Source organism: Prionailurus viverrinus, chromosome A1, assembly GCF_022837055.1.
Source record: "Prionailurus viverrinus isolate Anna chromosome A1, UM_Priviv_1.0, whole genome shotgun sequence".
NCBI lineage: Eukaryota > Metazoa > Chordata > Mammalia > Carnivora > Felidae > Prionailurus > Prionailurus viverrinus.
In genome coordinates this window covers 123,766,031-123,838,119 of record NC_062561.1, presented here as the reverse complement: position 1 = coordinate 123,838,119, position 72,089 = coordinate 123,766,031, and the positions used below count along the sequence as shown (strand labels likewise).

Here is a 72,089-nt window from a genome sequence, read left to right as displayed (position 1 = left end):
GAAACATCAATAATGCAGGGTAACATTAATTTCCTACACCTGAGCCTAAGGAACCAGAAGCACCGAGATCTTTTAGCGCCCTCTTGTGTCCATAATTAATTATCACAACAGCCAACCTCCACTAAGTATTAGGAACTTGTATTAAGGCCAAAGGCAGTGGAGTAAAATACCAGGAACAAAGAAGTTGAGGTGGTGATAAGAGTTTATCATTATTTATAGAGATCTGCTATAATTGCATGCACTTTCTACAAACAAGAATCCCCTGGAAAAAACAAACAAACAAAAAAACTACTTCCTTTCTCCTCTTTATCTAAATGGTACCCACTCTTTGAGAGAAACTTGATCACTTTCAAGTGTTTCTTCAGTTCACCATAATGATCCCTTCTCTGCATAATTAGAGCAGGTAAGATTACATGTTTTAACGTCAGGTGCCAGTTGGATTCTCAACTCTGCCCTTCATTATGGTAAATCAATTAACTTCTTCTAAGCACTTCTGCAACTAATTATCAATGAATGGGAATACACTTAAGCATAATTGCTTCATCTTTGATTGAACTAAGCAAACCCACTTCCCCTCAAAAGTTAAAACTGTGGCATAAGCCACAAAATAAAGAATAGACAATTTGGATTTCATCAAAATTAAAAATGTTTATATATCAAAGGACACTATCAAGTAAGTGACAAGACCTAACAAATGGGAGAAAATATTTGTACATCATGTAGTCTATTCTTGTTATCTGTGATATTTACATTCTAAAAATCACTGCAAACACTGAATTAGCAAAGACTAAAATACTGCTTCTAGGAGTGTATATAGACAAGGGACATATAGAGAGAAGGGACATAATCACACAGATTATCATCATAAATCCTAAAAATAAAAAAAATTCATTTTTTTCTTAATTTTACATGAGAGAAAACAAAGCTCAGAACAGTTAAGTGACTTACCTGAGACCACGCTACTATTGGATGCCAGCTTTGGGATTCAAACCCGTCCAACAGGCTTGTATTACACTGCACTGCCCTGACCATCTTCATCCTGTGCTCATCTCTGTGTAACAGCTGGACCAAGAAGGTAGAGTGACACCTTATTCTACCTCAGCTAGGAATGTGTGCCTCTGGCAACTAAAGTTTTCACTGTTCTACAAGTCTTCAGATGATGACAAAACCATATTGATTTTTGAGTTATAAATAAATTTTAGCAGGTAGGTAAATTCACAATATAGAATCTGTAAACAATGAGAATCAGCTGTATCTGATAAGGGACTACTATCTAGAATGTGTAAATAATTGTTACACTCAACAACAAAAAGATAAACAAGCACATTTTTTAAATGGGCAATGGATTTAAATAGACATTTCTCCAAAGAAGTACATTAATCAAGTACAAATGGGTGTCAAGTACATTAAAATGGTGCTGATTGTTGTTGGAATTGTAAACTGGTGCAGCCACTATGGAAAACAGTATGGAGGATCCTTAAAAAATTAAAAATAGAACTAGCATATGATCCAAAATGTCTACTTCTGCGACTATATCCAAAGGACACAAAAACACCAACTTGAAAGATACCTGCACTCCCATGTTCACAGCAGTATTATTTACAACAGTGAAGAGATGAAAACTAAGTGTTCACTGATAGATGAATTGGTAAAGAAATTGTGGTATATATAAATAATAGAAGATTATTCAGGCATAAAGTGAGGAAATCCTGCCATCTGCAACAACATAGATGGACCTTGAGGGAATTATGTTATGTGAAATGAGTCAGACAAGAAAAGATGAATACAACATGATCTTTCTTATATGTGAAATCTAAAAAAAGCCACCTGAAATTAAAAAAAACAACAATCAAACTCATAAAAAAAATGGGGGATCATATTTGTGTTTACAAAAGGTGAGACGGGGGTAGGGGAGAAAGAATTGAAAGAAGGTAGACAAAAGCTACAGATTTCTGGTTATGAGATAAGTACTAGGCATGTAATGTACAACATGATGACTGTAGCTAACGCTGCTGTATGACCCATAGAAAAGTTGTTAAGAAGGTATATCCTAAGAGTTCTCATCACAAAGAAAATTTTTTCTTTTCTTTCTCTTTCTTTCTTTCTTTCTTTCTTTATTTCTTTTTTGCTTTCTCTTTTTATTGTATCTATATGAGATGGTGGATGCTAATTAAAGTTATAGTGACAATCATTTCACTATATAAAAGTCAAACCATTATGTTGTGTGCCTTAAACTTATACAATGATGTATGTCCATTATATCTTCATAAAACTGGAGGGCAAATGACATTCAATATCATTAGTCATGAGGGAAATACAAATCACAACCACTGAGATACCATTTTTACTAGATATTGACTTACTAGAGTGGCTATAATTTTTTTAAAGAAAGAAAATAAGTGTTGGCAAAGATGTGGAGAAATTTGAGCCCTTGTATGTTGCTGGTGGGAGGGTAAAACGGTATAGCCACCATGGAAAACAGTATAAAGCGTTCTTCAAAAAATTAAAAATGCAACTACCCTATGATCCAGGAATTGCACTACTGGGTATTTACCCAAAGAATATAAAAACACTAACTCAAAAGAAAACATGCACCCTATGTTTATAGCATCATTATTTATAATAGCCAAACTACAAAAGCACCCAAGTGTCCATTGATAGATGAATGGATAAAGATGTGGTATACATGGAACATTATCCAGAACAGAACACATACTTGAGCACAAATCAGCCCTCAACAGGTACAAAAGATCGAGATCATATCATGCATATTTTCAGATTACAACACTATGAAAGTTGAAATCAACCACAAGAAAAAATTTGGAAAGCCCTCAAATACATGGAGGTTAGAGAACATCCTACTAAAGAATGAATGGGTTAACCAGGAAATCAAACAAGAAATTTAAAAAATACATGGAAGTAAATGAAAATGAAAACATGACAGACAAAACCCACTGGGATGCAGTGAAGGTGGTCCTGAGAGGAAAGTACACTGCAAGGCAGCCTGTCTCAAGAAGCAAGAAAGGTTGCAAATACACAATATAAACTTTCACCTAAAGGAGTTAGAAAAGAAGCAGCAAATAAATCCTAAAGGCAACAGAGGAAGATAAATAATAAAGATTAAAGCAGAAATAAATGATATGGAAACAAACAAAAAACTTAGAACAGATCAATGGACCTAAAAGCTGGTTCTTTGAAAGAATAAACAAAATTGATAAACTTATCAAAAAGAAAAGAGAAAGGACCCAAATAGATAAAGTCACAAAAGAAAGAGATCACAACCAGCATCACAGAAATACAAATGATTGTAAGAGAATACTATGAAAAATTATATGCCAACAACTGGACAATATGGAAGAAAGGGAAGAAAGAGACAAATTCCTAGAAACTCATGCACTACCCAAAACTGAAACAGGAAGAAATAGAAAATTTGAACAGACCCATCACCAGCAAAGAAATTGAATCAGTTATCAAAAAATCTTCCAACAAACAAGAGTCCTGAGCCAGATGGCTTCCCAGGGGAACTCTACCAGACATTTAAAGAAGAGTTAATACCTAGTCTTTTGAAGCTGTTCCAAAAAATAGAAATGGAAGGAAAGCTTCCAAACTCATTCTATGAAGACAGCATTACCTCGATTTAGTGGGGTCTTTGTCTGGAGACACTAAAAAGGACAATTACAGGCCAATATCCCTGATGAAACTGGATGCAAAAATTCTCGGTAAGATACTAGCCAATTGAATTCAACAACACATTAAAAGAATTTTTCACCACAATCAAGTGGGATTTATTCCTGGGCTGCAGGCCTGGTTTAATATTCACAAATCAATCAATGTGATATACACATTAATAAAAGAAAGGATAAGAACCATATAATCCTCTCAACAGATGAAGAAAAAGCTTTGACAAAATACAGTACCCTTTCTTGATAAAAACTGTCAGGAAAGTAGGGATAGAAAGAACATACCTCAACATCATAAAGGCCATATACAAAAGACCCACAGCTAATACCATCCTCAATGGGAAAAAACTGAGAGCCTTCCCCGTAAGGTCAGGAACATGACAAGGATGTCCACTCTCACCACTGTTGTTCAACATAGTGCTGCAAGTCCTAGGCTCAGCAATCAGACAGCAGAAAGGAATAAAAGGCATACAAATAGGCAAGGAAGAAGTCAAACTTGCACTCTTTGCAGATGACATGATATTCTATGTGGAAAACCTGAAAGATTCCACTAAAAAACTGCTAGAACTGATCCATGAATTCAGCAAAGTCATAGGATATAAAATCAATGCACAGAAATTGTTTGCATTTCTATACACCAATAATGAAGCAGCAAAAAGAGAAATCAAGGAATTGATCCCATTACAAATGCACCAAAACCCATAAGATACCTAGGAATAAACCTAACCAAAGAGGTAAAAGATCTGTGTGCTGAAAATTATAGAAAGCTTATTAAAGAAACTGAAGACACAAAGAAATGGAAAAACATTCCATGCTCATGGATTGGAAGAACAAATATTGTTAAAATGACAACACTACCCAAAGCAATCTACACACTCATTGCAATCACTATCAAAATAACACCAGCATTCTTCACAGAGTTGGAATAAACAGTCCTAAAATTTGTATGGAACCAGAAAAGATCCTGAATAGACAAAGTAATGTTGAAAAAGAAAACCAAAGCTGAAGGCATTATAATTCCAGACTTTAAGCTATATTACAAAGCTGTAATCATCAAGACAGTATGATAAGGGCACAAACACAGACACATAGATCCATGGAACAAAACAGAGAACCCAGAATTGGACCCACAAATTTATGGCCAAGTAATTTTTGACAAAGCAGAAAAGAGTATCCAATGGAAAAAAGACAGTGTCTTCAACAAGTGATGTTGGGAAAACTGGATAGTGACATGCAGAAGAATGAACCTTGACCACTTTCTTACACCATACACAAAAATAAACTCAAAATGGATGAAAGACCTAAACATGAGACAGGAAACCATCAAAATTGTACAGGAGAAAACAGGCAGCAACCTCTTTGACCTCGGCCACAGCAATTTCTTACTAGACATGTCTCTGGAGGCAGGGAAACAAAAGCAAAAATCAACCATTGTTACCTCATCAAGATAAAAACCTTCTGTGCAGTGAAGGAAATAATCAACAAAACTAAAAGGCAACTGACAGAATGGGTGAAGGTATTTGCAAATGACGTATCAGACAATGGGTTAGTATTCAACATCTATAAAGAACTTATCAAACTCAACACCCCCCAAAAACAAATAACCCAGTGAAAAAATGGGCAGAAGACACGCATAATCACTTTTCCAAAGACGACATCCAGATGTCTAACAGACACATGAAAAGTTGCTCAACATCACTCATCAGAGAAGTACAAATCAAAATCATGATGAGACACCACCTCACACCTGTCAGAATGGCTAAAATGAACAACTCAGGAAACAACAGATGTTGGCAAGGATGTGGAGAAAGGGGAACCCTTTTGCAATGTTGGTAGGAACGCAAACTGGTACAGCCACTCTGGAAAACAGTATGGAGGTTTTCTCAAAAAATGAAAAACAGAACTAACTTACAACCCAGCAATTATATTACTAGGTATTTAAAGGATACAGGAGTGCTGTTTTGAAGTGGCAAAAGCACCCCAATGTTTACAGCACTGCTATCGACAATAGCCAAAGTATGGAAAGAGCCCAAATGTCCATCGACTGACGAATGGATAAAGAAGATGTGGTGTAATTATACACACACACACACACACACACACACACACACACACATATATACGTATATATACATATATATATATATACGTACATGTATATAATATATATATATATAATGGAATATTGGCGATCAAAAAGAAAGAAATCTTGCCATTTGCAACAATGTGGATGGAACTAGAGTGCAATGTAAATAAGTCAGTCAGAGAAAGACAAATATCATATGACTTCACTCATATGAGGAATTTAAGATACAAAACAGATGAACATAAAGGAAGGGAAGCAAAAATAATATAAGAACAGGAAGGGTGATAAACCATAAGAGACTCTTAAATACAGAGAACAAACTGAGGGTTGCTGGAGGGGAGATGGGCGGGAGAATGGGCTAAATGGGTGATGGGCATTAAGGAGGACACTTGTTGGGATGAGCACTGGGTGTTATATGTAAGTGATGAAACACTAAATTCTATTCCTGAAATCATTATTATACTATATGTTAACTAACTTGGATGTAAATTTAAAAAAGAAGAAAGAAAGAAATTCTAATAATGGAGACTTTATTGTCTCCAAGGGCAGATAATTTCATGTTTAAAAAATTCTGGCTATTAGGAAATTACTCTGTATAAGTGGGCAGCAACATATTCACCCCAAATATTATAACACCTGGGATCATTTGGAAAAAACATGGTATCCCTTTCCCTAGGACAGCTATATAGCAGGTTGAAGGCAACCATACTTCCACTATTCTCCTTCCTCTTGCTCCCTTGTGTATAACGCATGCACGCATATGCATATGCACATACACACACACACACACACACACGCAGTGTCTCCTCCCTAAAAAATATAATCCCCTTGCTTAATCCTCTCACAAGCAGTTAGAACAGTTAAGATCACAGGTTTAATGCCAGACTTGGATCGGATTTCAACTCTGCCTTTGTTAGATGTGTTACTCTGGACAAAGCAGTTAACCCAGAGTCTCAGTTCCCTCACGTATGAACTGGGCATAATAAAAGTGTTCAACACAAAGGAGTATTGTGAGGACTGTAAAGAATGCAGCACATACACACACAAAGAACACAGGCCGGCATCTGCCACTGGTAGGTATTCAGTAAATACTAGCCATTATTATCTTATTAGTAATAGCATTGATATTGGTTATTACAATTGCCCTTATCTAGAAATCTGGCCTTATTTGACAATGCTTTCAAACTATTATATATAATGACATCAGATTAATAGCTCTGTGTGCTTACTACAATACCAGGCACCACAGAGTTGATAGATTATTTCTCTTTACAGAGGAAACTGGGACACGGGTTAAGCAGCTTGCACACAGTCACACGGCCAGTAGGTAGCAGAGCAAGAACGATAATCCAAGAATTCTGGCCCAGACACTGTTGCAACATGCCAGTGATGCCATCATAACTCATTATTTATCCACAAGGTGGTGCTCAGCAGTAGACAGTGACTTTTTCTGCTAAACCCTCTCAAGCAAAGAGATAAGCAACTCAAAATGAGGCCCCATGGGGGTGAGTCAGTATTTTTAATGTAGACATTTTCTTCCAAAAGCAGGACTTCAAGCCAGTATTTAAGGACAGCATGTAAGTCATGAGGGTATAACGTATGCATGACTATAGTTAATAATACTATACTGCATATTTGAAACTTGCTCAGAGAGTAGATCTCAAAAGTAAAGTAGTAATAATGAAAGCAGATAGGTGGTGTGGTCACTAGCACAAATGTAGCGCACAAGAGAGGCACTTAAATGCTTAAAATATATGAGGGAAAAACTTGCAAGAGTGTAACATAAGCAACTCCCTACAACTAACTTCCCTATACGTCTGGTCTATTGCACAAATTTCACATCCTCATATCCACATTGCTTTGGAGAGATGAAAACTATAGGAAATTTACACTGCATGTATATTAATTTGTAAGTGTTCGTTACCTTTTACCCTTCCCCAGTGTATTAAAGAGAATTCTGCTTCATTCTAGGCTTTTCACTAGACCTCAGTCCCTCCCCAACTTCAAAAAAAATAGATTCAAAGCACTCCAGTTCTGCTCCTGGCCCATTTTTGGTAGCAAATTGGCAAATGAGAAGAGAAATGCATGGAGAAGTGGAGAGAAATTTCATCAGAAAGGCAAATAGGTAGTCAACTGAGAGCATAAAATAGAGAGCTGAAGGATATGAAAGGAGAAGAAACATGGAGATCACTAAGGCTCAGTTTTGTTTTCTTTTGTGTTTTTACCAACACGAGTTTCATGGAAGATGAATAGTGAAGGTTTAAAATAAAGGCTTAGGGTGGCTCTAGAGCATGAGAGATGTGAACACAGGAGGCAGGGGAAAGGAGGATGTAGAAGAACCGAGTAGGAGATGCACCCCTGTTGATGTCTGCCAAGGGATTCAAGTAAAGAGCTGAATAACTTCTAATCACTTTTAGACATCAAACTTGGTTTCTTTGAAGATGAATTCCCAGAGAACACCAGTCAGCTGTAGTTTTCGGATTTATTCTGGTTATAGCAACACTCACCAAAGCAATAACACTCATCCACCTTGCTGGAATGAGCAATTCTTATCCTGTTTGTTTCCCCTTGCTCCCGAGCAGACCTGTCAAATAAATCATTTCTGTGATACTGAAAAACCAATATTAAGCAAATTATGTTCCCTTGCCCCTTTCAAGTGTGTAAAAGAAATACAAATGCCTTCCACACCTGCTGCTCCTTACAGTTTTAAACTTCAACTTGTTTGAAATTCACAACATTCCTGGAAAGCAAGCAAGGGTCATTATCACCATTTTACAAGATGAGGGAAAGGAGGTTCACAGGAGGTCACAAAGTCGGTATGTGGTGGAGCCAGATTTTAACTTCAATTTCCGACTGCAAGTCCCCTGGGCTCCGTGGGATTTGTCACCTCACCTCTCCCCCGTTCAGAAGACCTTCACATACCACTTCGTAGAGATTTAATGAATACATAGAGGCAAAAAGCATTTGGCTTCGAGCTTGAAGGACTTGGTTCTAGATCTACCTTTCTATAACTTTGGATAAGTTATTTTTCCACTCTGAAGTTTATCAACTTCATGTGTTTGCATTTATTTTTTTTCCTTTTTTTTTTAAATCTTTTTTTAAAGTTTATTTATTTTTGAGACAGAGAGAGACAGAGCATGAACGGGGGAGGGGCAGACAGAGACGGAGACACAGAATCCGAAGCAGGTTCCAGGCTCTGAGCCAGCAGCCCAGAGCCCAACGCGGGGCTCGAACTCATGGACCGCGAGATCGTGACCTGAGCTGAAGTCGGACGCTTAACCGACGGAGCCACCCAGGCGCCCCTGCATTTATTTTTTTCTTGAAGTATCGTTAACACACGATGTTACGTTAGTTTCAGGTAAACCTCAGAGTGATTCAACAAGTCTATACACTATGCTGCGCTCACCACAAATGTAACTACCAGTTGTCACCATAGGACACTATTACAGTACTATTGACTACATTCCCTATGCTGTACCTTTTATCCCTGTGACTTACTCATTCTGTAACTGGAAGCCTGTATCTCCCACTCCCCTTCACCTACTTTGCCCATCCCCCCACTATCCTCCTCTCTGGCAACCATCAATTCTCTGTATTTATAGGTCTGATACTGCTTTTTGTTTGTTCCTTTGTTTTGTTTTTTAGATCCCACGTATAAGTGAAATCATATGGTATGTATCTTTCCTTAAAAATCTGTCTGTATTCTGGAACACCAATATTCTATATTAATGGTGATAACAGTTATAATTACTGAAGTCTTATATAAGGCAGACATTAATAACAGGTACATAGACTTGTCATCCATTTAATCTTCATAACCTTGCAAGATTTCAGAGAGGTTAAAACAACTTTCCTAAGCAAGGCTTGTCTTGGGTGGCAGCAAGACAAACAGATCTCTACACACATCTGCCAGAATCATAAAAGTTTATACACAGGTTTTTAATGGGGCTCAGTCATGTGTCCAGTCCAGATGGTCTAAACAACACATTACTCTCTCAAGGCCATGTCCTTGAAAATGCCTCCTAGTGTGGACAACGGGAAGAACATATATTTCAAGGACACAGCTGAGTGGGTTGGGGGATGAGGAACCTCTAATTGCCTGGGTCCAGCTCTAAGGTTAGCCCGTGGTCACATCCTCTCAATGACCTCCTTCAACAGTTTTGGATCTGGGTTTGTCTTCCTCAGAGTCCAGGTTCTTAGAAACTGCTTTGTGCCTCACAGAAAGTGGGCCTTCTGTGTGGTCCCTATGCGTATTTCTGTCTTGAATCTAGGTGGTTAGAAGAACTTCTCCTTTGAATGTGCCATGAAGACTTTACTCCGTTACCTCAGTTCCCTTTTCCCCATGCCTCGTATCTGCTAAACCCTCTGTCTGAAATTGCTGGTACGTAACTATCTACCTTCTTTTCCCACTGCACTAAACCAGGATATACATGCCTCTACAGTTTCTACGTATCAGCACACAGGAAAGTAAACTTTAGAAACTAAAACATAATAAGAAATGCTTTCCTTCACATCAAAGGCTTGGGAACTTTATGAGGGAGGAGAGACAACCTCAAAACACATGTTGTGACAAGCTTTGGGCTTCATTCTGGATTGTGGCCATATTTCTGAAACCCATACTCTAAGCAAGTGGGGCAGGTTTGGGCACTTAATTAAGTCAGTAGGCCCTCTTCCAGCCAAATGCAGGACTCTCCAATCCTCACACTGGGGGAAGAAGCCCAGCTTTCACTGGGGAAAACACCATTTCCTAGTCAAACAAGAAAAACACTCTCTGAACTTCATGGGCGCCAACACACGTCCCTCTCCTCACTCACAAGTAGGCAATTCCTGTCTTAGGTTCCTACACAGCTCAGGCATTCCAGACCATGACAGAGTCACCAGGCTTATCCCACGCCCTCTCTTAGACACAGAAACTGAAGGCTAGAGACTTGCTCAATGTCAGAAGACTCCTAAAGCCTGCTCCTCATCCCCTGCCCTTTTATTAAAACTTAACGCTTCCTCTTGGGAAACCAAACAACCACGGGGAATCATCCTGATCAGCCACGGTAGAGGACTGCCCTTGGCAAAATCCTCCTTTCCTCCCAACTTTTTTTTTAACATAGATCCACCAACTATCATGTCCATAAATGGCCTTAGAGAGCCAGTCTGAGGTCTTCCCAAATTACTGTGACAGGAAGAAAGAAGGAAAGAAGGAAGGGAAGGGAGGAAGGCATAAAAGAAAGGAAGGAATCTTTGTCAATAAGCACCAGAAATGTGGGAGTATGCCAAATTAAATGGGTGTTTTACTTGGCACTTCTTTGAAGCCTTTAATATGGTAAAAGCGTATTGTGATCTCCTAATAGAGAAATAAGTTCCCCAAGTTATTTGGCCTCGTTTATAATTTTTTATCCCCTCCATAAAGTGCACACATTCAGTGTTCTATGAAGCATGCTTTGGGATCTGTTCATGTGGTCTGGTATTCTTAAGATCCCATTTGCAATGTTCAGAAAACAGAAATCACTTGTTGTTGGTTTGTTGTTATCATTTTAAGATTTTTTTTAAAGATTTTAAGAGACAGAGACAGAGACACAAGCCGGGGAGGGAAGAGTGAGGGGGACAGAGGATCTGAAGTGGGCTCTGCACTGACAGCACGGAGCCCAACGCAGGGCTCGAACTCACAAACTATGAGATCATAACTTGAGCCAAAGTCAGACACTTAACCAACTGAGCCACTTTGGCGCCCCAGAAATGACTAGTTTAAGGCCTTATAGAGTACATTCCAGAGAAGGAGGACTGATTTGCGACAACATGGATGAACCTGGAGGGTATTATGCTAAGTGAAATAAACCAGAAGAAGAGACACAAATACTGCATGGTATCATTTTTTATGTGGAATCTAAATATATGCATACATACCTGTCAATTTCATAAAAACAGAGATTACAGTGGTGGTCACTGGGGGCTAGGGGATGTCAAGATGAGAAGATGTAGGTCAAAGGGTACAAACTTTTGAATTATAAGTTCTGAGGATCCAGTGTGCAGTACGATGACTAGTGTTAATAATAAGGTATTGTGAGAGTATAATAATACATGATTTGCTGAGAGTAGATTTTAAGCATTCTCAACACACACACACACACACACACACACACACACACACACAAATAACTATGTGAGGTTTTAGAAATATTAATGAACTTGATTGTTGCAATCAAGGACTACAATCTATGTACGTATTCTCACCTTCGAGGTCAATTATCTATCTACAACACCATGCTGCTATAATCCAGAACAGGAATAAGTTTGGTCCATAAGATTCAAAAACAATGTAAGCTACCTGAGTCCAGGGACTGTTTTGTAACTACTGAGCATCTTGCACAGTGCTTGGCACATTGAAGATATCCATAAGTATTTGTTTAATGAAAAAATGTTAAACAGCAATCATTTTTGTCTTGTTGACTCTTTGCAACAATTCTGTAATTATCTTTAATTCAATTTTGGGGCACCTGGGTGGTTCAGTTGGTTAAACGCCCGACTTTGGCTCAAGTCATAATCTTAACAGTTTGTGGGTTCGAGCCCCACCTCGGGTTCTATGCTGACAGCTCAGAGCCTGGAGCCTGCTTTGGATTCTGAGTCTCCCCCTCTCCGCTCCTCCCCCTTTCATGCTCTGTCTCTCTCTCTCAAAAATAAACATTAAAATTTTTTTAACTTTTAATTCAATTTAATTTACTCAATTTTAATTTAATTGGCCACATGTGTCTAATGGCTACCATATCAGACAGGGCAGCTCTAACCTAATGAAATTTTCCTTGATTATACTTCAGTCATTCCACCTCCTTGTGCTTGCTTTGTCCTTTTTACCTGAGTGCTTTATTATCTCTTGTCACTTGGTTGAAATATAGCTACCCTTATAAGTTCAAATGCTTCAAGTTCTATGAAGCTTTTTTGATCACAATACCCAGAAATGTGTACTTTTACTATATCCCAGTGTTTTTTCTATTTTCTTATTTCCTGGTACTTAAAAATAATGCTTTGTTTTTTTTTCTTTTTTTTAAATATGAAATTTATTGTCAAACTGGTTTCCCTACAACACCCAGCGCTCATCCCAAAAGGTGCCCTCCTCAATACCCATCACCCACCCACCCCTCCCTCCTACACCCCATCAACTGGTTACTACAAAGCTGTAATCATCAAGACAGCATGGTATTGGCACAAAAACAGACACATAGACCAATGGAATAGAATAGAAACCCTGTAATTAGACCCACAAAAGTATGGCCAACTAATCTTTGACAAAGCAGGAAAGAATATCCAATGGAAAAAAGACAGTGTCTTTAACAAATGGTGCTGAGAGAACTGGACAGCAACATGCAGAAGGATGAAACTAGACCACTTTCTTACACCATTCACAAAAATAAACTCAAAATGGATAAAGGACCTGAATGTGAGACAGGAAACCGTCAAAACCCTAGAGGAGAAAGAAGGAAAAAACCTCTCTGACCTCAGCCACAGCAATTTCTTACTTGACACATCCCCAAAGGCAAGGGAATTAAAAGGAAAAATGAACAATTGGGACCTCATGAAGATAAAAAGCTTCTGCAGTGCAAAGGAAACAATCAACAAAACTAAAAGGCAACCAACGGAATAGGAAAAGATATTTGCAAATGACATATTGCACAAAGGGCTAGTATCCAAAATCTATAAAGAGCTCACCAAACTCCACACCCGAAAAACAAATAACCCAGTGAAGAAATGGGCACAAAACATGAACAGACACTTCTCTAAAGAAGACATCCAGATGGCCAACAGGCACATGAGAAGATGCTCAATGTTGCTCCTCATCAGGGAAATACAAATCAAAACCACACTCAGATACCACCTCACGCCAGTCAGAGTGGCTAAAATGAACAAATCAGGAGACTGTAGATGCTGGCGAGGGTGTGGACAAACGGAAACCCTCTTGCACTGTTGGTGGGAAAGCAAACTGGTGCAGCCGCTCTGGAAAACAGTATGGAGGGTCCTCAAAAAATTAAAAATAGATCTACCCTATGACCCAGCAGTAGCACTGCTAGGAATTTACCCAAGGGATACAGGAGTACTGATGCGTATGGGCACTTACACCCCAATGTTTATAGCAGCACTCTCAACAATAGCCAAATGATGGAAAGAGCCTAAATGTCCATCAACTGATGAATGGATAAAGAAATTGTGGTTTATATACACAATGGAATACTATGTGGCAATGAGAAGGAATGAAATATGGCCTTTTGTGGCAACGTGGATGGAACTGGAGAGTGTTATGCTAAGTGAAATAAGTCATACAGAGAAAGACAGATAAAAATAATGCTTTGTAAAAATAAATGATATTAATAAGTTTTTTTTGTTTAAATGGATGAATGTGTCCAATATGGACAAATGGTCAAGTGTATTTCGATACTCTATGAATCAGGAAAAGTTATAACACTACCTATGACTAGCTAACACAGATCTCACATTTGTCCTTTTCTTCCTAGGTTCTCATTTTACACTCAAGGACTATTGCCATTTTTCTCTCATTTCCCTTACATGTATTATACCTAACACTTTCAGAATAACGTGCCAAAATGACTATCTGCTCGTGGCTCACACTCATTCCAAAAACATTAAGGAATCTCCATTGTCAACTGAATAGAACTAATTTTTTAAAAAGACATTTAAGCTTCTCCCTGATCTGAGCCCCTAATCTATATTCTCACACTTAATTCCAAACACTTCCCATCCAACAGCCTCACTGCAGCTTAACTCTTAGCCATCTTGGACGTACCCCATTAAGTTCCACCTAATATCTTTGCTTGCTATTTCCTCAGCCAGCAATGCCCTTCACCTGCCTACCTGCCTCCACTTCCAACCCCACATCTAAATGATGCCTTTGCTATCAACAACTCTTCAGCTCTTAGATCAAATGGCACCATATCCACTCTGGAGGGACAGGGACATCTTAGAATGGATTCACAAAATAGGCACAATGAGGGAGAGGGGCTTTAAAAACATGGCCTTTGAGGAATGTTTGAGGAACTTGAGATGTTTACCATAGAAGACAGATGATTTAATGTTGTAAGAACTATTATGGGAAAGTGGATTAGACTTTCCTGTACCTGCTGCTCAGGTTCAAGAGCAAACACAAGGGCCAATGTTTGGGAATTAGAGGGAGATGTTTTAGGCCAAAACAACTAAGACATGTTCTACCAGTCAAAGCTGTCAAAAAGAAAACAATAAAAAAAAATCTCTCTCTCTCTTTTTTTAAAACATATTCTCTGTGCCAGAGGCTGTGCTGTTAGCTCTCCATGCATCATTACATTTGAGTCTCTTGATGAGTCTGAGAGCTAGGTATTACAATCCCCATTTTATAGATAATAAATCTCAAGTTTACAGAGCTTGAATAACTTATCCAAGATATGATTGGTTGAGTAGCATCCAAACTGAGTTCTGTCTGACTTCGGGGTCTATGCAATGCAGAACCCACTATGTTGTCCCAAGAAATAGCAGACTGCCCTTTTTCAGAAATATAAAAGTAAAATCTGGATGTCACTTGGGAGGACAATAGAACGAGGTTCTAAGCAGCCGGTGAATTCAATGAGACCTTTGAGAATAATTCTGGCCTTCCCAATCACATGAGATGTTGAATTTTAAACAGTTTTATAACATGCAGTGATGAATGCAACAGGACATTTAAGATGGAAGCAACAGAACTAGCAAGAGCAGAATGTGAGTACTCTCTTTCTCCTGGGTACATGAGGATTAAAATTGTATCATACTCTACCTTATATTAAAGCTCTTTGCATTGCATATCTTTCTGAAGTGGAGAAGGCTGTGAATACATGTTTCACAGAGACTGTAAGAGAGAGTCCTGAGAGAGATGCTTATTCTCATGGAATCAACTTCCTTGAGTCTCTGACACCAGGTAGTGAGGCTCATCACAACTGCTACATGGGTACCCCTTTGGCAAGTGACCATCCTTTCCACTAGATTCTTGAAACATCCCAACCCTTATCTCTGAGCAGTATCCAACACAGAGATAGCTCTCCCTTTCATAAAGCCTCTCTTCCCTTGGTTTACGCAGCATCTAAATATCTTCTTTTTTCCCCCTGCCACTCTAGTGGCTTTTTCTTAACTTCTCCTCCAGGGCCTTCTTGCTTTGTGGGTCCCTTAAACGTGGATGTTTCTCAAGCTTCTGGTTAAGTGCTCTTCTTTTCTAATCTTCCCACTATCTTTGAATTATCCTATCTGTTCCTGTGGCTTTATCTTTCAGTGATGACTCCCAAGCCCATATCTCATGTCAAGTCCCCTCTTCTGAGTATAGGTCAGAAAGGATTTGTTGATAAATGATTAAATGTAGCAATGGATAGATAAGTATAGGAGAAGTATCTGGGCTCCCATAGTTCAGACTAGAACCCAGTAAAATACATTCTTATCACTGGTTTTCACATCAGGTAGAGCTAAGTTCAAGTCCGATTTCTGCCCCTTACTAGTGGAGTGATTTTAGATTAAAGAATTATAATGCCCACACCTTAGTTTACTTTCTCATTGTTGCTGTTAGTTTGTTTTGTTTTTAACAATTCACAAAATGAGGATAATTATACCCATCCTGACCTACATTTCAAGTAGGGTAATTATGAGGAATGCATGAGTTCTCACATGGGAGAGGGCCTTAGGAATGAGAATTATTCTGACTAAACAGTATTGAGCTATTCAATCAAGAGAGACAGAGAGCAGGATGCCTATCAGTGTGCAAGACAGATGTTTTCTTGTGTTTATCCTGAAGGTCTGGGTAGCTGTTGGTGGCAACTATCCATAGCTCAGCGATAAACAGTTTGCTGAAGGAAGGGCACGAAGGATAAAGGGTGGTGGCCACATTAACTCTGGCCCTAGACATCTGCAACACCCCACCTGTCATGTATGGTAATGCCTCAGGACACAGGCCCAGCCCACACCTCAGTCAAAGTGCCTGGTCTCAAAGATGGAGGGAATATAAAAGCAACCAGTGAGACTGCGTCTTTAGTCAACCCAGAATGCCAAGGCTAGAGGCATCCTAGTCATTATTCCATTCAATAATCTCATTGGAAAAATGGAGACATTTGGGCCCTGGAAAGAGGAAAAGAAGGGTCCAAAGTCACCCAGCAAGTTAGCTGCAGAGCTAGAATACACATGTAAGCTACCTGTTCACTATACATTCTAACTGCTCCTGCTACAAGGCCATTATGATTATTTTTCACCCAGAAAGCTATTATAATTATTGTTTCTTTTCCGTTATTAGGGTACAATTTATATGTACTAAGATATTATGGTATAATTTACATACAGTTTAAATTTACCCCTTTTATTTTTTATTTACTTATTTTTTTTAGCAGTGCTCATCACAAGTGTACTCCTTCATCCCTATCACCTACCTCACCCATCCATCCCCTTCCCCTGTCCCATAACTAGCAGTTTGTTCTCTATAGTTAAGAGTCTGTTTCCTGGTTTGCACCCTCCCCCCTCTTTTTTTTGCTCATTTGCTTTGTTTCTTAAATTCCACATGAGTGAAATCACATTAAATTTACCTTTTAAAATATTTTTAATGTTTATTTTTGAGAGAGTCAGAGAGAGAAAGAGACAGAGTGTGAGTGGGGAAGGGCAGAGAGAGAGACACACACGGAATCCGAAGCAGGCTCCAGGCTCTGAGCTGTCAGCATAGAGATCAAGGCAGGGCTCAAACCCACGAACTGCAAGATCATGACCCCAGCCAAAATCTTAACCAAGTGAGCCACCCATGCACCCCTAACTTTTTAACACGAAATTCTGTGTCTTTTGCCAAATAGCAAAGCATACTCATGACATAAAATGTCCCTCATCCGGAACAATTCCGTCAAGCTCATTTAGAAGAAGGCATTACCTACCTGCTCAATATATAGATCTGTTTCCTGTCCCTAGAGTTTTGCCTCTTTTAGAATATCATAGAAATGAAATTAGAATTAGACAGTATGCAGCATTTTGGGTTTCACTCAGAATAATGCACTTGAAATTCATCCATGCTGTTGCATGTATCAGTAATCTGATCCTATTAGTGCTGAGAAGTATTTCTTTTTGTGAATGCACCACATTTGTTTACCCATTCACCAGTTGCTCAAGAACTTTGTCTCCAGTTTGGGGCTATTACAAGTAAGGCCACTATAATTAGGCATGTATCCTTTTTGTGTGAACATAATTATTTATTTCACTTATTATACACCTAGGAATGAGACTGCTGGGTCATATGCTTAAGGATATATTTAATTTTATGAGAAACTGCAAAACTGTTTTTCTATTTTACATTTCCTCCAGAAATCCATGAGTGTTCCAGTTTATCTGTATAGTTTCTAGCACTTACTATGGTCAGTTTGGTTTTTTATTTTGTAATTTTAGCCATTCAGCTAGGCGGGTGGTGATACCTCACTGTGGTTTTTAATTTGTATTTCTCTGACAACAAATGGTGCAGAATGTATCTTTTTAAGTGTTTGTCAACCACAAACCTACTTTGATGAAATATATGTTCATATCTTTTGTCCTTACCTTTTAATCATGTTATCTTCCTAATACTTAGTTTTGAGAATAATTTATGTATTCTGGCTATAAATCCTTTAACAGATATGTGAGGTTTCTCTACTCTGTTCTTTTTATTGATAGTGTCTTTTTATTGATAGTGTCTATATGTGAGGTTTCTCTACTCTTTAATTTTTATTGATAATGTCTTTTTGTGTCTATGGATCATGATTTTGGTGTTATATATAAGAAATCTTTGTCTAACTCAAGGACATAAAGCTTTTCCTCTATATTTTATAGAAATTTTAGAGTTTAAGTTTTTACATGTAGTAAAAATTGAAAAGACTACTGTTTCTCCACTGAATGACTTTTCTACCTTTGATAAAAATCAGTTGATCATATAAGTGTGAATATATTTCTAGACTCTATTCTGTTCCATCAATGTGTCTATCCTTTCTCCAGTATAATACTGTCTTAATTAGTGAATTTAATAGAAGCCTTGAAATCAGGTAGAATGACTCCTCAAACTTTGTGGGTTTTTCCCCAAAATTGTTTTAGTTATTCTAGTTCTTTGCCTTTACATATAAATTTTAAAATCACTGTCAGTTCTATATAAAACTACTTTGGAAAGAATTGACATCTTAGTAATATTTAGTATTCCAATCCACGAACATAATAAATCCCTTAGTTTATACTGGTCTTTTTTTATTTCTTTCCACAAAATTGTATAGTGATCAGCATACATAACATGAAATATTTTATTAGATTTATACCTGAGTATTTTGTTTTTTAGTCTTATTGGAAATGACATATTTTGATTTCAATTTCCATTTGTTCTTTACAAGTAGTGAGACATGTAAGTGATTTTTGGGTGTTAACCTGTGTCCTACAACTTTGTTAAAAGAACTTGTCAGTTCTACTAGCATTTTTCTATTTTATTTGGGATTTTCTACATAGATGTCTTCCGTGAATAGAAACAGTTTTATTTCTCCCTTTCCAATTAGTATGCTGTTTAATTATTTTCCCTTCCATATTGGACTGGTAAGAACCTCTAGTGCAATACTGCAAAGGAGCAATGAGAAAGGATATCTTTGTGTTGTTCCTAATTTCAGTAAAAAACCATTCATCTTCCAATATTAATGTACTTTTGGCTGTGGATGTTTTACAGACATTCTCTATCAAGCTGAATTTCCCTTTTATTCCTAATTCGCTGAGAGGTATATGTATTTAATGAATATTAATTGAATATATGTGTTTAATGAATGAATTTTACTACATGTAAAAACTTTGTTAAACTATTTCTGTCCTTATTAGGATGATTGTATGGTTTTTCTTCTTTAGTCTAGCCATATGGTAAGCTGCATGTATTGATTTTCAAATACTGAAAAGCTATGCTTGCCAGGTATAAGCCTTACTTGATCTGCTAGTATTTTCTTTGGGATTTTCATGTTTATGTTTCTGAGGGGTATTGATCTGTAATTTTCTTGTAGTTTCTTTTTCTGATCATGGTGGATGGGTAATGTTGGTCTCATAAAATGGCCAAGAAGCACAATGAAATGTGCTCAGTATTACTAGCTATTAGGGAAGTGCAAAACAAAATAAAAATTAGACAACACTTGACACCTGCTAGAATGGCTAGAATTAGAAAGACATAGTAAAAAGGGTTGGTTATGATATGGAGAAACTGGACCCCTCATACAGTGCTAGTGAGAATGTAAAATGGTGTAGATGTTTTGTAAAAGTCTGGCAGTTCCTCAAAACATTAAACTTAGAGTCATCATATGACATAGCAATTTCATTCCTATGTATATACTTAAGAGAAATGAAAACATACATTTATTCAACACTTGTAAGGGAATGTTCACAGAAGTATTATCCATAATAGCCAAATAGTGGAAACAACCCAAATTTCTATTAACTGATGCATTATAAAACAAGATTCAGTATATCCATACATTGTTGAATATTATTTGGCAATACAAAGGAATGAAATATGATGAATGCTACAATATTAATGAAACTTATAAACATTATACTAAGTGAAAGAAGCTGGACACAAAAGGCCACATATTTTAGGATTACATTTATATAAAATGTCCATAGTAGGCACGTCTGTAGAGACCAAAAGCAGATTCATCATTGCCTAGGGCTTGAGTGGGAGAGGATTAGGGAGAGGAGAGGAGGGCTGATAATAGGGATGGGTGTCTTTTGGGGGTAATGAAAAAGCTATGAAATTGATTATGACATCTATGAATGTACTTTAAAAACATTAAAATGTACACTTTAAATGGTTGAATTGCATGGTACATGAATTCTATCTTAATAAAGCTCTTAAAACACTTAGTTGGGAACTGTCCCCTCCTCTTCCAAATTCTAAATGAGTTTTCTGTAGATCTGTTATTTGTTCATGGAATGTTTGATAGAACTCATTAGTAAAACTATCTTATTAGTAAAAATATCTTATAAAACTATCTTATTCTAGAGTTTCCTCTATTGAAAAGTTTTATGGATTTCATTCTTTAATAGATATAGAACTATTCAAATTACCTCTTTCTTCTTGAATGGCTTTCTTCAGTTTGTGTCAAGAAATGTCCATTTCATCAAGGTTGTCACATCTATGGACATAGAATTGTTCATATCATTACTTATTATTCTTAAAAAACTGGGATCTATAGTGATGTTCCTTCTTTGGTCATGATACTGGTAGTTTGTGTCTTCAATTTATCTCTGCCTTTCTCTTTCTCTTTCCCTCTCTCTCTCATTGACAAGTCTGTCCAGATGTTTATCAGTTTTACTATTTTTTTCAAAGGGCCAGATTGTCATTTCATTGGTTTTTCTCTATTCTAAATTTAATAGATTTGTGCTCTTATCTTTATTATGTTAATTATGTTATTTCTTCTATTTGTTTTAAGTTTAACTTGCCTATTTATTTATTTATTTATTTGTTTCTTAAGGTGGAAGCTGAGCTCACTGATTTCTTTCTCTTTTAGTACAAGTCTTTAGTGTCATAAATTTATTGCTAAGCATTGTATTAGCTGCCACCCACAAATTTTCATATGTTTATTTTTGTCCAATTCAAAATATATTTTAGTATATCTTTGGACATCCTCTTTTACTCATGGATTATATAGGACTTGCAAATTTAACTTCCAAATATTTGGAAACTTTTGACATATTTGGTTATTTGATTCCTAGTTTGATTCCCTTAGAGTAAAACAAACAAACAAACACAAAACCTCTGTATTGTTTCAATTTTCTTAAATGCATTAAGGATTATTTAATGATCTAGCAAAATCTATCTCGAACAATGTTTCCTTTGCAAATGAAAAAATGTACATTCCACTGTTAGGAGTAGAGTATTTTATAACATAATTTAGGTCAATTTGGTTAATACTGGTATTCAGGTTTTCTGTGTCCTTCCTGATTTTCTATTTGCTTGTTCTATCTACCACTGAGAGACTAGTTTTGAAGCCTCTATCTATAACTGTCAATTTATATATTCTCCTTCTTGTCAGTTAGTCTTTGCTACATATATTTTGAGGTTCAGCTGTTACTTGTATACACTTATAGGATTGTTACTTGTATACACTTATAGGATCTTCTTAATAAATTGATCTCTTTTTGATTGCACAATGTCTTTCTTTATCTCTGGTAATATTCCTTACTCTGAATACTATGTTGTCTGATATTAATATAACCATCCCAAGTTTCTTTTGATTAGTGTTTGATGATATATATTTTTGCATTCACTTACGCTTATCTTTGTCTTTATATTTAAAGTAAGTTTCTATGTACAGCATAGTCTGACAATCTGTCTTATTGTTGATGAATTTAGATTTATACTTAATGTAATTATTAACATTATTGTATCAAAATTCACAATGTTATTAGATTTTTTTTTTAAATTCCATCTATTTTTTCTTTTTCCCTCTTTTGGATTGAATATTTTTTATAGATCTATTTTATCTCTATTATTGACTCAATACATATGCCTCCTTCAATTAATCAGTTTTCCTTTAATGTATAGTTTTCAATTCACAGTTTGACAATTCATAGTTTTCAAATCATTCTTTATCCACTACCTCATTTGATACCAGAAAAACCTTGTGATTTCAGTTTTATTATACTCTTATCTGGAATAGATAAATTATATAAGACTGACATAGAAATATTTACACTGTGAATTTAATGCTAGGGTCTTCATAATTTAGGGTACCATGACTATTTCCATGTGATCAATTTGTGCTTTTTTTTTTTTTTTCTTAAGTCCCCCTCATTCTATCCCATGTGCCAAAGTGAGGCATGACCAAATACCTATTCTGGAATGTTGCTTCACCTTCAGCCACAACTCTTGCTGCTAGAAAAACAAAAGCCACTGGACTTTTAAGTACCTTCCTTATTGATACTTGATCTCTTGGCCTGAGCTTTGGCTCTCATTCCAGTGGGGCTCCAGAATTACCTCTGCCTCTAGCCCCAGCTGTCCATTCACACATTTAATTAGCATCCATTGAATACTCATGGCATTCATTCAGCACTGTCTTCTTACCAATCATGATTGTAGGCAGAGTATTTGAGGGTAAATAAGGTATGGCCCATGCTTGAGGAGCCTGTAGCTTAATGAAGGTGTCAAATATAAAATAATAACTATGACTCAGTATAATGCATACTATAATAGAGGTGTGTGCAAATAAGCCCACAGCAGAAGGGATTAATTTTGCCATGGATTAGGTCAAGAATGTGGTCACTATGTTTTTCTGAAGGATGAGTTTGTGGGAGGTGGATATTCCAAGTGAAACTAACACAGTGATGGAATAACTAATAGTCTGGAAGTATGGTCAGTAAGGCAAAAGGAGAAGCTGTATACTTAAAGAGTTGTGGGAGTTTATGATGCAAATAGTAACATGTATTAGACACACATTGTGCTAAGGTCTTTACAGCACAATCTCATTTATGCTGATAATTTTTTTTTTATTTCTTTATTTTAGAGACAGAGAGCACAAGTGGGGAAGAGGGAGAAAGAGAGAGAGGGAGGGAGGGAGAGAGAGAGGGAGGGAGGGAGAGAAAGGGGGAGAGAGAGAGAGACAGAGAGAGAGAGAGAGAGAGAGAGAGAGAGAGAGAGAGAGAGAATCTTAAGCAGGCTCCACATTCAGCACAGAGCCCAACATGGGACTCAATCCCACGACCCTGAGATCATGACCTGAGCTGAAATCAAGAGCCGTATGCTCAACTGAATGAGCCACCTAGGCATCCCATATGCTCATGAAAATTTTATGAAGCTGACACTCCTGTTATCTTCATATTCATGATGGAGACTAAAGTTTGGAGAGTACTAGCAACTTGCCAAATTTCACTGTTAGGAACTGGTAAGATATTATGTAATAAAATAAGGAATGTACAGAGACTGATCCTCCACAGTGGATGGGATATAAACAATTAGTGTGAGCATTCCAAGTACTTTCCAGGTAAATATTAGTCTTGATGAAGCCAGAAATGAAATCCAGGCCATTGGACTGCAGACCCGTGCTGTAAGACTTATTCTACACTATGACTAAGATAAAGTAGAACGATGGAAAATAAAACATGAAGGGCTTTATCCATCTGCAGTAAGCAATCAGGAAAATTAGAGAAGGGAAATGACAGAGAATGTAAACATAATTATGTTTAGAAACATAAAAATGTCAGCAATGTTGGGGTGCCTGGGTGGCTCCATCGGTTGAGCGACCAACTTCAGCCCAGGTCATGGTCTCACGATTCATGGGTTCGAGCCCTGCGATGGGCTCTGTGCTGATGCTCAGAGCCTGGAGCCTGCTTAGGATTCTGTGTCCCCCTCTCTCTGCTCCTTCCTCACTCGTGCTCTGTCTCTCAAAAATAAATAAACCTTTAAAAAAATGGCAGCGATGTTGAAGGGATGGGAGAGGCATACATTAGGAAGACGAGGTTGTTACTGCAACAGTCAAGACAAAGTCCCAAACTATGACACTTAATAGTGGAAATGAAGAGAATTTGATAAATTTGAAGGCTATTTAAGAAGAGAACTGATAGAACTTTGTGAACAAATAAGTTTCATGGTGGAAAATGAGTTAAAGAAAATTAGCATTTCTAACTCTTCTAATTGAATGGATGACAATGTACTTGTCTGAGATTGTAACAGGGAAATAAGAACAGCAGAAAAACTGTGAGCTTTAATACTTAATGATTTGTGATTTCTTACTCCTCCCAACATTTTCTGTTTTTTCTTCTCCCTCCCTCCCTCTCTCTGTATTATTTAATGTTCATTAATGAAAGCAAATTTCAAGATTCAGCTAGCTCACTTTAATTTTTACTTCTAATAACACTCAAGAGTCTGAAGGTTCATTCCTGGAAATATGTTATGCTCTTCAAGCCTCTTTGTTTTTGTAGATGTCATGTTTCCTACCTGAAGCGTCTTCTCCACAACTTGCTTGCATAGTAAACACCCACAAACCTATTTTTCAGTGCCCCAAACAAATGATGCTTCCATGATTGCCTCCCAAGACAATGTTAAACACTACCTGATAGACTCCCATAGGAATCTGTTCATAGCTCCCACAGCATGTCTCATATTTAAATTGTAATCATTTGGTTACATATTTGCCTCCTCAACAAAGGTGAGGTCAGAGTCTGGTGCTTTGCATTTTCTTGTCCTTCGTGCCTAGCAGAGCACCTGGCAAATAGCACAAGCTCAATAAATGCCCATTGAATAAGAAACTAATAAGCTGACCAGTGGCATAAGGATCAACTAAGATACAAGCTTTGTGTAGAAAGGTGACAAAGACTATGGTGACTCCTCAGTACATGGACACCATGCACAAGGAAGCCCTTCCTGAAGCCACATGCATCCCTTCCAGGGTGGGTCTGAACCTTTACCTAGGGTGAACCAAAAACAAGAGAGGGGCAAATAATTTCCTCATGAAGAGCACAAGGGAAAAACATGTCCCGGATGTGACAGTAAAGAGAAACTGGGTCCTTCAATAACTTCCAACTTCCATTTTCCATATGTGATTTTAACTTCTCATATACTACCTTTTAATAATTTATCTGACCCCTCCTCCCCATTCCTGTCCTTCACTCTCTGATCTGGGGTGAAATGCAAGAAAACACTCTCGAGGGCCTATCCAGGTAGGGTTATCAGATTCAGCAAATAAAAGTACAGGATGCCCAGTTAAATTTAAATTTCAACTGAGTAATAGATATTTTTTAGTATAAGTATGTCCCGTGAAATATGTGGGACATACTTATATGAAAAAAATTACTCACTGTTTATCTGAAATTCACATGTAATGGAACATCCTGTGTTTTATTCTATAGCCCTATCACCGGTTTACTTTCTGCCAACGATTAAGAAGGCACTCTATATCCTGCACCTTTGACACATCAAACTGAGCTACAACAAAGGTGAATAAGGTGGTTCAGATCTTCATTCAGAAATCAGTGGGAAATCTAGAGACTAATGGGAAAAACAAAGCAGAATCAGACAGATCTGTGAGCGAGCAGGCAAGTGCAAGCTTACTTGTTTGACCTAGGCTTTTTGCCAGTAGCAGCCCTGAGCACATTCCCATGCAACACAATGTAATAGTTAAGAATATAAACTTTGAGGGGCGCCTGGATGGCTCAGTCAGTTAAGTATCCCACTTAGGCTCAGGTCGTGATGTCATGGTTCATGGGTTCGAGCCCCGCATCAGGTTCCATGCTGGTGGTATAGAGCCTGATTAGGATTCTCATGGTCCCCCTCCTCTCTGCCCCTCCCCTGCTCATGCTTTCTCTGTCTCTCTCAAAATAAATAAACTTTTTAAAAAAAGAATACAAACTCTGAATTCACACATCCTTGAGTTCGATTCCTTGCTCTAGTTCATATATAATTTTGTAACCCTGGGCAAATTACTTAATTTCTCCAAGCTTGAATTCCCTTCTATAAATTAGGATAATAATAGCCGCCTCCCACATGCTTCACTGATATGTTGCATCTAAGGTGATACCTAACCAGAGAATCAACATTGGCCTATTATTATTAACCCTAATGCTGCTTGCATGGCTAACTGTCACTACATCCTCTGGGACAACTCAAGGTAGAACAGGATAGGACAAGACAGGAGAGAGGAGCATAGGATAGAACAGGATAGGATAGGACAGGATAGAATAATAGGATAGGAGAGGGTAGAACAGAAGGGAATGGAATAGAAGAGAATAGAAGAGAATGATTAGTCTACCACTTATGTTTTAATTAGTATGTACAAGGCACTGTGCTAACTGTATGCATGTATTTTCTCCTGTGATCCTTGTAACACCCCTGAGAGATATCATTACTCCTATTTCATAGATACTGTATTCAAAGCATAAATAAATTAGGAAATATTTCTAAGGTGGTAAGTCACACAACTTGTAAGTGGCAAATCTGAAACTCAAACCCAGTTCTGTCTGATCCCAAAGCCCATGCTTAATCTGTAGTAACACATACATCAAAATATTTCTGTGGGATTTCCACTCTACATTGCAATTCTTTTCTGCACTAAGAACTCTGATGACTTTCATTTATGCATGGAAATGTCCATAGGAATTAAAGAATTCCATATTCCTTTCATTCTCGTATCTTCTCAGCAAGGACCAGGGGAAGGTCCTTATCTTCCTCTTCCCAGCCCAGATAAAACCATCTTTCATAATCTCAGTTTCTCCTCTACCTAAAGGCAAATTCACTTGCTTATGCCAATGAAGGATAAGTCACAGCTTCTTAATTGCTATTAATATGGCACACAATAGGGGCACCTGGGAGCTCAGTTGGTTAAGCGTCTGACACTTGGTTGCAGCTTAGATCATGATCTCATAGCTTGTGGGTTCAAGCCCCACATTGGGCTCTGTGCTGACAGCACAGAGCCTGCTTGGGATTTTCTCTCTCTGTCTTCCCAGCTTATGTGTGTTCACTCTCTCTCTCTCAAAATAAATAGGCAAAATTAAAAAATATATATACATGGCACACATTGAAAGCTCCTTATTTACAATAGCCAGGACATAGAAACAACCTAACTGGCCATCAGAGGATGAATGGATAAAGAGGTTGTTTTGTACACACACATGTGCGCGCGCGCGCACACACACACACACACACACACACACACACACACAAATATACACACAGTGGAATATTATTCAGCCATAAAAAATAACAAGGAAATTCTACCATTTGTAACAACATGGATGGAATTTAAAGGCATTACGCTAAGTGAAGTAAGTCACACAAATTATTGTATGATCTCACTTATATGTGGAATTTAAAAAACAACACCAGCAAAAAAACCAAACTCAGAGGAAAAAGAGATCAGGCTTGTGGTTACCAGAGACAGAGGCTTGGGTGAGGGGAAATTGGAGGAAGGTGGTCAAAACATACAAACTCCCAGTTATACTAAGTACTAGGGATATAATGTACAACGTGACTATGACCAACACTACTATAACACATAGGAAAGTTAAGAGAATAAGTCCTATGAGTTATCACAAGGAGAATTTTTTTCCTTTTTTCTTTCTTTTCATTGTATCTATGAGAAGATGGATGTTGGCCAAACCTGTTGTGGAGATCATTTCACAATACATGTAAATCAAACCATCATGCTGTACATCTTAAACTTATACAGTGATGTATGTCAATTGTATCTCAATAAAACTGAGAAAACAAAGTTTCTTTACGGTGTAGCAGGTATTTTATCTGTTATCTCCTATATCCTTAAATAGTGCAGACAAATAGGCACAAATTATAATATGTCCCAGTTTTACAGATGAGGAAACTGAGTGGCATCAATCATTTGCCAACATCACAGATATTAACTGATAAAACTATCACACAAGGCCAGGCTTCTTTTCTCAAAATTATTCTTTGATTCATTTCTTTTGTTGGGTATCTTCTACTTTAAGGTACTATTCTGGAAACCAGAGCTGTCTCAGTGAACAACATAGACCAGAACCCTTCCATCCTGGATTTTAACATCTCCTGGGAAGAGAGACATTAAATAATCAAACAAAAGAGTGAAATGCTAAGAAGGAGGAATACAGGGGCACCTGGGTGGCTCAGTCAGTTCAGCATCCTACTTTGGCTCAGGTCATGATCTCGAGGTCTGTGGGTTTGAGCCCCGTGTTGGGCTCTGTGCTAGCACCTCGGAGCCTGGAGCCTGCTCTGGATTCTATGTCTCCTTCTCTCTCTGCCCCTCCTCTACTTGCACTCTCTCTCAAAAGTAAATAAACATTAAAAACTTTTTTTAAAAAAGGAGGAATACAGAATGTATAAAAGATTATGATAGAGGGATCTCAGATTAGAGAGTCACAGCTGTCCTCAAAAAAAGGCATTTTAACTGAAATCTGAAGCTAAAAGGAATAAAGCAACAGAAGAGATAAAAAACACGGCAAACTGAGTATCACACCCAGAAGGTATTTAGTCAGGATTACACAATGAGTCACTGACAGTCATAGAATCCAGCTATCCTGACCCTGAAAGTGGTGTTATTTCCTTGACACCAGACCACTGAAAGCTGAGTCTGCATGCCCATTTAGATGGTATCCTTCAAAAGCTCTCTCCCAGGCCTCTCTCCCAGGTTACAATATTCAGTCTTTGCTCGCCTGTACAGTGTTCTTATGGTGAATTAGAGCCCTCTGAGGGCTCAAAGCTTGTGCAAAGCAGTAGGCATTGTTAGCCTTTCCCATGTGAATACAGTCACATATCGGGGCCGATGGCCTGGCTAACAGAGGAAGCTTGAGTGTTATTTTCCCACTAACCCTACAGGACAAGCACAATGCTCAATCTTAAGTAGTGACTCTGAAGGCATAAATCCAACTTTTGAAACCTTTCTACTACGGACTACTATCTCTAGATCAAAACCCTTTGCATAGGAGAAACAGGATCAGAGTCTTTTTAAGAAGATAGGTTGGAGAGACCTGGAAGGGTCCAAGCAGAGCTGCCTGATGGCTTTTAAGAGCAATGTGTTGCCTTGCAGGAAGTACTAACCTGGGAGTCAGAGGGCTATGTCCTAGCCTTGGTTCTGTGACACCAGACAAGCCTCTGGTTTCCACACCTCAATTAATATGATAGGGCCCTCTGATACAGTGTATATGTTTTGGTCAATCTCTAAGTTTAGGAAGTTTATTTAGTTCCTAAACTAAGGCCTCATCCCAATTAACTAAATTTATCAGGATAAATTATCAGGATTAGCAGTTATCAGGATAACCAATGTCATATAGACTTGAACCAAATTTTACCCCATTGAGCGCTTGTATTCCATAGGGATAGTATTTTGCACCCGAAATCCATAGTAGCATCTCAATCCCAATATTCTTTTTCACTGAGTGCAAAAATTTATTTTTCTTTTCTTTTTTTAATGTTTGCTACATGCATTGAGTGACATGTATTCAATTCTGAAGATAGTCTTGACCCTAAGGAACCTACAGCGTATTGGTGGAGACGGTAAACACACACCAATCAGGCACAGAGCAGAGTGTCCACCTCTGCCGGGAAGAACCACAGCAAGCTTCCCAAGGACATGAAGTCAAAGCTGAGACCAATTAGAAAATCCATACTAAGCCCCTTGAAGATTCAGGAGTGAATAAAACACTCTGCCCTTTGATACATGGACCAAAGAAGAAGAGAACTCAAATACTTAGTTCTCAAACAACATGCCAGGGTTCTAGAAGGCAAACAATAGAGCAACTGTCTGGAGTGGGGTGGAATCATCATCATCAGGAAGGTTTCCCAGGGAAGGGGGCATGTAAACCTGAGCCAGAGGAATAAGTAGAAATGCTCTAAGGGAGATGATGGGGAGGATGTCCAGGGAAAACTAAAGAACATGAGGTAAAGACATGAGGGTGTGAATGGGCGTGCCCATGTGCGGACAAGCAATTAGTTCAGAGCATGGGAAAATAAGCAGAGTGCACAGGGAGGGGGTTAGGGGAGGAGGCACACCTCACCAATCTGATTTGTTGCTTCCTCCCTGGCCCTGCATTGTAACTCTGCCTGATAACTATCGAATCATCAATGCTGGCACTGGAAGTCTCTCTAAAAGAGTTACTCCAGTGCTGTTTATAAAATACACAGTAGAAAAATCAACAGGGGTTTTCTTCCCCTATATGAAAAACTTTGGTTTAAAAGACAGGGCAGGGTTCATCAGTAGAGATCCAACAGCAAGCTGCGCAGATATCTTGAGCAACAACCTAAATTCCATAGCAGGTGATGTCACCTATAAATGCCCTATAAATGGAGGAAGTCTTCGGGTGCATCTGAATGATTTATCTGCACAGATACCCAGTGCTACAAGCATGGCTGTCTCAGCACTACGGCTGACGATTGTCCTGGGACTACTGGTCTTAATCCTGACTTGCCAGGCAGGTAAGTGCTTCTGGCCGCAGCTCATACCTTGTGCACTGCCAGCCAGGATTGCAGGGAGGTGGCAGCACTGCTCCAGAACATAAAGGGGAGAGGGGGGAAGGGGACTTTGGGCAATGAAGAAAGAGCACTGGACTAGGAGACAAGAGGCAGATCTTCTAGATTCTATATTGTTTATTTCTGCTCTGATCTTTATTATTTCTCTTCTTCTGCTGGATTTAGGCTGCCTTTGCTGTTCTGCTTCTAGTTCCTTTAGGTGTGCTGTTAGATTTTGTATTTGGGATTTTTCTTGTTTCTTGAGATAGGCCTGGATGGCAATGTATTTTCCTCTCAGGACTGCCTTCGCTGCATCCCAAAGCGTTTGGATTGTTGTATTTTCATTTTCATTTGTTTCCATATATTTTTTAATTTCTTCTCTAATTGCCTGGTTGACCCACTCATTCGTTAGTAGGGTGTTCTTTAACCTCCATGCTTTTGGAGTTTCTCCAGACTTTTTCCTGTGGTTGATTTCAAGCTTCATAGCATTGTGGTCTGAAAGTATGCATGGTATAATTTCAATTCTTGTATACTTATGAAGGGCTGTTTTGTGACCCAGTATATGATCTATCTTGGAGAATGTTCCATGTGCACTCGAGAAGAAAGTATATTCTGTTGCTTTGGGATGCAGAGTTCTAAATATATCTGTCAAGTCCATCTGATCCAATGTATCATTCAGGGCCCTTGTTTCTTTATTGACCGTGTGTCTAGATGATCTATCCATTTCTGTAAGTGGAGTGTTAAAGTCCCCCAAGAGGCAGATCTTCTAACAAAAAGAAAGGATTTTTATTCAAATGTGCTTCAATTACAGCCTCTACCCTCAGTGAATGAATGAAGTTTGGAATGACCTTTTTTCTTATGTAGTCATGTGATACCGCGACACTATCATATTATAAATTTCTTGACAGCCGGGAGGGGAATTTATTTTTTGATGATTCTAACTAATAATGTTTGGAGGGGAAAAAAATGTATACTCTGGAGTAAGACTCCTAGGCCTGGTTCTACCATTAATCAGAAATCTAACTTCAGGCATGTTAGTTAACCTGTCTGGGCCTCACACGTTGAAGGGAATATCAATAGTTAACTTTCTCATAAAGTTATCATGAAAATTAGAGACAAAAACTGTAAAAACATCTGGTCCCTAATAAGCACCCAATAAATATTAACTGCTATTGTTATCACATATTATCTCATTTGATTCTCATAATAATCCTCTTAAGTAAAAATGCCAAGTTTTATCATGCTCCTTTGGCAGGCTGACAGACAAAACTTGCAGAAGGAAAGTCACTTGGGCATAGACACAGGTAGATGTGGCATGCCTGGGTCTGAAATCCCCAGTCCCTCCATTCTGTCCGTTATGATTAAGTGCCTACTTCTTATTTAAAGATTTATTTTTTTAATATTTATTTATTTATTTTGAGAGAGAGCGCAACATCAGGGAAGGGGCAGAGAGAGAGGGAGAGAGAGAATCCCAAACAGGTTCAGCACTGTCAACACAGAGCCTGATGTGGGCTTGATCTCAAACAGTGAGATCATGACCTGAGCCAAGGTCAAGACTCAGATGCTTAACAGGACTGAGCCACCCACATGCCCCATGCTTACTTCTGTTATGCCCGTTCCAAGGATATAGGGGACCACAAGGCAGCTTGCAAAATTCTCATTACTTTTGGCCTGCAAAATATGGTGAGCTCTTGACTGGTCTCAATTCAGAAGGATAGGTCAGAAAACAAGGCCAGTGCAAATATTTAGTAACAGAGCCTTTTGCTTTTCTAAATGTAACTTGGCAGAACTCAACAACACCCTCAGCCACCCACAGTCCACCAGCACAATATACAGACACACACTCTAATGAAATTATCACAGGGGCACCTGGGTGGGTCAGCTGGTTAAGCGTCCAACTTTGGCTCAGGTCACGATCGATCTCATGGTTCATGAGTTCAAGCCCCGCATTGGGCTTCTGTGCTGACAGCTCAGAGCCTGGAGCCAGCTTCAGATTCTGTGTCTCCTTCTCTCTCTGCCCCTTCCCCACTTGTACTCTGTCTCTGTCTCTCTCTCTCTCCTCTGTCAAAAATAAATAAAACATTAACAAAAATTAAGAAAAAAAGATTTATAACAGAATTACCAAAGAGGTGGCCTCAGACACTACCGGGTCCATCAACTCCTTAAGTAATCAACACAGCACAGTGAAAGGTGAGATTTATAGCCTAAGGACCAGTCCCCAGCTGTCTCTCATAAACCCTAAAACTGGTTCAATCAGTTCACTGCTTTGAACCTCAGTTTCTTCATCTGTAAAATGGGACAACAATCAACTTCACCTGGTCAAATGAATATGCCTTTATAATCACTTTGTAAACAATAAATACTATACAAATATCAGCAGCACTGTATTTTTTTCAGAAATTTATAATTACATTGACTGAAAAACTCAACCAAGTAGTTAATGTAAATAAAGGCCAGTCCATATTATATTTGAAAAGAAAAAATATTCTGCTATTAGCTTTAATAGTTTGTTTACAGTATTTCAAATTTGATTTTTATTGTTTCTTTTTGTTTTTCAACATTTTCAAATTTCGTAATATTTTAACCACTTTTTTAAATTTTCATAATCTCCTAAAGCACTACAGGAAAAAGCTAATATTAATCATTTTGTTGCTACTATTATTATTATTAACATTATAGTTCATAATATATGTACCCATTATTATATATTATATATAATTTATTATATATATGCACCCATTATATTATATATAATATATATTCATGATAATACAGCAAGCATTTATTGTGGACTTACCTTGGGCCTGGTACTGTGATAAGTAGTGCATGTATGTGTATATATATATGTGTATACACATATATATATACACATTTCATAGATATTTTACATGTGAAAGATATATAAAATACCTTTCAATCTTGACAATAACACAATGAATAAATTGAGAGACAAAGTATTTAAGAATTGTGTGCAAGGTTCCATGGTGGATTTTTTTTTTGTTGAAGACAAGAATCAAACTCAAGTATATAGGACTCCAAAACATATGGTCCATCATACTCTAAAACCTCCTAATATAGATGTGGTTCAAGGACTGGGGCCTATGATCCAAACTTCACACATATTCCAAACTAGGGCTCTTTGCATATTGACAGGCTAGCATTTGTGTCGTATTAAAATAAAAAGTCAATAAAATTAACTTATTATGCAAGTAACCATATAGCAACATGGGAAAAAGGAACTCACTTTTCATGCAAGGAATTGCTGTTTTGTACCTGGTAAATGTCTTCAGGGGAAACTGCTTGAAGATAGTATTATATCATGTAGATAATGTGCTCTGTGTAGTTAAAACAATTTAGGTTCAAACCCTGGCTCAACCACATTCTAGATGTATGATTTTAGGTGAGTCATTTAACTTCTCTGAGCACCTGTTTTCTCTTCTATAAAACTGTTAATACCTTCACTGAACTAAATAAAGATTAAGGCACATCATGAAAACACAATCCCAGTACCTGCTCAGTTGGCATTATCTTTCCTTCTTCCAGTGATGAGAACAGAGAGCAATTCTGGTCACTGAGGTGGCCCTGCACTTTATGTAAGGATCATGTCTAGTATGTTCATTCATATCTCAACTCTTAGCATATGCTATGTACCCAATAGTAAGCTGAAAAAAAAATACTTAATGAAAACATTAACAGCTGAATGAATAAGTAATTGGTATACTGATTTTGGTTATAGGTCCCAGTCTGGTGCTCCTATCAAATCTTTTCTTGTGGCATAGTAAACAACAAATGTTTGCAAAATCGAAAGCCACATGTTTTGACTAAGAGTTTCTATTTTAGGATACAATACAGATGCAAGCCTTCTAACATAATTTTTGACAGCCTCCACACTAAAAGCTAGTTATGTCTCCTTCATTCAGAGTCGGCAAACAGTGCCTAGATGTTGGAACTCTTTGAATCAAAACTTGTGGTGGGGTTACCATGTGAAATACAGGACACCCAGTCTAATCTGAATTTCAGATAAACAATGAATAATCTTCTAATGTTTACTTATTTTTGAGAGAGAGAGAGAGAGAGAGCGAGCAGGGGAGGGGCAGAGAGAGATAAAGAGACACGGAATGTGAAGCAGGCTTCAGGCTCCAAGCTGTCAGCACAGAACCCAATGAGGGACTCAAACTCACAAACCGCGGAGATCATGACCTGAAGTCGAACGCTTAACCCACTGAGCCACTCAGATGTCCCACAATTTTAGTTTAAATATGACCTAAATATTGCATGGTCATTCTTATACCAAAATTAAAAAAATTGTTGTGTATCTGACATTTAATTGGGTATCCTGTATTTTTATTTACTGAATCTGGCAACACTATGTGTGAGGCTACACTAAACTAAAAGACAAAAATCCCACTTTATCCTGGCACCAGCGTCCAGAGGGGAGTCCACTTGAAGCTACTAACTGCCACTCTTCCGTTACTTTTAATCTCCTGAACCAGTGAGACCACTAAGCAAAGCCAAAACGCCCCAAAGGAACTTGCATGTCACCAACCTCACTCCCTGGACCCTTGGTCCTCATTGCAAAAGGCACTTGATTAAAAGTTAAGGGTAAGAAACCTGAATTTATAGTTCCATCTTCTCTTGCTATTTGCGAGGTCTCTTGCAAGTCACTTAATCCTTTCAGTTTCTTAGTCCAGTGAACTAAGAACTGCGTCCCTTGTAAGACTGGTCAAGGGTAAAATCACACAGCATTTACAAAGTCATTATTAACAGAACTATAAAATGATGTAGAAATGATAGAATTTCTCCTTGTCATCATCCTTATTATTCTACTTTCAATCTTGTGCTTGTGGTTAGATCGTAGCTTTGCTGTCAAAGGCTATTCAGCTCATTTTTGTTGTTGATAACTTGTATTTTATAAGTAATCTCTGTGGTAGAAAAATTAGACAATATAAAGAAACAAAGATATTTCTATCGTTAATAAGGTGGGGGGGGCACTATGCAGTTCTGCACAGAGTGCTTACAAGTCCAGATTTTAGTACTAGTCAGACATGGGATTGAATTGTTTTGGCTGCTAACTCTGTGACTTTGAACCAGCTCGTAAACCTCTCTCAACTTCCACTTCTTGAACTTAAACTTGAGATAAGAGTTTTGCCTACCTCACAGGGCTGCTGTGAGAATAAAATGATGTAACAACATATTAGCTTGTCTGACATAGGTATATGCTCAACAAATGCTACCCGTTATTATGCCATCATTATTCTCATTACCGCTTGCCGGGATTGCATGGAGAAAAGTACATTAAAATGGGCATTCTGTATTTCAATGATGGAACTGGCTGCTTAACTGTGGACAAGTTACTTAACTTCCATGAGCTTCAATTTTCTCAACCAGAAAGGAAATCAACGTCTACCTAAGTATCGACACCTGTTGTTTTTAGGAACAACTGAGATGATGCATGTGATGACTTTGGCCAGGCAGGCATTAAATGTTCAACAAATATAACTGTACGAGGCTGTATAATTAATGAAAGGGGGTAAAAAGCAGTCTAAGGGTTCCCTTCAAAGAAAAGAGGCTTCCCTTTCTTGTTGCAGAAAATCACTTCTGAGATTCTGTTTTGTTTTTCAGATGACAAACCAGATGACAAGCCAGATGACTCAGACAAAAAAACAGAGCCAGATTTTCCAAAATTCCTAAACCTCTTGGGCACAGAGATCATTGAGAATGCAGTAGAGTTCATCCTCCGCTCCATGACGAGGAGCACGTAAGCACTGTGACAAACCTTGCTTTTGTCCAGTTTGCTGTTGGTAATGACCGCATTGCATTAAAATGAATGAGAAACAAAACTGTGGTGCATGACAATGTATTATTTGAGTTGAAAAGTATTGCCCTATCTTGAGATATATTTGCATCTGAATGAATTTCCCTGAACTCTTTTGGAGTGTACGCATTTCCAACAAGTGCTTCTGTAAAATATTTTTAATCTCGAGACCAAGTAGGAAGGAGGAAGTGCACTGGACCAGGGAACAGAAAGCCAGGTTCTGGTCTTGACACATGTGCTACTTGGCTGGATGACCTTGAGCAAGGCCCTCCCTCGCTGAGTGCCTCAGTTTCCTCATCTGTAAAGTTAAAGGAATAAAGGACCCACCCAGGGCAGGCACTGTAATTCTTTGGTGAAGGTGGTGGGTAGTGATGTGTTCATTAGTGATACATGTGGTGAGTCCCGCCTTTATTTTCTAGTTTGAGAAACTCAAAAGGGTTAGAGAGACTAGGTGATCTCTCCTCAGAGACAATCTGGAGAACCTCTCATACGAGTGTTGATCATGAGGGATTGCCATGGTGGCAGCGCATACAGCCCAGAATCTTCCCAATGTTCTCCACCTGCTTCCGAGCCCCTGCACACAACTCCTAACACATCTTACTCCAGTCTACACAGGCTCTGATTTTCACATCTACTTCACCCTGTTCTTATTTGCCCCACAGTAATCTCCCCACTTTCAGCTCTCTGGGATCCAGTTTGTTCTGAATTCCCGGGTGCTTTCAATCTCCACCTCATGGAGTCTCTGCCTCTAATTCTCTCCTTCCTAGATCCCTAAGCAGAGTTTGACAATGTGTGGTCTACACTCTCCTGGAGAATTTATACAAAATGAGTTTTCCTTCATCCCATCTTGTGTCTTCCTAGAACAAAGCTAAGGGTACACTTGAGAACGAGCTTTCTGGTAATTCTGATATCCCATCAATTTTGAAATGCTCTGGACTACAATGCTGGCCCTTGATGGTCCGCATACCCGTTAAATTTTTATTCACATTTTGTGTAATTGTGCATCTTTGCATTTTTCTAAGGAAAATGCTTCTGACTTTTATTAGATTCTCAAAGGGGTCTATGACCAATAACAGATTAAGAATCACTTCTCTTTAGAAATCATCAGGGGCCATGTTGTAATCTGTGATCTGCTTAGACCAATATATTATCATGTGGATGGACAGGATTCTGCATACCATCCTTATGCACAAATTATTGAAACTCACAGATATTTATTTTTGCATTGTTATTTTTCTATTGTGGTTGCTTTTGCAACTGCTGAGTTACAATGACTGTTAATGTAAACAAGAAGAAACTGACAAGCAAGCAGGAGCAACGCCCACTATGTACAAAGTACATATTACACTCCAGCTGAATTCCTATTGTTGTAAATCAAAACAACAGCAAGCAAGGAGTTGAAACAATATTTCTTTTTATTCCTTCCCTGGGGAATTCCCCAGACATGAAAAAATACTGCTTTTATTCTTCTCTGTTAACCCCGGAAGCTCACTGTTGGAAATACTGGAGAACTGCTTGCTGTCAGCTCAGGGTTCAGGAACAGCAACTCCACTTCAACCATCTTCTCTGTTCCTCGTTGTTTTCTATGCAAATGATGTTTTTCCTGTTTCTGGAACTTAAAACCATCTCAGGCTCTCTGACCTTGCTTTCGTTTCTGCCTAAAAGGCTCTTCCCTTCTCTTGTAGCTAGTGCTTCTCCTGCAGCTCATCTAAAAGTCACCTCCTCAGAGGGGCGCCTGGGTGGCTCTGTTGGTTGAGTGTCCGACTCTTGATTTTGGCTCAGGTCGTGATCTCGGGCTCCGTGCTGGCAGCATGGAGACTGCTTGGGATTCTTTCCCTCTCTCTCTGCACCTGCCCTGCTGGCGTTCTCTCTCTTTCTCTCTCTCTCAAAATTTATAAACTTAAGAAGTCACCTCCTCAGAAAACAATTCTATAATCACTCTTATTAACACTATCTTCTTTCATTCCCTAGTTTTCTATTACTTTATCTTGTGCAATTATAACATATATCACCACCTTTATTTTCAATCATGTGGCTATATGAAAATAGGGACCAGATCTAACTAGCTTCTGGCTCTAACACAGTACCTTATAGGTTAAGTGAGGCACTTAGTGAATAATTGTTGAATTGATTAATTAAGGAAAGGTATCTTCAAGATCAGATATAAAACCTATTACTGCAATTTGAGAAATCCTGGGGGATCTTTGTTGAAAGACATAGCAGTCCTTGCTCAGGGGAAAAATCTAGCTGTCCTTTGTCCAAGGGAAGACCATAGATAGGATGGGGATGGGGAGTGGGAGGAGATCATCAAGAAGTATTTCTAAGCACTCAGTATACACAAAGTAGGGGCAGAAATTTGAAGGAAAAAACTCAAATGTAAATCCCTTCTCAAAGATTTGCAGTCCTTATGGTATGATGACCCAGCAAAAGCAGTAATGACTAATATGCTAAATAAGATAAATGTCAGCAAAACATCACAGGCAATTTCTACAGAAAGGAGCTGTGGTTGATACCAGGACACTTAGGGGTATGTTTATAGCAAAGATGAGATGCAATCTGGGTCTTAAAAGACTCAGTGAGATTTGAGTAGAAAGACAGAATGACAGGAATGAGGTACTTGATAAAAATGAGAATTGTCTTTATTTACTCCATATCTTGATGCCTAAGTAGTGTGTCAGGCACGTAAAAATACTAGATATGTGCTTTCAGGACAGTGAATACAATAGCTCACCTTCTCCACTCTGGATTACTTTAGAGCCATGTGAACTGGATTCTGGTCATCATTGTTCTGAAAAATATACATATTCTTAATTCTTCTGACCCCCCCACCAAAGGTTCCAATTGTTGTGAATTTCCCCTCACCTGCTGGGTTTCCATGACATGGCATTTTCCTGTTTCTCTTCCTACCTCTAGCCACTCTTTCTCATTCTTTTTATAGGGCTTTTCTTTATGTATCTTCCCCTTAAATATTTGTCTTCAAAGCTCCAAATGTAACCTGCATGGGTTTTCACATGGGTAGTATTGGAATCCAATGACTTCCAAAATCAGATGTCTATTGCCTTCTTTTTTCTGAGCTACAGACTGAAATGATTAATTGCTTGCTACAACTGCTCCCCAAACCCATCACCCCACAAACTTGCTCCTCTTCACATGTTCCTTATCTCCTCACATGTCACATCCCCACCCACCTGGAATCCAGAAACCTCAGGGTCCTTGTGGATCTTTCTTGCTTGTCACCACCTTCATCACATTGCTGAATATTCTACTTCTAAATTTTTCTCTTGTATCATTCCTTTTCTTCAACTCCACTGACTAGTTGGCCTGGTGGAGTCCTTCATCACCTCTTTACTGAGTTCTTTTTATTAGATTTATGGTGAGTTCCACCGTTTCTGTCTGTCCTCACTCCAAACCATCCTCTACTTATTACCAGAGTTATACAGTAAAAACACAAATTAGGTTCCATCACCGTAATTCTTGAAACCTTTTTTCTTGAATTTCCACAGCATACAAAATCAGAACAAATGCATTCAATTGGTGTTAAATGTTCTTCCCTGAAGCCAATCAATTGCATATCTCACTCCTGAAGTCAAACACCCGATGCCCCTAATGACAAATGATTTGTTTCAGAACCGGTCATGTATGTATAAACCCCTAACATGTTTGCACATGGCTCTTCCGTCTGCCAACAAGGTCTGGTCCCCAACTCCAACTCCATTCTGTTTACCTAGAAAGTCTAATCATTTTCTAAAGTCCAATTCAAAGATAAGCTCTATGAAGACATCACAGACCCCTACGATTACAACATGCAGGTATTCATACTTTGGGTTTCATTATGCTTTGTAGGAACTTTCACATCGATTTTCTTTCCCTCTAGTTGTTTTAAATTACTTGTATCTGATTGTGTCTATTTTTTCCACTAGACTGTAAACTCCTCACAGGCCACATTTTAATCATCTTTATCTTTTCAGTACAATGGTTCTTTTAAAAATTTTTTTTTCAACGTTTATTTTATTTTTGGGACAGAGAGAGACAGAGCATGAACGGGGGAGGGGCAGAGAGAGAGGGAGACACAGAAGTGGAAACAGGCTCCAGGCTCTGAGCCATCAGCCCAGAGCCTGACGCGGGGCTCGAACTCACGGACCGTGAGATCGTGACCTGGCTGAAGTCGGACGCTTAACCAACTGCGCCACCCAGGCGCCCCTAATGGTTCTAATACTAACTTCAGATCCTGGAGATCCCAGTTTTAGACTTTGCTTTGCCATTTATCAGCCATGTGTCTGGGACAGATTGTTTAATCTCTTTGAGCTTTAGAAGTTTTTTCATATACCATATGAGATAAAAATTAATTTATCCATTTATTTAATATTTAATTCCAACATTTATTCATTTATACTATATGCCAGGCACTGTTCTAGTTACTAGGGATATATTACTAAACAAATACACCAAAATATCTGTCTTATACAATTTATATGTGAATAGACACCCATGAATAGATTTGTTGGCAAATTGAAAGAGATAATCGTGCATAAATAGCTTGCAAACTACAAATGTTATGGAAGTCTTAAATCTTATTTTATTTATGACATTGGAAAATCTGCAGAAAAAAAATAGTGGCTCAAACATTATAAGACATCCTAGTGATCATTCTAATATTCTTGCTTAATCTCAATCATAATCCACTTTTTTCTCTTTCTTTTATTTTTTAAGAGGATTTATGGAATTTGATGATAAACAAGGAGAACATTCAGCAAAGTGACTTCCCCAGGTGATTCTTAACTTACAATTTACAACTAAAATAATAGAATATTTAACAAAGAAAAAGGATCTGTCTTATTTTATTCAATTGATTTGGGCACCCCCATGCCTACTTATAAGCAGAAAAAGCAGGGTTTTTTTGGTTTGTTTTCACTTTCGTTTCTTTTTTCAATTTTTTAAAAATGTTTATTTATTTATTTTGAGAGAGAGATCACAGAGAGCAAGAGCATATGCAGGGAAGGGGCAGAGAGAGAGGGAGAGAGGGAATCCTAAGCTGACAGCACAGAGCCCGATGTGGGGCTCCATCCCATGAATCGTGAGATCATGACCTGAGCCGAAATCAAGAGTTGGACGCTTAACCAACATCATTATTGGTTGGACTGTCCCCTCCATTCAGACAATCTTAATCACAAACACGTACATTATTATCAGGATACTGAGGTTTCTCATTGAATCCCAAGAGCTCCCAAAGGACTAGAGCTACGTGTGTTGGACTTCTAGACCTGTACTGTCCATTAGGTGGACAGGCGCCCCTGCAATAGTTTCTTAAAATTAATTTTAAATAGAAGTATTTTTTATCACCATAAAGTCACTGACCTAATAAGATTATCTTAAGAGAGGAGGCCCAACTATGGGAAGAAACAAGAAAGCACTGGGAGTTAGGAGACCTGGTCCTGCTACAATGCTATCAGTAACTTGCCTTGCACACATAGCACCTATGACATGAGGGGAGTGTGTGCACTAAAATAGAAGGGCCCATGTAATCGTGCAATTAGTTACTCATGAGAAGAGTGAGCTCTGCTGAACCTCATTCCAGGAGAAAAGACTAACAAGCTCTCTAGTCCCATATAGTTGTATTTAGAGTAGTCCCCCCTTATCTGTGAGGGATACATTCCAAGATGCCAGGGGACACCTGACACCGTAGATAGTACGAATCCCATATATATGTTTTCTCCTCTACATGCTTACTTATAATAAAGTTTAATTTACATATTAGGCGCAGTAAGAGATTAACAACAGTAACTAATAATAAAATAGAAGAATTATAATATGCCGCAAGAAAAGTTATGTAAATGTGGTTTCTCTCTCTCTCTCAGAAAATCTTATTGTACTGTACTCCCCCTTCCTCATCTTTTGATGATGTGAGATGATGAAATGGCTACAAGATGAGATGAAGTGAGGTGAATGACACAGGCACTGTGATACAGTGTTAGGTTTCTATTGATGATGTGACATTATATCAGAAAGAGGATCTGCTTCCAGACCTCTGTTGACTGTGGGTAACTGGAACCACAGAAAGCAAAACCACAAATAAGGGGGAACTACAAGCAGTATAGTCTGAGCGCTCAGAAACACCTGCTCTCTCCTTATTCTATTCTTTCCTGAAAAGACAGAAATATCAAAACAGAAATGATATATCTGGGAAGGTAACTATTATATCAGCAGCTAGCATGAACTGAGTACTTACTCTGTATTAGGCATTAAGCAGAGTGTCATGTATGTAGTACCTAATTTAATTCAAACACCACTATGACATGGTATTCTTCCTCTTCTTTAATTTTGTAAGAATGTGACCAAGTCACTAACATGGCCATGTTAGTAAGGGAAGAGGGAAAGATGTGAACATAGGCACCCTCATTCTGGGGTGTGCCTTCTGTTACTAAGCAGTTGTGCTAGTGGAGAGCAGAGACCATTGTAGGAGGAGGCACTTGAAAATACTATGTGATCTTACACAGGCCTTCAAGTTTCCCATAGAAATAAAACACTACACCTTTGGTTAACTGAGTTACCTTACATGCATCTCCAGGAAGCCTTTCTCAACTTCTATTGGCCTTTCTCAACTTCTATTTCGTATCTTGTCTAGGAATCCTCCTTTTCCCTACTGTCTTCATTTCCTAACCTAGGTCTTAGTAATGTAAGCTCGGCAACCTACTATCAGATTACTCAGGGACTTAGCCCACTCTTTTCCATGAGCTTCTAAGGACAGAAGTCAGTCCTGGGCATTAGAATCAAAACAAGCCCAACCCAGACACATCTGATTCTCATGCCAAAGCCAGCTAAGTTTCTAAAAACATTCACTTATGTTTGCATGTTTCTGTTTCCATCATCTCAGGGAATAGCCTACCTCTTGTTGCAGGTGTCCTGACCCCTTAGCTGATTTCATTCAGGCTGCTGGGATATACCTCTACCCATTGGTACCCACACCCTTAATCTTTAGAGTGCTACCCTAGCAGTTCAGTGTATAAGCCAGTCCAAGAGACAAGGCAATATGAAGGGTTAGAAAGAGCAGAAGACACAGAGAAAAAATAAGTTCAAATTCTAACTTGGCTACTTACTGGTTGTCTATTGGCCTCCTTGAGTTTCACTTTACTCCTTATGAAAATGTTAAAAATCTTGGGAACTTAATTGTTCCAGATCTTAATGCCAGATTTTTTTTTAACTGTGCATAAAAAAACCTTTGAGTAGATTCATGAAGCAATTATAGATGCTCTAATGGGCTGGGAGGAATGGCTCAATTAGGGATATTAAAAAATTGGGCTAGAAAGAAGGAAGCCTCTAAGGCAAAGATTACATTTTGAATGGTTTGGTCAGGAGTGTCTCTTTAAACAATAGTGACTGTGAATTTAATAAGTAGCTTTAAAAGTTGCACATGTATGATAATTGCCACATCTAATCAAAATCAAGTCACCACTTTAGAATTAAGTGACTCACAGCAATGCCCCAGTATACAAAATGTGGCCAAAGTTCTACATATTCCCTAAATTAAGATAGATAAATAGATACATAGATATCCCATCTTCTTTCTACAACATATGCCCCTTTCTTACATATTTTATTCTTTTAGTGCTTATTTCATCGGTACCTACTATTCTGCCAGTACTATCAAGATAAATAATGATATCCAGCCATTGAGAAGTCGATAGTCTGGGCTATCAGTTGGGACAGTGTACCCCAGGACTGTGGAGGGAAACGATACAGTTATGTATAAAAGTGCCTTGGACATGCCTTGGAGGAAGGACATAAGGAGAAACACCTGTAAAAAGGAGTGGGCATTAAAAGATCTTTACCAAGAAGGTGAACCTCTGCTCACATTCTCAGATGATGAACAAAGTGGGGCAAGGTCTCAAAAGCAAATCATCCAATAGACTGGATACTTAACTAATCTGAGACCCTCCCAACCTCTGCTCAATCACATTGGTAAAACTTCTTTATCTTAATAGACTTAAAATCATATTTCCTGTTGTCCAGCATCACTTGAAATGAATCATAAGGATTCAAGTCCCCTAGTGTCTTAAGTCACTAGACACCTTAAGGTATAAATTACCTTTCTTATTAAAAAAAAAAATCTGATGAACCTCACTAGGCTATTATCAAAAGAAATAAAAATTAGGAAAGTACTTTCTGAATCTTAATTTCTAATTACATGTTTTCAATTAAGAAAAAATATACTATGGACCCAGTAGATCACATGTTTAGACTTCCTGAGTCAGAACTTCCAAGGGAGGGACCTGGGAATAAATACACTGGGCGTGTGTGGGGGCAGGGGGAGGGGGGCACTAAATACATTTAATGCTCATGCAGCTGATGAGCAAAACCGCAGCTGGGCATGACTTTACTTAATATCCACTCCATGACGTCTTATGGGAAAAGCTTCCTGCAAAATTTAGAGGAAAAAAAAATTGTCCTCCCTAAAAACTGCTTCTAAGATTTTTGTCGCATGGTCTATTTCTTTCATTTTCTTTTCATGTCTATCCAGAAACTCAAAGTGAATCTGATGACTCATTTCATCTCTGAGTTTAACCTGTGAGCATTCTCCCTTCATCCTTGTTGCTCATCCTTACCACATATATCTTGTATTTTCATTTTTGTTGTTGTTGCTTATTTCCTCAAATATGTATTATAGTTGATTTCATTATAAATCATCTCCCATTTTAAAGTGTGGAGGCATGCAAATGTTAAAGATTAGAAACTCTGTATTTTTCTTAAATCTTAAACCCTCTATAGCTGGTAATTGTTTCCCTCTATCTGGCTTGTATTTCTAAGGACACACCCAACATGGCTCCAGAATAACCCAAGGGGAGCAAATCCTGCTTTTCCAGTTCTGCTTCACGAGTCCGAGGCCCCAAAGCAGCTCCAAGCAAGTTCTCAGGATTCAGGACCTGGCTCAACCAAATACAGCTTATTCTGAACATCCTGATTTTGCCTTCTTGCCTCTAGAAGTCAGAGGACATGTGTCCTCTTAGGGGTCACATACCCTATTTAAATGAGATTTTTGTTGTTGGTGGTAGTAACTTTCCTGAGCATCCTTAAAGTTTAATGATGCAAAAAATATAAAATATATAAAAGTGATTATTGGCCAGAATAATCAAAGAATGGTTCAAAATAAGAAAGTCAAAGCTCAGATAAAGTAACAAGTCCAAAGTCACACAATCAGTAAATGACAAAAAAGGAATTTGAAACGGACTCCAAAGAACAAACTCTAACTCCTAAAAACATATGAAGTTTCAGAGTTAAAAGCTTCATCTATCCTTTTGCAAAGTCTTTCAAATACATCTGAGCCTATTCTCCTGGGCTAGGTAAACTAAAAGCCAACATTTTTTTTTAACTAACTAGATTATTACTGTTCCAGATAGTCTTTATAATTCTCAAAGAATAGCATAGAGTATCAGGGATGGAAGAGTCCTCAAATAGTCTAGTGCAGCTCTTATATTTGCTCACCACCTCATCACACAGAGGCAGGTCCCCAGTAGCCATTGCTGTCACTCTTGCCCACTAGGTCATAGAGAATCGAATGCCTGTAAAACTTGACCCAGTGGAGCCAGAAAGATTCTCCCAGAATTATTGATGTGGACAGTTAAGACCAGACTGAAATCATGGAGCTGATGATAATTACAGATCTAGAATATAGGATCTCTGTACTACTGCTAATGAGTTCTCACAAGCTGTCCTGAGACTGGTCCTTCCAAAGCACTGCGGCTCTGAAAGTGACTCCAGTGTTTCAATAAATCTTTTGTTTGTCTTGTTTCCTATTTTAATAGCCAGAATATGTTTGCATGCAGCACAAAGAGACTTTAATAATATAGGTAACTAAACAAAGAGTGAACACCTACAAAATACTGAAAATACACGTTCAAAATACTGAAAATACACTCTCGGCAATAAATTCAGACAAGCCACCTTCTGCATTTTCCAGAGACTGTGCCAATTTCTTCTTTTTTTCCAGCTTTACTGATATATTACTGACATATAACATAGTGTAAGTGTAAGGTACAAACGTGATGATTTGATATACATATATATTGCTAAATTATTATAAGCATAAGCTTAGTTAATGAAAGGGCGGGCCTATGCCGGCCGACTCCATCTTGTACTGTGTCCTTTACCTTGACCACACCTCCTCCCCTTGAGGAACCCCCCCCCCCTCACCTGCCTAACAGGACTCGGACCCTTCCCCAGCCAATTGGCTGAGGCCATAGCCATTACCTCACCAACTGCCCCTAGGCCCCAATAAAACCTTTGTCCTTTTGAAACTCGCTCTCTCCCTGGTATCTCACCGCTGCGTCGGTGCAGGTAGGGGATTGAGCTCGAGCTAGCTCGAATAAAGGCTCTTTTGCTTTTGCATCGGACTCAGCTCCCTAGTGGTCTTTGGGGATCATGAATTCTGGGCATAACATTTGGGGGCTCGTCCGGGATCCCCAAGACCCCCGAGGGACCCCCAACCCGGAGAGCCTGACTGGCCATGATTAGTGTCTGTCTGTTTGTTCTGTCTTTTCTGTGTGAGCTCATTTCTGGAATTCTGGTAGTGCCCGATGTGGTCTAAGTGGATGCACTGGAGGACCATGGGCCGGGAGTTTCGGAAGACATTCCGATCCTCCCTTCTGGAGGGACATGGAATCCCCTCAAAGGTCTGAGACGAGGCGGGTCGCTCCCGCAGGTCGGCGTGAGGCCGTCGTCTTTGGAGGGACGTGAAATCCCCTCATCGGTTTTGGAGGGACTTGGAATCCCCTCAAAGGTCTAAGCTAGCTTTCAGTTTTGCTTCCATGGAGTTGGAAGACTTTCTAGGGGCCCTCTGTTTGTCTGTTTCTGTGTTTCTCTGTTTTGTTCTGTGGACTTACTGGACGGACGTTATGGGACAGACTCAGACTACCCCTCTACCCACCCTCTTGGCTTAAGCCCTTCCTAGCCCCGCTCCCTCCGGAGCCAAACCCATTCTTGCTTTGCAGGGGACAAAGAAGAAGAAAAGTCTTACCCAGCCTTCAGCACCCCTCTACCCTGTCCTGCAGGGGAGTACTGAAGAAGAATTAATTTTTCCTCCCCCATGTAACCCCTCTAGGATGCTGGAAGAACACCATCCTCCCCCTCCGGGGGAGGCAGACGCTGTTCCGAGAGTGGGAGGCGGAAACGCTCCACTGGGAAGCCCGCCCTTTACCAGACAAAGGGCTCAGAGGGAGCAATCTGCCTCCGCTGCCGACTCCACTATTCTGCCCCTGCGAGCCGCCGGACCCCCAGATGCGGAGGGGAATCAGCCCCATCACTATTGGCCTTTCGCCACTAGTGACCTCTACAATTGGAAAGCTCAGAATCCTAAGTTTTCCGAGAAACCGGCAGGGCTTATTGATTTATTAGACTCTGTTCTTTTTACCCATCAGCCCACGTGGGACGATTGCCAGCAGCTTTTGCAGGTCCTGTTCACGACTGAAGAAAGAGAAAGAAGCCTCAATGCGGCCCAAAAACTAGTTCCGCGCGCAGACGGGAATCCCACCACCAACCAGGCTCAGATAGATTCCTCCTTCCCCTTAACTCGGCCCCAGTGGTATTTCAACACGGCAGAAGGTAAGGAGAGGCTCCAGGTCTACCGCCAGACTCTAATGGGGGTTCTCCGAATGGCTGCTAGAAAGCCAACCAATTTGGCCAAGGTAGGAAATGTATAACAGGGAAAAGATGAATCTCCGGCTGCCTTTTTAGAACGGATCATGGAGGCATTCCGTACCTATACCCCCATGGATCCAGAAGCTCCAGAAAGCAAGGCAGCTGTTATCATGGCCTTTGTAAACCAATCGGCCGTAGACATTAGGAGAAAATTACAGAAAATAGATAGACTAAGAGAAAAAAGTCTGCAGGACTTACTGGTGGTAGCCGAAAAGGTATATAATAACCGGGAGCCTCCTGAGGACAAGCAGGCTCGCGCCATGGCGGCTGCCAGCAGTAAGCAGACTCGAGACCTGGCCAGAATACTACTAGCTACCACTGCTGACTTCCCCGAGGAACGAGACCGCCATCTCCGGCAGCTGGCAGACGATGCAAGAAAAGGTAAAAGAACCACCAAGGGGGGGAAGCAGAGGCTGCAGAAGGATCAGTGCGCATACTGCAAGGAGATGGGGCATTGGGCCCGAGATTGTCCAAAAAGGGCCGGTAGGAAGGGAAGCAAGACTGATCGAATAAAAGTCCTAGAGCTAGATGAACTAAGTGATTAGGGGAGTCGGGGTTCGGACCCTCTCCCCGAACCCAGGGTAACTCTTAAAGTGGAGGGGACCCCTGTTGACTTCCTCGTCGACAACGGAGCACAACATTCGGTCCTCTGCACCCTACAAGGAAAACTAGCCAGGAAGAAGTCCTGGGTACAAGGGGCAACTGGTATCAGCCAGTATTCATGGACTACCCGAAGAACGGTAGATGTGGGGCCGGGCCGGGTATCCCACTCCTTTATGGTAATACCAGAATGCCCTTACCCGCTGTTAGGACGGGACTTACTGACCAAGATTGGAGCTCAGATAACTTTCAGACAAGGGGGGGCCTCAGGTCACCAATGGCAAGGGCCACCCCATCCAGGTCCTGACCATGAAACTGGAGGATGAATACCTCCTCCACCAGGAGGCGCTCCGAAGAGAGGATTATATAGACAGATGGCTACAAGAATTCCCCTCGGTTTGGGCAGAGACGGGGGGGATGGGACTAGCCGCTCACAGGACCCCAGTCCTGGTAGAGCTCAAGCCAGGAGAGAGTCCAGTAAGGATCAAACAATACCCCATGTCTCAGGAGGCCCAGAAGGGGATCCAGCCACACATCCGGAGACTACGAAGCCTAGGGGTACTAGTTCCTTGCCAGTCTGCCTGGAACACCCCCCTACTGCCGGTCAAAAAGCCTCACACAGGGGCTCCTGGGTGGCGCAGTTGGTTAAGCGTCTGACTTCAGCCAGGTCACGATCTCGCGGTCCATGAGTTCGAGCCCCGCGTCAGGCTCTGGGCTGATGGCTCAGAGCCTGGAGCCTGTTTCCGATTCTGTGTCTCCCTCTCTCTCTGCCCCTCCCCCGTTCATGCTCTGTCTCTCTCTGTCCCAAAAATAAATAAACGTTGAAAAAAAAAATTAAAAAAAAAAAAGCCTCACACAAATGACTACCGACCGGTACAAGACCTCCAGGAAGTAAATAAGAGGGTCGCGGACATACACCCAACTGTTCCCAACCCATATACTCTCTTGAGCTCCTTGGCGCCCTCCAGGGTCTGGTATACTGTACTAGATTTAAAGGACACCTTCTTCAGTCTGCCGCTGGCACCCCAGAGCCAACCCTTGTTCGCCTTTGAGTGGCATGATCCGGAGGAGGGCTACAGTGGGCAACTCACCTGGACACGACTACCTCAGGGATTCAAAAATTCACCCACCATCTTCGACGAGGCACTACACGAGGACCTGGGTGAGTACTGAAGGGAGCACCCTGGCCTCACCCTTCTACAATACGTAGATGACATCCTGATTGCTGCCAACAGGGCCAAAGACTGTGAGCGAGGAACCCAGGAGCTGCTGGCTACCCTGGGGGCCTTAGGGTACCGGGCATCCGCGAAGAAGGCTTAGATATGCAGGGAGAGGGTAAGTTACCTGGGATATATCCTGGAGGGTGGACAGCGGTGGTTATCAGATGCCAGAAAAGAAACTGTCCTAAAGATCCCTACTCCCACCTCCCGAAGAGAAGTGAGGGAATTCCTAGGATCAGCTGGCTACTGCCGCCTCTGGGTTCCAGGTTTTGCTGAGATCACCAGGCCCCTATATGAAGCTACCAAAGAGGGGAAAACATTTAAATGGGCTGAAAAAGAAGAAACTGCCTTTAATCAGTTAAAAAAGGCCCTCCTAAGTGCCCAGCCCTGGGCCTGCCAGACATTACGAAGCCCTTCCACCTCTTTGTAGACGAACATAAGGGAATAGCAAAAGGGGTTCTAACTCAAACCTTAGGCCCCTGGAACCGCCGAGTGGCTTACCTGTCTAAGAAACTAGACCCAGTGGCTGCCGGCTGGCCGCCATGCCAAGGAATTATTGCGGCGACAGCACTCCTAGTCAAGGATGCAGACAAACTGACCCTAGGACAGGAGATCTGGATCACGACCCCACACGCCATGGAAGGGGTCCTGAAACAGCCTCCAGATAGATGGATGAGCAATACACGTATGACTCATTACCAGAGCCTCCTACTCCACTTTCCATGAGTGCGGTTCCACCCCAGTGCAGCCCTCAATCCTGCAACCCTGCTGCCCGACCCTGACCTAGGTGCTCCACTACATGACTGTGCGGGAATCCTGGAACAAGTACATGGATTCCGGATGGACCTGACCAACCGGCCCCTCCCCGATGCCGAGGCTACTTGGTTCACTGATGGCAGCAGCTTTGTGCGAGACGGACACAGGTATGCGGGTACAGCGGTGGTCACCGAAACGGACACCGTATGGGCGGAGGCTCTACCCTCTGGAACGTCAGCCCAGCAAGCAGAGCTCATAGCCCTCACCAAGGCGCTGATGTTGGGAGCTGGAAAATGGCTTAACATCTACACAGACAGCCATTATGCTTTTGCCACAGCTCATATTCATGGGGCAATTTATCAGGAGAGGGGGTTACTGATGGCAGAAGGACGGACTATAAAAAATAAGCAGGAGATACTTAACCTGCTTACGGCCTTATGGCTTCCTGCCAAGCTAGCCATTATCCACTGCCAAGGGCACCAAAAAGCTGATAACCCAGTAGCTAGAGGTAATCGAAAGGTTGACCAGGCAGCCAAGGCAGTAGCCCTTACTCCAGTCCCCACCATGGCCATAGAACTACCGGACCCACGAGGCCCAGTTTTACCAGACCAGCCCAAATACTCCCAGGAGGAGTTACAGCAGATCAAGAAACTCCCCATGGCCCAGGAGATAAAGGGATGGTGGTATACACCTAACAAGGAGCTCGTGCTGCCAGACCGGCTCGGAGTCTCAATATTAGAGCACATGCATCGGTCTACTCACATGGGAGCCCGAAAATTAAAAGACTTAATCCGACATGCCGGAATCAAGATTCACCAACAGGACACCAAAATAGAGCAAGCTGTATCTGTCTGCAAGACCTGCCAACTCACCAACACGAGAGCCACATCAAATAAAAAAGGAACCAGGCTCAGAGGCACCAGACCGGGAGCCCAATGGGAAGTCGACTTCACTGAAGTTAAACCAGGAAAGTATGGTTATAAATATCTTTTAGTATTTACAGACACCTTCTCTGGCTGGGTGGAGGCATACCCAACCAAGCATGAAACGGCTCAGACGGTGGCTAAGAAGCTACTAGAAGACATCTTACCCAGGTATGGTTTTCCTGCCATGGTAGGATCAGACAATGGACCAGCTTTTATCTCGCAGGTAACACAGGCAGTAGCCAAGGCGGTGGGGGCAAACTGGAAATTACATTGTGCTTATAGGCCCCGGAGCTCAGGACAGGTAGAATGAATAGAACCCTAAAAGAGACCCTTACCAAATTAACCATGGAGACTGGCAGGGACTGGGTGACTCTCCTACCGTACGCCCTTTACCGGGTTAGAAACACTCCTTACACTCTGGGTTTTACTCCCTACGAGATCATGTTTGGCAGGCCACCCCTTGTTATTCCCAGCCTTCGAGCTGAACTTATTGCTGAGTTTAAAGATCAAGAACTTTTTCTTTCCTTGAGAGGGCTCCAGAGGGCGCACGAGGACATTTGGCCGCACCTCCGTGCCATCTACGAGGCTGGCCAGACCCCGACACCTCATCAGTACAGGCCGGGGACTGGGTCTACGTCAAGAGGCACCACCGAGAGACTCTTGAGCCGCGCTGGAAGGGACCCTACATCGTGGTGTTGACAACCCCCACCACTCTCAAAGTAGACGGCATCGCGACCTGGGTACATCACACCAAGGTTCGGCCAGCGGACCCCTCCTCGATCCGGAAGGACTTCGTCACGTGATGGGCCATCAGTTGGGACCAACACAACCCGCTCAAGCTCAAGCTACAGCACATTCGACCCACCTAATATTGGTAACTCTGTTAACTCTGCTTGTCATTGCTCATGCTGCCGGGAGTCCCCACGCCCCCCAAAACATCACCTGGCAGATCATAGACACCAGCTCGGGGACAATACTTAATCAGACCTCCAAGAGCCACCCCAGGGACACTTGCTTCCCAGAACTTTGCGTAAACCTCCAAACTCTGTTCCCCTTGTCACCATAAATGCAGCCGGACCCATGATTGGGTCCCTAAGCTACATGACAAGGGGGGAATGAAAGGGCGGGCCTACGCCGGCCGGCCGGCCAACTCCATCTTGTTCTGTGTCCTTCACCTTGACCACACCTCCTCCCCTTGAGTAACCCCCCCCCCCCACCTGCCTAACAGGACTCGGACCCTTCCCCAGCCAATCGGCTGAGGCCATAGCCATTACCTCACCAACTGCCCCTAGGCCCCAATAAAACCTTTGTCCTTTTGAAACTTGCTCTCTCTCTGGTATCTCACCGCTGTGTCGGTGCAGGTAGGGGATTGAGCTCGAGCTAGCTCGAATAAAGGCTCTTTTGCTTTTGCATCAGACTCGGCTCCCTAGTGGTCTTTGGGGATCACGAATTCTGGGCATAACAGTTAACACATCTATCACTTACATAGTTATCATTTTTTTTTTTGGAGTGAAAATGTTTAAGATCTACTCTCTTAGCAACATGTAAGTACATGATACAGTATTGTTAACTACAGTCACTATGCTGTACATCATATCCCCAGAATTTATTGTTCTTATAACTCGAAGTGTGTACCCTTCGACAACCTTCACCTATTTCTCCCACCACCTCCCTACTCTTGGCAACCACCAATCTACTCTCTATTTCTATGAGTTCCATTTTTTTTTTAAGATTCCACATGTAAATGAGATCATACAGTACTTGTCTTTCTCTGCCTGACTTATTTCACTTAGCATAATGCTCTCAAGATTCATCCATATAGTTGCAAGTGGCAGGATTTTCTTTCTTTTAGGTTGAATAATATTCCACTGTGTGTGTATGTCTGTGTGTTACATTTCTTTATCCACTAATCCATCAAGACACTTAAATTGTTTCCATATCCAAGCTATTGTAAATAATGGCTGCAGTAAACATGGGAGTACCTATATTTCTTCAAGATAATGATTTCATTTCCTTGGGATATATACTCAAAAGTGAGATTGCCAGATGGTAGTTCTATCTGTAATTTTTTGAGGAACCTCCATACTGTTTTCCACAGTGGCTTTACCAGTTTACATTCACACCAGCAGTGAACAAGTGTTCCCTTTTCTCCACATCCTTGTCAGTCCTTGTTATCTCTTATCTTTTGATAATAGCCATTCTAACAGGTGTGAGGTAATATTGTGATTTTGATTTTCATTTCCTTGATAAATAGTGATGTTGAGTACCTTTTCATATAGGTTGGACATTATGTATCTTCTTTAGAAAAATGTCTATTCAGGTCCTTTGCCCACTTTTGAATCAAATTACTTGTTTCATTTTTGCTATTGAGCTGTAGGAGTTCCTTATGTATTTTGGATATCAACCCCTTATCAGATACAGAATTTGCAAATGTTTTCTCCCATTTCACAATTTGCCTTTTTATTTTATTGATCATTTGGAGACTGTTAACTTCAAGTATCACATCCTCTTAAGCTAAATTACCCAAGATTTCTATTATAGTCATCATCTGACATGCAGACTGCTTTTCCACAACAAATGTGACCCAGAAATCCCTTTTCAGATTCTGGGTACTTACTTTGTGCCTTGGAAATATATTTCTTGTAGCTACAATAATCAGTTTACTGCCTTTTTTTTTTTTTTTTTTTTTTTTTTTTTTTGAGAGGCATGTCCTATCAGAGTTTCTTTGTCTTTATACTCACTCATTTGGTATACAGTTTGAAATCACTCTTCCATACTGGTAAAGAACAAAACAAAAATGAAACAGATGCCAAGTCAGTCTCAGATTGGATGCACTGCTGAGAAATACTTGTCCCAGATCTCCAGCAAAACACAGAGATTTTGAAAATTTCTCTATTTGCTTTACATTGTATGCTTGCTCCCTCTACCTTGTTACCTTCTTTTCCTACTCTCCAATAAGACCCCTCTCTGTGGCCAGAAAGCACCCTGTTTTTGAGGATCAAGAATCTCTTGCATCTGTATAATATTTTTCCTTTATGTTCTCTTCATATATTTTTCTCACTGGGAACTCATATGCACAATACAATTGAAGTAAGATGGTCAGGCATTATTTCCTTCATATGACAAGCGAGGAAACTGAGGCTGGGGGAGGTTAGTCGACATTACACCTCAGATAGGATTGCTGGTAAAGGATGAGTGGAAACTCCAGCCAGGTTTGGCTAACCTGCAACACAGTGCTCCCTGTGACACCCTGATGGCACAATCCACAGTATCACTAACTCCATCCTCAATTCCAGGGTACCTACCATGACATCACTGCTTGAGGGAATTTACACCTTGCACTGTACAGAAGCGCTAAGCAGAGTAAGTACTTCTATTAAAATATAACTTTAATCCTATAAATTCCTTCTACTTTCCGACTTTCCATCTCATTCTGAGCAAAAGCGATATTTTTAAATTTCCTGAAAATGGTGCATCAGTTCTCACCGGAGCCACCTGCTTCTCACCTCTTCTCCTACTACTCATCCCACCACTCCACCCACTTGGGATCCTTCCCTTCCTTAAACACTACAGGCATATACTTCCCGCACAACCTTGCAATTACTCTTCCTTCTGCCTAAAGTACCCTTCCCAAGACAGCCACATGGCATGCCCATGCACTTCTTGAAGTATTTTTTCTCAGAGATCACCTTCCCAGTGAGACCTTTTTGAGCACTTGACTTAAAATCAACTTTAAAAGTCACCCTTTGACCCACCATTTCTTATCAGCTTTGGCTGCTACATTTTTCTTCTCCACCTCACTCTCTTTTAACAGTGTTAAAACACTTTTCTATGTTTTGTTATTTTTTCTCTCTAGCCCCAATAGAGTGTAAGCTCTGTAAGGCAGGAATTTTGCCTCTTTTGCTCAATGTTCCTGACACAATAGTGAGCAGTTAGAACAGTGTCTGGCAGACAGAAGCTGATCAATAAATATTTGCTGAGTTCTGTATTAAGTAAAAAAAAAAAAAATGAGAAAAGAGAACATCTACCTAAGAACAAAATAAGGATGCAAAATTGAGCGTCTCATGGTTTTGGATTTCAAGTAGCTCACAATCTTGATATAGAAGATACAAGCACATAATTAACAAACCACATTCAGCATGGCATGATATAAAGGAGGCACAGACATGGCAGCATGAGAACCAGGACAAAGAGCCTGCTTGCTCCCTTGAGAGATGTGGCAAGACTTTTCAGAGGTAGCGATATTTGAGCTATATCTTGATAGATGAGGAAGGATTTGGACACATGGAGAAGGAGGAGGAAGGGCAGAGTGGACACTTTAAATCAATGCTCAGACTGTAATAATGCCTGTCATTCAAGGATGGCCCCTCAAAAGCTACCTAACATGGCAAAGAAACAGATATCATTGGGACATTTCCCATGCTTGGTCCTTCATCTGTGTTACCTCACTTAATCCTCACATCAAGTACAAAAGTCAGACATTATTACTCCCCTTTTAAAATAATGCACTCAAGGAGTGTCTGGGTGGCTCAGTTGGTTGAGTGATCAACTCTTGATTTCCGCTCGGGTCATGATCTGAGGATCGTGGGACCGAGCCCTACATCGGGCTCCATATGAGAATCTCCTGCTTGATATTCTCTCTCTCTCTCTCTCTCTCTCTCTAAAACATAACATATAAAATTTAAAAACATAATAATAAAATAAAATAATGCATTTGAGAACCTGGAAATTTATAGAACCCATTTAAACCACTCAGATTATTAATGCTGCAGTGTTTAAGAGAGAAGGAAACTGTCTAATATGGATTGACAAAATGTTTTCTTCAAAATTCCACTTCAAAAATTATTAAAGTAGCATATGCTCACACCAATGGGAAAAATGAAGGGGACAGTAGAAAAATATATATATTTTTAAAAGCTAACCATCTCCCACTCTAACACCATTATCCCTAAACCAGCCCTCCCAGCAACTAATATTGACTCCATTCTTCCTGTCCATTCAAACTTATCCAAATATAGATATAAATGTGTAGGGAAATCAGGGTGTGCACTTTACTCAGTAGTTTGCCTTTCTTATTAATGATATCTCATGGTATTTACTTTAGGTAAATAATACAAATCTTTAAGAATCTATTGAGGTGTGCCTGGCTGGCTCGGTTGGTGAAGCAGATGACTCTTGACCTCAGGGTTGTGAGTTGAAGCCCTATGTTGGGTGTAGGGACTACTTAAAAATAAAATCTTTAAAAAAATTCTATTTGAAAGCTCATAATTTAAGATATCATAATTTCCCCATTGTTGGGGCATTCATAATTCATATTGCTTCTATTTTGGGGGGGTGTTTTTTAGAGGCTGCTGCAATAAACATCCTTATACATATAACCTTGTGCACCAATGTATTTATTTCTTCATAAAAGATTTACAAAAACTGAATGGCTAGATCAAAGGACATTTTTCAAATTTTTAAATATTGTAATAGATACTGTCATAACACCATCAAAATGTAGTAATTCTCTTACTGACCCAAACTGACACTATTGACAAAAATTAGTTTAGGTCTATAGCTCACAGTATATAAATAACTCCTCACAACTTTATTGGGATACAATTGATATATAATTACTCCACATTTTGAAAATATACAACTTGAAGTTTTGGCATATGTATATACCCACAAAACCATCCCTACAATCAAGGTAATGAACACACCTGTTAGCCCCAAAAGTTTTCTCTTGTCACTTATAATAATTCATTCTTCCCTCTCATCATCCCTATTCTATCCACAGTCAGCTAATGATTTGCTTTTTGACACTACAGATTAGTTTGAATTTTCTAGAATTATGAGATAGACTTTGAAGTACTTATTTGACAACCCTGTCTCATACACTGAGGACAATACTTGGCAGTCTCATATTCTTCATTGGCTTATGTGGGTGCTAAGCTAACTTGCATGAGCCAAATTTACTGATATACCTCTAAGTCCAGGCAAAGTGGGAAGGAAATAAGGGAGATCTCTGGATTTTCATAACATCAGTACCTTCTTCTTACCAATGTGGATGAAGAATGTAGTGTTAGAACTTCAAGTTAGACTGATACTAGAAATCTAACTTGAGAGTAATAATGTCTCCTACCCTTTGTTTAAAATTCTATTATTCTTTAAAAATTCTATTTTTTCCTTTACTGTTCTTATCATAATTTATAATTATTTATTTACCATTTTTTACTTGCAAATTTTCTGTGTCTTTCTTTACACTGCAAAAATCTCTGGGGGTGTGGGTCATGTTTATTTTGTTTATCACAGAATGCTCAACTTCTAGCAAAGATACTGCAATCAATATTTAATTATCATTTGTTGAATTAAAGAAATATATATACATAGAACACAATGGCCAGTAACTATGCCTATGATTATTATTCATATTAGTCACATTAGGCATTATCATCATCTGTTCAGGAAACAAATTCTTATTTGATAAGATACACAATGAGCTAGTAGCAGAGCAAAGGGAAAAAAAAATGCATTAAAAAAAATGCTCAAAATGAAGCCAGAAGAGCACAGAATGAAGGACCATCAGGTTATTTTTGTCTATTTGTTTCTCCTGGTGAAAATTTTAATACAATCGAAGCTGCTGAAATTTCTTATTATATATCTTGAGCATATACGTACAAAAAAAAAAAAAAAAACAAACTTCCTTGGTGTTGCTGACAACCTATGAGCGCCCCCTGCTGTTTTTAACTTGCTTAAAACCTGAGAGCTTTTCAACTGGGTCCTTTCTAAAATTATAAATACATACATACATACATACATACATACATACACACACACACATACATACATACATAAAATTTTTAAAAATGCAGCAAATAAATTTTACTGACTTATATGTTTGTATGAGCTAACTTAAATATGAAGTCCAGAAAAAAATATGATTTTGCACCTCCTGACCCTCCAAAACATGGTAAAACAGAATGCATTGCTTTCTCAAGTAGAATGAGTATACCCTAGCCATTGTCTTGGGCCTCTAATCTCATCTTTGGGAATGGAACTTCTCTAGACTCAATCACTTCAGATCCCCACTACTGTTTCCAATGAAAATTTGTTACTAGCTTTCAAAATTTTAAACATCGTATAATTCTTGGCACTGCACTTCCAGTTCCAAGACTTTTGTGAAGCGATACAGACATGAATGCAAATAAATGGGCGTTTACCATACTACTCATTATAATAATAAATATTACTAAAAATAATTTAAATATTTGCATAAATCAAAATTTAAGTAAAGTATGATTCATTTATATGTGCTTTTTATTTCTTTATTTTTAATTTATTTTCCATGCACTAATCATGTTTTATTGAGGTTTTTTTCTTTTAAATTTTTTAATGTTTATTTTTGAGAGAGAGAGAGAGAGAGAGAGAGAGAGAGAGAGAGAGAAACAGTCTGAGTGGGGGAGGGGCAGAAAGAGAGGGAGATACAGAATTGGAAGCAGGTTCCAGGCTCTGAGCTATCAGCACAGAGCCCCCTGCAGGGCTCAAACTCACCAACTTGGATATCATGACCTGACCTGAAGTCAGATGCTTAACCGACTCAGCCACCCAGGTATCCCTAGTGGGTGTTCATTCTCAATTAAAGGATTCAGGGGGTTGTGCACCTGAATGGCTCACTCAGTTGAGTGTCTGATTTCGGCTCAGGTCAAGATCTCATGCATGGTTCCTGGGTTCAAGTCCCACATTGGGCTCTGTGCTGACAGCTCAGATCCTGGAGTCTGCTTCATATTCTGTGTCTCCCTCTCTCTCTGCCCCTCCTCTGCTTGTGCTCTGTCTCTCTGTATCTCAAAGATAAATAAACGTTAAAAAAAAACTTTTTTAATTAAAAAAAAAAAGGATTCAGGGGTGTGAGGCAAAGGTCCTGGTCAGGAATACAGAATGCATCCTCCACACTGGGCCCTCTTCAGTGGTACTTGTGTAGCCACTTGGGTTTGAGTTCCTTGTATGAAAGAAAGTAGTTGAAAAGCACATATGCTGTCAGCACCATAGAAATCCCAGGGATTCCTTCCTTTGAAACATTCCAGCCATGCCTTAGGAAGAAATCCCCCAACAGTATCCAGCTTGGCAGCTCTCCTAGTTTGACATCCATCAACTTCTCCTTCACTGGTATGACGGACACCATCATGGAGTCCTGGGTGTCCATATATACTTATTTTTAAAAGTGCAGAAAACGTCTTGAAAAATCACATAAAGTTGTTAGTGGTTTCCTCTAATTTGGGAGATTTATGGACTAAAGGAATGAAAGTTACAGGTATACATATAATTATTTACATACATATAATTATTTACATAATTATATGATTATAGTTATATGTAATTTATATTAAATTTTATATAATATCTATTTCCACATTGTCTTCCCAATGTTTTTAATTATACTTTTTTATTTTGACATTGGTACATACAAGAAACAAAACATTTCCATGACCACAAGGATCTCTCATAGCCCTTATATATCACACACACTTCCCTCTTACTCCTACCCACTCCTAACCCCTAGAAATCTCTTATCAATTTGTATAATTCTGTCATTTTGAGAATGCTATGTAAATGGAATTATACAGTATTTCAGTTTTTGGGTTGGCTTTTATTCACTTAGCATAATTCTCTAAAGATTCTTCCAGCTTGTGTAGATCAATTGTCTATTCTTTTTTATAGTACTCCATCCTATAGATGTATAACAGTTGGTTTAACCATTCATCCACTTAAGGACAATGGGGTTATTTGCAGGTTTGGGTTACTACAAATAAAACTTCTATGAATGTTTGTAATAAGTTCTTGCATAAACATGTTTCATTTCTCCAGATAAATGCCCAGCAGTACAATTAGTGAGTCATATGGTGGATGTATGTTTAGTTTTTCAAGAAACTGTCAAATGATTTTCCCAGAGTAAGTTATACTATTTTGCATTCACACCAGCAATTATGAGTGATCCAATTTTTCTACAACCTCATCAGCATTTGGTGTTGTTACATTCATAGTAAGTTTATCAACAATTTCTGCCATAATGTTTATCATCAGTTTCTGCCTAGTTTCTCATGGTCTGTCCTTGGATTCCTTATTAATTCAATCCTCTTTTTGACAGACTCCCAGAAAAACCTCCACTCCCCAAAGATTGCCATATTAAATCTATTACTCAGTTTTCTCTATTTAGCAGATTGAATGAAAGCATAGAGAGTCATCCTTCTCAAATATGCCATATGCACCAAGCTTGGAATGAGAGCAATGAATAGCTTAATAATATGAATGATGCAAGAGAACAAAAGGGTCACCCCAACCAGATAAAATCTAACAGAAAATCTACCCATTCAATAAACCAAGCCCAACACAGACTATATTCAGGCTCTGTGCTATGTGCTAAGGATTATCAACATAAATAAGTTTGAGTTCCCCTCCATTTGACTTCAGAATCTAGAAAGGACACTTAGAAATAAGTCTGAAAATAAGACTGTTGAAATATGTGTTATGAATATATCCGCTGGTTTAGAATAGCATCTGATGTTTTTTTCAATCAGCAATGAAACACTATCAAAAAGTCTGAAGCAGTGGTGGGGGGGGGGAGAGGAAAGAAACCACCTTTTCTGCTGTGTGGCTAATGGACTGGAAGGGATCAGCTCTGGGAATACAGAGGACATTTGGGAGACTAACACAGCAGTATGGTGAGAAACGACAAGGTTTGGGGAAAATAAGTAACAGGAACAATAATGAAAAATGTATGTACAGACGTAGAAAAGTTTTATAATAAACAGAACTTTCTTAGAGATTAGAAAGTAAGGCTGAGAAAAAGGCATACTGACAATGATTCTCAACTTTCTGACTTAGGCAATCAGGAAAATAGTTGTACTATATACTGAGACAGGAAATTAGAATATGGTAGCATGTTTTGAGAGATAATGAGTTCAGGTGGAAGTGAATTCAGGTGAACATAAAAAAGGACTTCTACTGGAAGTGTCTAATAGGTAACAATCTCTTTTCCTCAAAAGAGAGATATGGAATATAGCTATAGATTTTAGAGCTCCTAACATGGAAATTATATTGGCAGCTGTGGGAATGCATGAGACTCTGAATGAAAGCCATACACAAAGTGAAAAGAGAAGAGGAATAAATATTCAGAGGAATCAGGATAATAATGGCCATTTAAAGAAACTGAAAATAATGGGCAGAGAGTAAGAAGAACACTAGTGGTGGAAGGAAAGATAATCCAACAGAGCAGAAAATTTCAAGTAGAATGAAGTATCTCAGGTGGCAGCTACTCTGAAGTGGCCAAGTAATGTGGTAAATGACATTATGTTTCCTAATGAGTCAAGCATAGTCATGTGACTTGGTGTGGCCAATGAAACAGGACTATAAGTGATGTACATCACTTTCATGGGAAAGTTTTAAAAGTTAGCCTATGATTCACTGAGTTCTCTTCTTGCATATGACATGATGATCAGAAATGCTCAAGATAAAGACTATTCCACCAGTTCCTGGTCACAGAATTCACACAACATGAAGAGAACTCTAAGCAACTCAAGATGATCAAACAGTGTGAGAACAAATTAAAATGTTGTGGATATAAGCCTCTGAAATTTGGGATTATCTATTATTGTAGGTGAGCAATCTAGTCTATTCTTACAGACTTAGGTGAAACAAAAAAAGGAAAACAGAAAGTTTCACAAAGTGCAACTATTTTAGTTGAAAAACAAACACGGGGCTCAAAAAATAGCAGGAAATCAAGATAATTTTCATAGAGATGTCAGTTAACATTATGTTAATCAAGAACCAACCAGAAAACATAAATGACTTTAACATTTGGAACAGAGGGGCGATAATGCACAGAATTGATTCAATAGATGATAGAAGATCTAAACAGTCAAAGAGGTGATGGTGAGGCAACCTGGAATGGATAAAGCAGGAAGCCATTACCAACTTCAGCTGAAGAGCAAAAAAAAAGAGGTGGTATAACCACTGCCACTGGAGTCGCCTGGCAAAGGCTGGAACCAATGCAGACCTATCCAGCAGAACATGGAGTTTCAGATGTGATATTTCTGGGGACTTCTCCCAAGTAGAAGGGTGAGGAGGCTATACTCAGGCTTTTCCCACTTCCCACCTCCTATGTCCTGCCTGAACCCCCCAGGGTCAGAATGCAGCTCAAAGGTCAGCTGACCTGGAAACCCGGGAACCGAGACAGGGAACCTGTAGGGGTTAGCATCACAGAGCCAAGCAGGGGAAGGGTGGGGAATGGATCTGAGGAAAAATAGTCCCAAGAATGGCACAACCTCAGGTCTGAAGGAAGAACAGAGCAGACATTCTTAATGGGAAGAAAGACATTACTGATTTTTCATTAAGGCATAAAAGTGCAGCAGCAAAGAGATTTAATTATCTTCTCAGTGACAGGGCTAGAGCACATGTCACAAAAGGAGGAAGGAAGGAAGGAAGGAAGGAAGGAAGGAAGGAAGGAAGGAAGGAAGGAAGGAAGGAAGAAATATTGACGAGACAAGACATGTAAGCAAAGGCCAGGTCATGAAGGGCCTGTAGGCCATGCTAAGGAGCTGGATATCCATTTTATAGGTTATTGTATATCACTATAATTATATCTTGAAAAGATAATTCTAGTATCATAATAGATGGTGGCATGGGGAAAAGGAAAGGACAGTTCAGAAACTAGTTGCCAAAGGATGATGCAGTGAAGGCCTAACTTGGTGGCAGGGTCTGTAAGACCTATGGAGTGGCCATAGTATAGCCACAAACTTAAGAGAAACTCCCACTCTGGTGATGTAGACTCTAAACCAGTGAAAGACCGTAGGCTTGTCAGACAATACTTTGAACACTCTTTTCATTTTATATTTAAAAATATATTTAGCCTGGGTGGCTCAGTTGGTTGAATATTTGACTCCTGATATCAACTCAGGTCATGATTTCACGTTTTGTGAGATCAAGCCCCATGATTCTCTCTCTCCTTCTCTCTCTGCCCCTTCCATGCTCATGCTTGCACTCTCTCTCTCTCTCCCCCTCCCCCAAAATAAATAAATAAGCGTTATTTAAAAAGCTTCTTTAGAAACAAGGGCATAGGAACTTGAGGTGTCTGGAAACATCGTCGAAGAGCAGTTGAAGAAAATGAAAATGTTTAATTTAGACTCAAGCAAGAGGGGAAGACATGATTATGTCTTCCTGAAAATGTAGGTTCTCTTGATAACAACAAGCTCTCTGGAGTTTATGACCCAAAAAATTATCTACTTAGGCCCTTCTGAATAGACAGACTCCAGAAATAAACATAGGACACAATGAAATTTATTCATTGCTTTATTCATTGTTTTCAGGGGTCACCACATCTTAGGCCGGAATGAGTTCCAGCCCGCAAGAAGGGGAGTACCTTCCCCTTCTCCTCCATCAGAGCTTAGTGCTGCCATCACACCAAATGCGACAGGGCCTCCTGAAAGGCAGAAGGACGAGAATAAAAATAAAGCAGCTTACATGTACTTAGCATGTTTCCAAAAATAGGCATCAACCTATTTAACCACCATTTTGCTGATGTGGAAGTGGAAGCTCAGAGTGGTTAAGTTTCAACAAAGAATCCCTAAGCTGAGAAATATAAAGTCACAACCAGAACACAGGTCTCTTTCATTCAAAAATTCCTTCTAGAAAAGTAGATGTTGCACCTTCCCTGAGATGCCTGGACATGCAAACTTTATATGAGTATAGTCAGTAAAAGGGAAATACATGTCCAGAGGTGAGAACAGAGTGGTTGGGAGAGAGGGGGGAGAGACAAATTAGCCCACAAGCTATAGTTACCAGAAGTTTCTTCACTGCCTCAGAGGCCTCTGGTCCCAGCTCATTCACACACTTTTTTAGCCCTTCTACAAGGTGCTCAACAGAAATGCCCAGAGTTTTCAGAAGAAGCTTTAACGGATCCAAAAAGGAGAGAAGGTCGTCCACAGGTAAAGGTAAGGCATTGTTGACAGCTTGTGGCAAACTGTTGGCAAGGAAAGCGGTGGCTGCAGGGCAAAAGGAAAACCACATGAAACAGGCACATCTGATTCTTATCTGTTACTGCACTACCTTCCACTGTGTCCATCAATGGCTCCATTCCAGCCCCACTTGACTTCCCATGAAAACTTTTGCCTCAGGGCTTTTGCACCTGCTGTTGTGCCTCCTTAAGCTGTTCTTTGTCCAGATAGCTACGTGTTTCTCATCAAATATTACCTCCTCAGAAAGGTAGCTAAAATAGCATCACCCATCTCTAACTTCATTTTTTCTTACCATGACCTAAAATAGTAAATATTTGTTTATTTATTTATTGCCTTCATCCTCTTACTAGTATGTAGGCTCCATGAGAACAAGGAGTATATGTTTTATTTACTTGTCTAAAACAGACCCTGGCATGTAGTAAGCACTCAGTAGATACTGGTGGTTGACTGAATAGGTATATACTTTGCATGTGGCTATCTCCACAGCCCATGGCTTTGAGGCCAAAGAGTAGATTCCATAATGAATCTTTACTTGGGGATATGCATGTCCAGGGAGTCCAGGGAGTTTCAACTTCAACTTCCAACTAATTCAACTTCACACTGCAAATATAACTGAACTCCAACTCTTTAAGAGTTAGTGCAGATGCATAGTTGAAAAAAACAACGCTATTCCACTCAGAGAACTTACACAGTCTAGTGGACAATAAAGATCTGTGTATGCCACAGTGAGGCATGTGCTGTGCTAACATTATGGTTTAAGCTCAGCGGAAACATAAGAGAAGGGATGACTAATTCTAATGTGGTAGAGTGTTGGAGCAATCTTCCCAGAGAGATGTTGTTGGAGTCATGTCTTTAAGCAAATTCCAGGATCATAAGGTAAAGAAGGGGAGGTGCATTATAAAAAGGAACAAAATTAACAAAAGCACTGAAATGTTAAAATGAAAGTGCATACACACGCTGGTGAGCCTTTCAGAAGTGGCTGGAGTGCAGACTTCTAGTGAGGCATGCTGAGGTGGGGAAAGGAAGTAAGGCTGCAAAACTCAGGTGAGGTCAGATTTTTCAGAGCTTTGAATGCCATACTAATGAGTTTGAGACTTTTTTTCCCCAAGGGTAATGGGGAGGTAACAAGGCTCCTTTATGGAACAATTGCATTTTTTATCTTTGGCTTTAGAAAGATAACTCTCACATAGGAATGCCTGGATGGCTCAGTCAGTTAAGCGTGCAACTCTTAGTGTTGGGTTCAGGTCACGATCTCACAGTTTGTGAGTTCAAGTCCCGTGTCGGACTCTGAGCTGACAGTGCAGAGCCTGCTTAGGATTCTCTCTGTCTTCCTCTCTCTGCCCCATCCCCTGCTTGCATGCACTCTCTCTCTCTCTCTCAAAGTAAATAAATAAAAACTTAAAAAAAAAAAAAAGCTACCTTTCACATAGAAGATGAATAAGAAGGAAAATGTAGAGAATGAGAATATATACAATATATATTTTTACAAAACACATGGTGCAGATATGTAAACCCACATATGCATGAGCACACATATAAGAAAAAAGACCCTGCCCTAGTTCATTTTCCTTAGGAGTCCTTTTCATTTCCCCATTCAAATCATACAAGAGGAGCCTACGCATCTACTTCTCTTCATCTGCTATTTTCCTTCCAAAATTCTCCCCGGGAGGAGGAATATTTATTTCCTCCAACCACCTTTCAATTGCCACCTCTTTCTGTAGATATTTGACACTAGTCACTGAAGACAAACAAAGTAGCCAAGACTGGTTAAGTTACAAATTGATCCAAAATTTCAGTAAAAAGTACAAGCCAAAGTTGCCAATGTGGGTATGGCAGCATCCAGTTTCTCATGATTAATCTCCCTACTTATTTTTAAGGCTTTGGTGAATGTCTTCTCTGTATATACTTATATACTTTCAGGGGAAGACCCTCAAAGCCTCCTGTTCTTTGAATGAGCAATGGTTATCACAGTGCATTTTGCAGATGTCAATATACCTCCAAAAAGAATGGATCAGTTCCCATTCTCCTCCAAGAATCCAACTTCTATACCCCACCTAGAAATTGAACTGTTGGCCTCTTAGTCCTCTCACAGAGCTGTATGTCTGTATGTCTCTGTGCATTAGTCTAGCATCGTAGTAACTTCTGTCTGGAGAAGACTTAGCTCCCCTGTCAGATTAAAAGAACCTGGTAAACAATCTTTGTGTCTGATTCATATCTATATCTTCCCATGTTTATCCAAATGCCCAACAGGTTGTAGCCATTCGGCAACCATCTGTTAAGTGTGTGAACAGATAAATGTAGAAATGTCTCAGGAGAAACAACCTGGCAAGTGACTACAGGTGACAGAAAAAAAAAAAAATGAACTCCATACAGTTTCAAAAGAAAGAAGTTACAAAGTGAGATTCTGACTCAAGATTAATGAAGATAAGAAAACTAAGGGGACAATGTTCAACAATGTTGATCTTTAGTGTGAGTTGGCTAACTTTTTTTTAAGTTTATTTATTTTGAGAGAGAGAGCATGACCAAGAGAGGAGCAGAGAGAGACAGGGAAAGAGAGACTCCCAAGCAGGCTCCCTGCTGTCAGCAAAGAGCCCAATGTGTGGCTCTATTTCTCGAACTGTGAGATCATGACCCTAGCCAAAACCAGGAGTTGGACACTTAACCAACTGAGCCACCCAGGTGCCCCTGGCTAACTTCTGTAGGATTCATTAAGGATAGTATTTTTATTGGGTTATAGCTTGGTAGGCTGGGATGGGGGTAGGGGGTTGCTGTATCTGAAATCCCTTCCAACTTTTCTATTCCATGGTTCTAAAACTCCCTCCACCATATTCCCCTGGGAGCCTAGGTTTACTAGTTATGTTCCTATTAACAGAAAAGTAGAGGAATATATGTTCAGGCTACTTACCAGAGTAACTGCAGATGCTGAGGGTCACCAGCAAAAACACAGTTACCAGCTTCATGATAGGTTTTCTGCGATATTTACTTCGAGTTTAAAAATGAATTGCAAATGGCAGTGAATGCACTGAGCTAGTGGCTCCACTCGCTGTGCAGTGTGACAGCTACTTTTTGCACATGCACATATTTATATACCACCCATGACCTAAATTTCAGTCACTACCACTTGACTCACCCCAAAGAAGAAGAGCATGAAGGTCATATTTCCTCACTAAACAAATTGGAGGTTTTTCCGCCTTTCCTCATGTTCCCATGAGAAACAAAGCCTTCACTTGAAGCATTCTCAAGGACCTCTCATAAAAGCCCTTCCTTGCCCAGAGATGCCAGCAGGAGCAGAGAGCTCTAAGAGTTCTTCTCTTGAAATAATATTGCAAAAAGGGGAAGTTTAATATTGAGATTAAATAAGGAGCGAATGTTCTGTTTTCCTCCAGCTTTCTATTCATTTAAAGTTGGCAGAGTCACATCACCTGATATGCTACCCAGCTGTGGAAGCAATCAGATGGTCCCATCAGCTGTGGTATATACAGACTCAGCTTCATTGCATTTAGTGCCATATTACTCTAGAATTTACCTCCACCCACCCCATCCCCACTCACACATCTACCATGGCAAGATCTCTTTTCTAGTATCTCACAGTTATTTTGAGAATCCCTAGGGTGTGCCTTCTTTGTGCTATCACATAGAATAATAGGCTCAGGATCTAAAAATCAAAATGCTTTTGGGCGTCTGGGTGGCTCAGTCGGTTAAGTGCCCACCTCTTGATTTTGGCTCAGGTCATGATCTCATGGTTAATGGGATTGAGGCCTGGGTTGGGCTCTGGCTAACCATGTGGGATCTACTTGGTATTTGCTCGCTTTCTCTCTCTCTCTCTCTCTCTCTCTCTCTCTCTCTTTCTCTGCCCCCCCCCCCCGCTTGCACATGCTCTCTTTCTCTCAAAATAAACTTAAAAAATGAATAAAATAAATAAAAATCAAAATGCCTTTGTAAAAACCTAGGATTCAATATTTACTCTTGGTATAATCTTGGATTAGACTTTTTAAAATCTATACTATCGGTCTCCTCACCTACGATGGGGGTGTGTGTGACCCTGAGGCAAAAAATCATTGCAAGACCTTGTCTACATAAATAACTTAGGATACCAAAACATGCATTTCAGAACCATTCTGGCAATCCAATTTCACACAATCACACAAAGGAAATACTGGGCCAGCCACAGGAGCAATCTGCTTGCAAGGCCGCACCCCTAGAATCAGGACTTGACCACGGGGCTCCAGGACATTCCTATTTGTAAGCACGAGCCCTGGAATTCCTTTAGCATCTGGCGCTTCACATGCAAGAAAGAGGGTAAGAATGAACCTTGAAGGAGAAAAACAGGAATCAGGATGCAGGTAGATGCCAGTCCCAGGTCAAACAGCACTGCTGGCCTCAGTCATCCCCACCATGAAAGAAGGACACAGAACATTTTGAGGAAGATATGCCAAGGCATAAGCCCTAATGGTGCACCAGCTAGGAGTTGGAGCTCCAATTGAGGGTGTGGTAGTGTCAGGAAAATTTAGTAAAGTTGTGCAGAGAATGTAACTGCAGCAAATCAGGATTAGTACTTAATAAGTGTCATCTGTTATTCATTCTTGTAAGGTACTGCATTGTAACTGCCATTTGTTTATTTTTCTGCTACTTTATAAACTGCGTGAAGGAGATCATGAATTACCACCATGCTAATTCTCTCCTTCGACTTCTGCTGTGTCTGTCAGAGAGTGCTTCCATTTCTCCTGGGTATTAACACCTAGCCAGGGATATCGATGTGCCAAAACCCTCAGAGGGCCAAGGCGGTGTGGTAAAGTAGAAGTGAGTTGATGCCATCAGTTACTTTTATGTTGAGGGGTGGCTGGCTGACTCAGTCAAGATCGAGAGCATGCAACTCTTGATCTTTAGTTGTGAGTTCAAACCCCACGTTGGGCATGCAGCCTACTTAAAATTAAAAAATAAATTAAATAAATATTTTTATGTTGTGGTATCTTTATGGGATACTAATCAGCGATGCCCTCATCTTCGCTTGTCATTTTCCAGGTTCCTTTCAGATCCTTTCCCTGCACATCCCCTCCTCTGCTCTGTCCTAGAGGAAGCTGAGTTCTCCAAACTGTGGTTTCCAGACTTGCTTGCCAAATGTGTCTGGTTAGGTCTAGCTTATGGAAGGCACTGGTAGAGGATTCCAAGGGAGAGAATGGGAGAACCCAGGGTATTTCTCCCTTTCTCTGCTTTAGGAAATATCTTGACCAGTGACTCCATCTTCTCTGTGGCTCCAGCTCCTTCCAGTAAGGCCCTGTGCCTGTGGTCCCACCCAAGTCAGGCTGACACACCACTGTTTCAGCTTCTATGGCATGGCCCCAGCCCTCAGTCCAAGCTCCTCATTCTCTGACTCAGTCAAGGAGACAGGAGTCAGTAGTAGCTTCAAGCATTTTATAAGATCAGGATTGTCTCACCTCCCTGCTTCTTGCTTTAACTGCACTTCTAGCACCTTGTAAATTATCTTCCAAGTTAAATTCTTCCTATTTGATCACATGGTATGGTTTTGATTTTCTGGCTGGAAGATAACTAATATAGCATTCTAAAATATTAGAGAGCTTTTGCTGAAAACAGATCTTTCAGTTTTTAAACAGTTTCTAAACAGAGGTGTTTGTCTCACAGGTATCAAGTGATTGATTCACGAAGGGCAAGACCAAGACTCCTCCAAGAGAAATAAAGCATCACACACACAAAGCTGCTTCTCCTTTCCAACCTCTAAGGCGTCTGATAGTGTCTTGAGCTTGTCTGCTGGCCCGACAGGGTGAGTTCTTCTCTAGGAAGGCCCGTGTGCTGGATTCTAATAGGCCTATCAAACAGCCTGCCAGACATGCAGTATTGGCTGAGACCTGGTAGTAGACATGGCTTGGACTAAAGGCTGGAACCTGCTCCATGCAAAACACACACACACACACACACACATTCACAAACACCCACATTCTTACACATGCAAGAACACTCATCTGTGCCTGTGCACACATACACACACAACCATCAAGTACTACTGTTTTCACTCACTCATTCAACAAACGTTTGCTGATCATCAACTGTGTGTCAGGAATTAGAACTGGAGCAGTAAACCAGACAAGCAAATTTCTCGCCTTCCTGGAAGTGACAATATGATAAACAGAGAATGGACAAGTAAGCAAAAAACAAATGATAAGAGGTAAGAAGCAAAGAGGATGCAGTGATAGGGAACAAGTAGACTGGGTTATAGTCAGAGTTGAAAAGAAACTTGGACTTGGCTACTTCCATGCTTCTTAAGTTCTGAGCCACTGCAGTCATCATGTTTTTTTATTCCATATTTTTGATGCTTTGAGATCTTGGGGACTTGTTGACCTTGGAGGTATTGCCCTTCCCAGGCCTAGGTAATTCCTAGAGATAGCAAATGACACTTTTCATATCCAAACCAACCAACACAGGGCCCATCAGGCCAACTACCTCCTTTATGGAACTCTCATACTCTAGGCTACTACACCCCTGCCCTAATCACCCAAGGCCAGGTACGAGACAACCAGAGATAGTCCCTAATCCCCAGAGCCAACAGAAATTATTCAAACTAGCCAATCCTTAACCCGCTTACCCATCTTATCCATCCCTTCCCACAGAAACCGTAATAAAGGCTCTTGCCCCCTTTCCTCCCCCCAACCTTACCCCTTCACCCTCCTGACAGATCGGGTGCTTCCCTTGTGACCCCCCCCCCGCCGCCCCGTCATGTGGCCACAAGGATCTGAGTATAACAGTCTATCTTTTTGATGGCAGTCATCTCCTGATCTGTTGGCCTGAAAAATAACAAAACCTGTATTTTAAAACAGGAATCTAGGCTTTTCTTGTGCCTTTGTGATGCTACTGATACTGTCTTTCTTTGCAACATAATTATTTGAACTAATGTCTTCTTTCCCAGGACTAATTTGTAAACATCCTGATGGGGCTTGTCTTGTTCACGTCTGGATCCTAACACAGAGCCTTACACACTTGATAATATTATTAGGGACCACTAATCAGTGCCAGGCACTACACTTTGCAAAAACTATCTACTTCATCCTCACAAAATCCTTGACCATAAGGGCTTTTATCCCACTTCACAAATGAGAAGTCTGAAGCCAGAAGCAAGAAATGATTGCCAAGATTACTTAGATAATAAAAAATGCAACCATCATTGAAGTCCTTTCTTTTCTGATTTGTATTCCTTTACTTTTAGACACTTAACTAATATTCATTTCCATTAAGCATTTGTAAAATAGATTACTTCATGAAGATAAATAAAAAGGAAATGAGTGCCAGTGTTTCTAAATTAATTTTGGATGTGCTTTTTTTTTTTTTAATGTTCATTTTTGAGAGACAGAAACAGAGCATGAGCAGGGGAGGGGCAGAGAGAGAGGGAGA

At 39.9% G+C, this 72,089-nt stretch overlaps 3 protein-coding genes and 1 long non-coding RNA gene across 5 annotated transcripts; 2 read left to right on the top strand and 2 right to left on the bottom strand.

The window, feature by feature from the left end:
• The first annotated feature begins 30,033 nt into the window (after positions 1–30,033).
• Positions 30,034–45,389, top strand: CA1H5orf46 (chromosome A1 C5orf46 homolog). 2 transcript variants are annotated; one of them, XM_047878613.1, is made up of 5 exons: positions 30,034–30,124; positions 30,497–30,658; positions 36,314–36,449; positions 41,217–41,274; positions 45,309–45,389. In XM_047878613.1, the coding sequence occupies exons 2-4, from the start codon at positions 30,589–30,591 to the stop codon at positions 41,263–41,265; spliced, it is 255 nt and encodes an 84-aa protein (XP_047734569.1). In that variant the 5' UTR covers positions 30,034–30,124; positions 30,497–30,588; the 3' UTR covers positions 41,266–41,274; positions 45,309–45,389. The 2 variants fall into 2 exon arrangements, with proteins under 2 accessions (XP_047734569.1, XP_047734559.1); XM_047878603.1 differs by having other exon boundaries at positions 30,043–30,124; positions 30,500–30,658.
• Positions 45,390–50,035: 4,646 nt separating this feature from the next.
• LOC125173502 (uncharacterized) lies at positions 50,036–51,822 on the top strand. The gene is made up of 3 exons (XR_007155056.1): positions 50,036–50,129; positions 50,802–50,937; positions 51,765–51,822. It is a non-coding gene; the product is annotated as an uncharacterized LOC125173502 (long non-coding RNA).
• A 7,819-nt stretch (positions 51,823–59,641) lies between these two features.
• Positions 59,642–59,863, bottom strand: LOC125174836 (ATP synthase subunit f, mitochondrial-like). Its single transcript, XM_047874709.1, has one exon. The coding sequence runs from the start codon at positions 59,861–59,863 to the stop codon at positions 59,642–59,644; it is 222 nt and encodes a 73-aa protein (XP_047730665.1).
• Positions 59,864–64,028: 4,165 nt separating this feature from the next.
• On the bottom strand, positions 64,029–67,648 carry SCGB3A2 (secretoglobin family 3A member 2). Its single transcript, XM_047871077.1, has 3 exons — positions 67,594–67,648; positions 64,513–64,715; positions 64,029–64,153 (listed from the first exon to the last, which is right to left on the bottom strand). The coding sequence occupies exons 1-3, from the start codon at positions 67,646–67,648 to the stop codon at positions 64,130–64,132; spliced, it is 282 nt and encodes a 93-aa protein (XP_047727033.1). The 3' UTR covers positions 64,029–64,129.
• Between the last annotated feature and the right edge of the window lie 4,441 nt (positions 67,649–72,089).

Excerpts from the sequence above, each read along its gene's own strand:
- CA1H5orf46 (XM_047878613.1), top strand. The coding sequence starts at position 30,589 with ATGGCTGTCTCAGCACTACGGCTGACGATTGTCCTGGGACTACTGGTC. Across the intron at positions 30,659-36,313 it reads AATCCTGACTTGCCAGGCAG|ATGACAAACCAGATGACAAG; the intron begins GTAAGTGCTTCT and ends TTTGTTTTTCAG. Across the intron at positions 36,450-41,216 it reads CGCTCCATGACGAGGAGCAC|AGGATTTATGGAATTTGATG; the intron begins GTAAGCACTGTG and ends TTATTTTTTAAG.
- LOC125174836 (XM_047874709.1), bottom strand. The coding sequence starts at position 59,863 with ATGATGGTGTCCGTCATACCAGTGAAGGAGAAGTTGATGGATGTCAAA.
- SCGB3A2 (XM_047871077.1), bottom strand. The coding sequence starts at position 67,648 with ATGAAGCTGGTAACTGTGTTTTTGCTGGTGACCCTCAGCATCTGCAGT. Across the intron at positions 64,716-67,593 it reads CAGCATCTGCAGTTACTCTG|CCACCGCTTTCCTTGCCAAC; the intron begins GTAAGTAGCCTG and ends TTTGCCCTGCAG. Across the intron at positions 64,154-64,512 it reads AGGCAGTGAAGAAACTTCTG|GAGGCCCTGTCGCATTTGGT; the intron begins GTAACTATAGCT and ends TCTGCCTTTCAG.